At 39.7% G+C, this 61,983-nt stretch overlaps 1 protein-coding gene and 1 long non-coding RNA gene across 4 annotated transcripts; one reads left to right on the plus strand and one right to left on the minus strand.

Moving 5' to 3' along the window:
* Nucleotides 1–36,436: 36,436 nt before the first annotated feature.
* Nucleotides 36,437–38,767, minus strand: LOC127374839 (uncharacterized). Its single transcript, XR_007887278.1, has 2 exons — nt 38,577–38,767; nt 36,437–37,633 (listed from the first exon to the last, which is right to left on the minus strand). It is a non-coding gene; the product is annotated as an uncharacterized LOC127374839 (long non-coding RNA).
* A 7,875-nt stretch (nt 38,768–46,642) lies between these two features.
* On the plus strand, nt 46,643–59,261 carry tlx2 (T cell leukemia homeobox 2). Of its 3 annotated transcripts, XM_051420458.1 has the most exons (5): nt 46,643–47,868; nt 54,496–54,708; nt 55,398–55,635; nt 58,411–58,591; nt 59,123–59,261. In XM_051420458.1, the coding sequence occupies exons 1-5, from the start codon at nt 47,361–47,363 to the stop codon at nt 59,132–59,134; spliced, it is 1,152 nt and encodes a 383-aa protein (XP_051276418.1). In that variant the 5' UTR covers nt 46,643–47,360; the 3' UTR covers nt 59,135–59,261. The 3 variants fall into 3 exon arrangements, with proteins under 3 accessions (XP_051276418.1, XP_051276417.1, XP_051276419.1); XM_051420457.1 differs by having other exon boundaries at nt 58,411–59,261; XM_051420459.1 differs by lacking the exon at nt 54,496–54,708 and having other exon boundaries at nt 58,411–59,261.
* Nucleotides 59,262–61,983: the final 2,722 nt, after the last annotated feature.

The raw sequence follows: 61,983 nt of genomic DNA on the forward strand, positions 1-61,983 counted from the left end.
CAACCCCATGACAGCAAAGACACATTATCGGTGGGAAAACACATCCGACCATCAATTACTGAAGCCCGTCCAACTCCAGCAACACTTTGGGTATTAGCTATTGTCACTGCCGTCTGGCTCGATGATCCGGCATCACAGGAGAGGTGTTAAATCAATCCACTGAGTTAATTCTCTATTAGTCAACACTGTGGGGTTGATACGGTTTGATATGAAAAGGGCAGGTCGTAAATGGTTTGTAATTTCACATTTTTGATGAGAATTTTAAGTCTGTGGCTTCTTTGGTGCTTCTCAAAATCGAATTTGCACTTTTGTTTTGATGAATACTCTCGTTGGGGATCTTTTATCTGCCTGTTCAACCTCCAAAGCTATTGTTGCTAATGCTAACTAACCTGTTTTCCTTCTATTTACTCCAAATAAATTGACGTTTCGGCCACTGGGAATGTAAAATAAACCATTTCCTGTGTGGCCGAAGATTATATTCATAATGTTAAAACAAATAGAAAAGCAGAGTTTGTATCACTGCTCTGTTATGTCTGTCAAAATTTGAGATGAAAATCATCATTTATCCTTTTGAAAATGTGAATTATTACTTCACCGTCTGACCATTCATCATGTTAACGTCTTTCTACAAAATGACAGTTTGATTGATAAGGGACAATCAATCTGATGTGGGAGACATCAGCGATGTAACTGATGTGGAGCTGGATTGGTTTGTAATTGCTGTCAGAGGTGATCTTAGTCAGTGTCCTGCCATTTGGAACGGTATTACTTTGACCTAAAGATGACAGTTCAATTAAATACAGTGTCTTCAGGCTGAGAGGATGTGACAGGCACGTCCATGACAGTTGCCATAAGGGCATTAATGACATCGCTGCCAGTCAAACTGTCACTGGTCTGTCCACTGTTGCTTTTTGTTGTCACTGACTTAAACAAACCTTTGAAGGAAACACCTGAATTCACTATTCAGATTTTTGGAAACAAAAGAAATGGCGGCCAAGTTGCACTTCATAATTTAGACTCACATTGCATTTGATATGAAACAATGGCTATGGGGACCTTCCTAAAGGATTACACCAATGGATTTGCATGTTTATGGCCATTTCCAACCAAACCTGTATATTTTACACCACAGCTCACCATTGTGCCATCCATGCTGCTGTGTTGCATGTATTTCTGCTACTGTTCCAAGCATCCATTGATTTCCATTCATTTCTTTGGTATGAACATCTTTTAATAGACTATTAAAGCTCGCTTGAGTTGTGTAATCCATCACAGTGAGCATCCATTTTTGATCAAAGTTACATTATCAGCATGAGGTAATGCAGTGCAGATGTTTCAAATCAAATCATCCCACTCTTAAACTGCATTACCACACAATGATAATGCAACATTGACAAGATTAATGCAAACTTGATGTTCACTGTGATGGATTATACAATTTATACAACACAGGGCAAGTTTGAAAAGTCAACTGATAGAGTTATGATATACCTCAAACAACCTTAACGTACCATAACAATTTGTTTTGCTCCTTAATCCCATATTATACAGAGTTTTTAACTGGTTATGAAACTGTCTCAATTCAATACTGATGCCTTTATATGACCTACATAAATAAAAATGAGGAAGATTGGCTATTTAGTTATCTTAATACCTGCCACCAGGTCGGATTCAGTCGGATTCCCCTTGAAATCAATCAAATGAGGCGGTGGAAACACTACTGCTTTTGTCCACAGGGGCCGCAAGAATCAACACAAAATGGAAGTTCCTTGTTGCGGTTTTTACTACAAATCAAATGAACCCTACATGCTATCCTTTGTAAATGCACGTTGTGCAGTTTTTCAAATTTAGAGCAGCCTACCTAACCTATCCATTTCAATGTTGCTGTTGGCTTCCATTCATTTCTATTCTTCAGTCTTGTGGAGGAATCAGGGTTTTGTTTTTTTCATATGTAATTCCCTGAATTTTTAGACAGTGTAGCAGGAAAATAAATATGTTTTGAACGACTTGGTCTTCATAGGCATTTCAATTTGTGCAAGAAAACTATTTAATTTAGTTTTAATTAAACACAGGTGACATCTTAGGTGGAAAGCAGTGATGAAATGCCATGATGTTTCAGAGCAACTCCACTAATTATGCAATGTTATCACGTTTCCTTGAATATAACATTTATGAAAAAAAAGAGGAGAGGAAAAACACATTGATGGCCCTTTTATCTAAAAAAAGTGCAACATTTAAATGGAGTGTAACTCATGACAAAATTCACCCAATGTAACATTTATGACTGCACTATATATACAGTATGTATATAACAAGTGGGATGTTACATTATTATTATTACAATATGTTATTGACATATTAAATTATCAGTTGCAAGAAATTAGAAATAAAAGCTTCACATGAAGGTCTCCAACCTCTTCACTCGGCATTTTCACTGGTATCAGGTTGTAAATGCTGATGCTCTTAGGTGTTCTGATGATGAATGAATCTACTCGATCTTCATCTCCATGTAGCCTTACACCATTACGTGTTTCACAAAATGCTTCCTCGCCATTTTGACATCATGTGGATCACAGTAATAAGTCTGTGATTTACTACCAAAATGATCCTCTGTGATTTTATTTGTGCCTAATGTTTTTAAAGTTGTCACATAAATCAAGTTGAATCAAAAGGAGGAAGAGGTGATTCTCTCCTTCCTCCCCTGTGCATTAGCTCATCCTCCTCACACAGACTCTCCCCGCCCTGGCGCTCACTTCCCGTCTGTAGGCGCTCATACCGGGACGGCGCTCGCTCAGCGCTTCCTCTTGACGACCCCCTGAGGTACATTTGATGTCAGCGTGAACAGCTTGTTTTCCTTTTCTCCCTCTGATTCCCTCTCATGCTCCTTCTCCCGCTCATGCTTCTTATTTCTTCTTTAGTCTGAAGTGCCTTCGCATTATTGCATGCAGTTTGGAGAGGCCCCGGTATCAGATTGATGGCCGCACGGGAGCCTGTCCCTGACATAGAGGCCTGAGAAGAGCCATAGAAAGAGCTCCTTTCTGCCCACATCCATCATCCCTGAGCCCTAATCACCCAGTGATGGAGAACGTACAGGATGGAAGAGGAGAGAGTTCTTGATGACAGACGTGTTGCACAACAAAACCAATTCCATTGTCCGCTGTGAGCCACTTTCTTCTCAAGCCTTATTTATCCAAGGGAGGTTTTGGGGAGCAGAGATGATGTGTCGCTGCATCAGCATTCATACAGTTAAGCCCTCATCTCGCAGGACTAATATCTCAAGATGTGAAGTGATTTGTAGTAATTGCAGATATCATCAGTGAGTTTCTCTTGTCTCTCTCTTGTCTTATCTCTCTTCAGGTACGGCCAAATGAGTCTTATGTTGAATGAAATTGCTGCACAATCAGCCCCAAAACAGGATGTGACGATATGATTCCAATGTGGGTAAGAAATAGTGCAACAACCACAAACTGTAAATGGTGTATAAGAGCAACACTGCAGTTTGTAACCCATTAAGGTGATGACTTTGTGCTAAAACAAAGAATTTTCCATTTAAAAGCATGTTGCCAAAAATACGAATTTGCTGGGCAAAGTAAACCTGACCTGAGTCAAGCTGATAGCCCCAAAACAGGTGACACATTCTTGTATTTGTCCGTCAAACTGGCTTCAGTTTAAGTGAATTCAAGACAATAGTGAATAAGGGCAGGGCAGTAATTAAATTATCTTGACAATTTAACAGATTACTCATAACTATTACTCATAAACAAAAAAAAAAACATAATCAAATTACTCAAGAAGACCAGAAGATCTGTCCACTCCCTAAATCCAGACAAAACCCACCCAATTCCCAGATGTAGGCATCCAGTGTCTGATAAGACACCAAACAAGCGTTGAAGAAATGGAGAATGTCTGAAATTAGTAGCTGCTTGTTACTGAAAAAAGAAAGAATCACTTTTTTGTAATGTACTACCCAACACGGATCCACAGTGTAGAAAATCATTTTGATGGAATACTGCAAACGTCCAATTTCCCTTTGCTGCATAAATCAGAAAGTAACTTATTGTCAGAATTGGATGTTTGGGTACCTTACTTATAGGTTAACAAGAGAAATGCTTTGGTGTCACATTTTATAATAAATGCCACTGATTGTATGTACTAAAGGAATCTTGCAAGTAGTTATGCTACTGATAAAATACAGATCACACTGTTTCCGCTTTCCAAGTAACTGTAACTGTGCAAGGAAATGTGCTTGCTTGACCGCATCCCTTTGGCTGAAATATCGCTAGTGATGGGAATTATACAGATAAATGAACACAGGAAGAAAGTCACCACAACTCTCCAAAGTAGGGTTAGTGCCATGGTGTTTTTCCACATCTGTTCAAGATGAATGATGGAAGGTACAATAAGCTAGGATCTATATACATATACATATACATATGTAAGCAAACTTAGCCGGTACTCCAACAAATTATGACAATCAGTGTTAGTGTTTATTCATTAAATAAAAGAAGCTTTTGAGTCACATTTAAATTAAGCTTTTGAGTCACATTCACACCTTGAGCAACCACCCTCTCTTTCAGTTCCACTGATGCATTCGTTTATATTGAGCAAGGGCACTTCAGCAGTAGGCGTGGTAGATGAAGCATGTCTCCAGACTTGCGGTCTTAAAAATCTAACTAGCAAATGTGCAGTGACACCCTTCTCTATTCTTTATGCTGTAATTTGTTGAAATGACATGGAGGTATCCATATACACAAACTTCACTGTCATCATGTGACCCACTTTATCATCACTCAGTATGTGAGTCATCTGTCAAGCAGGATCACCAGGATTATCTTCCTTGTAGTTGAAATCATTTTGATGAAATTGTCACACATAAAGCTCTGACAATCTCACCTGCTTATGAGTGGATAAAATAGAAATGATTGAGCATTTCATTGGAAACACGGAGAATCAGCTGAGCTTTTGTAAACCACTCAGCAACGCATCGCTGTCAAAATAGGCGTTTAACATGTCAGGGAAGACAGTTTCCCAAGAGATATACAGAACCACATGTTCCACACAAAAGAGCGAGGCTTTAATTGCTTCTTCAAATTTCAATAATGGGTCTTAATTTCATAAAAGCAATTATATTGTCAAAGCTGGTGTCACATTTTTTAAATAGTGGATCTGTAAAGAGGATCAAAAACAACACGCTCTTCAAGAAAGAAAAATGCCTCATCAGCAATTAGACGACAGATAACTTTTTCTGCAGAACATCAATCAAACCCAAGTCTCTTCCCACGTCTCGCCTTTATTTTGTTATTTGTCACCAAAATGATTAATAGTCACTTAGTGTATTATTGCACGGCATGCTGCCGCGGCTCCTGCAATTACACAATACTTAGCTTCTCAGCTGTCAGCGATCCATGCAGGGAAGAGGATACTGCAGGTTCACATGGCAGAGGAGCAGAAGCAGAGGTTAATACACTCGCAGAGAGGATGTGTCACTTTCAACACATCTGTTCTTATGACACAGTGTCCATTTGAGTTACTTTACCTCGCAGCTTAGAGTGTGTCATAGAGAGCAAACATTACCCCAAAAATGCACACTCATAGAAATGCAGATTACTGGCAATGATAAACGACATATAATAACAGCAAAATGTAATTGTTATTGATGAATTTTCTGTTGAAAATGTCAGCTGTCAGATGAAAAATGGCAGACCCTCTGGAGCATCCATCAAAACTACTGACTTGCTTTCCTCTTTGTTTTGAATATTTATATATATTGACTACAGTTGCAGATTTATGATGTACAATCTATTGATCTATATTGATTTTGATTGAATTTGAAGACTATGGTTTCAGATTTATACAAATTGAAACACAAGTACAAGTATTTGCAGCTGCCTCTATGAAAAAAAAAAAAACATGGCTTTGGAGTATAGTAAGAGTGCTGCAATGTGAATAAGGAAAAAAGAAAAAAAATGACCTCATTCAGTCCAGCCATTATCATTGAAGTAATGCATAAGCTGTTATTCCAGGTAGGACTGTGCCTCGTTTGTCAGTGTCAGATGAAAGGTTTTGCAAGACAAAGACCCATTAAGAGCTCAGACTAAGTGTTTCTTCTTTCGGAAAATTATATGATAGCCATTTGTTTTCACTGCCTCACGTAGTAAAGATGTGATTGACTCTCATCTCAGGAGGCAAAAGGTTTATTTCCGAGGCCGGACTGATCTGCCAGCATCGGTTATTAAGGTAATGACCCATAAAGGCATGCCAATCTCATCATCAAGACCCCAAACATATTGGTATTATTAAAAGGGCTTTCATTCTGCAAAAGTACACAAATCTTAAAAGTTTCCCAAGACATTTCATTCTTTACAGCAAAGTTTAGGATTAGTATGATAACTTTTAGATCATCTCAGGCATCACAAATTGAAGACATTTCTTTACAGTTAAGCAGGCATACGTATATATTTATATTGAAAATCATTTCAAAATTTCAAAAGAATACTGTTATCAGCGCAGCCAAACAAACAATTGCATTTCCTGCTGCACATTGCACGCACACAACAGCAGGACACAGTAAAAACTGCTTGTGGAGAACTTGAGATGTGTTGCCTGTTCATCTTGCTCCATTATACTATGTAACATGTATAACTGCTGTTAAAAACTTTTTGAAAATAACCATTGTCTTGTTTTGTAGACACATCTTTGATGAAAGATTGCACTGTCTAACTTGCAATAACACATCCATTTGCTGAAGGTCTAGCACTGAAAGATTACAAATAAATATATTATCGCAGGTTAGACCGAGTGGAGGAATTTATTTTGCGTGCACCTGTCTCATAAAATAGATGTATAAATAAATGTGAACTTTAAATAATGTGATTTACCAAATTTTGAGTTGTAATGTAATTGTAACATCTGCTTTCAAATGAATAACACACTGCGGTTTGTAGTAGTGTTTAAATGACATTAAATTTGCAGCAAATTAAACTTTTTAAATATTATCTCTTCATCTAAATGTATATGTGTCTTCAAAGTGTATGGTTTCACAGATGTTACAGTGTTTGTTTTATCTAATCTAAGAAAGATGCCTCCTGCCATTCTTTGTAGTAACTTGTTTTTTTTTTAACCTGTCAGAAGCTCTTCAACAGAGGCAAAAAATAACAATGTCAACTTAGGTCAACACAATAGTACGTGTCCTAACTGAGCAAACTGATTGAGATGCATAAGTATTTGTATTGGCCTACAGAACACAGAGAGAACAACATGGAAATCCCCTCTTCAAGATTTCATGTTCCTCCTTCTTTCCGCCCTCTCTGCTGGCGTCGCCCATTAAAGTGCTCATGCTGTTCACTTTATCATTCTTATGACCCCCATCTTCGGCATCGGTACAGGCTTTCCTTCCCCTCTGTCTCTAATTCATCATCCTTTATAGAGACTAATAGGGTAGAGGTGACACCAGGGAGAGCCAACGATGACTCCTGGCTGCTCAGATCCACTCAGAGTGAAGGGTTTTCATTTGCCTCCAAGACACCGTGGTATTCATTTGTTGCAATGGCACCCAATTTTCTCCTGGCTTAGAGCACAAAACACGGCAAACCTTTACAAGGCCTCTTAAACTGAGATGTACAGCCGGAATTTAGGAGTGCTGTATGATGCTGTTTCCCTCCTGGTTGCCTGTTACTGATAATATTACTTCTTTTATATTAAATGGCATGTATTTTATTTTGTGACTGCAGGATGGGTAGGATATGTGCAAAGATGAATTTGTAGCTGACCTTAATGCAAACTTTAAGAGGCAGATTGGCTTTGAGGCAACGAGTGTGATTGGCCACTTGAGGAGAGTGGACAATATTGGTTTGTTTAACACCTTAAAATGACTTATGTTCAGCAGCACAGTTGGAAATTGCGTTACGTTCTAAATGTACCTTCATTGTAAACATGACATTTAAGTCTGAAGAAACCTTTTAGAGGAGATGTGATTTCCAACAAAGTCGATGGAAACGCATGGAGACATGAGCGGAAGCTAACAGTTTTGAATATGCTCAAGGTGTTGTGAACCAAGGTGAAAATATGTCCATTAGAGTTGAGTATGTTTGTTTAAAGTGAAGACTTCACACAGATCCCCAACCTCCCCTGCAATTCACGAATGTGCAAAGAAACTGGAGGCAATGAACAGAAATAACTAGTTCTTGGTATGTTTATCAGTCACAGCCTGATTTGTCAAACAAACACACACACTGTCGGTGCCCTCTATACAGTCAGTAGCCTGAACTGGCTGTAGTGCAAAAACACAGCTGCCAAATACATGCAAATATGCAACATGTTTTCATCCCAGGTCATCACATTCTGACACTGATTTGATCATGATTTATCACTCTCCTCTACAAGGTACCCTTGAGCGTCTGCATGGCTTTAAACACACCCGCACTGCAATAAATACACAAACGTATGATAGTATCCAAGGTAGTGATGTGTTTGTATGTGGACAGATGCTGGCTGTAACCAGAAGTTTACAGACATGGATCTTTGATAGATTTTATAGTTTTTATATGTTATGATACGATTTAATATGATATGATGTACAGGTCTGTATACATTTCCATAAACTTGGATATCATTGGATCTTTCCAGATACAGGTCTTTTTTGTTCAGTGACAGTCCGTCTGATACCAACACCAAAGGGTGCTTTGTGCTTTTGTAGATGACGCCAAGGAGCAAGATGCAAAAGGGCTGTGACAAAATGTTGGTATTTAAAATGCTGGGAATGAGAAAGGGCTGAAATATGCTTGCTTTGTGTTACATCTTCATACCAGGTAAAATGAAGATGTTGGGGTGGGCGGATGGATTTAACCCAATATGGGAGACTGGGTTTTGTCTCCCATCACCTCCCAACAGTTATCAGTTCACTTTTAATTTTGGTTGAACTCAACAATAATGACGCTGTGCTTTGCTAACAACTGCAAGTGTTTTTGAAATCGATACTGCTCTGACTGATTCTTCTCCATGCCAATGGCGGCAGAGGCTCATGGATATTGTAGCGTTCAGATCATTTGTAATGATGGTTACATTATCCAGGAGAGTTCTGAGTTTCTGTATTGAACAGCATTGAGGATATTGTTGAAAGAAAATAGGAATACAAGGGAAAACCCTTTCCACTTCACTATTCAGTCAATACCAACTGTTATGCAACCGTCCTCTTTGTGGATGATTTTGAGTCATAAAATGCCAGTTTGACAGGTTTGTCATTCGTGTTCTGCAGTTGTATTCAAATGTAACTGCAAACAGACTGAGACAGAGAGGAGTCGATGTAAGGTGGATGCAGCTGGGGGAGGACTGAGTCAGATCCTTTTGTACATGCAAAGCACTTAGTTTGGTAAGGCTGAATACACATAAATCTTTAGCAGCACAGTGTGGGGGTTCACTGAAAAACAGCTACAAGGACAAAGCATATAATTAATATTTAAATTGTTATATATGAATTCGTTTATCATCTTGGAGTTGCTGAGGAGACATAAAATATTGCCAGCTACTTAACAAAACTAAAAAAAGGCTTCTGGAGTATTGTATTTCCATAACTGCCATTTGTTTAATCCACAGGTAGACTATTAGCTGGGCGAGCTGAGTTATAGATCTCATCATCTAAATAAATGAGAAATTATTAGGTGAATTAACAAGGCAATGATAACATCATTTAGCCGTCCCAATTTTAGACAACGTGGGAAGAAGATGCTAAATTACTCCACTCAGAAACCGCTCCGCCGTTAATAGTATTTCCAATAAAGGGTAATAAGGTTTGATTAACCAGGACGCGCTTCCTTTGGGGAGAAAAATATTAGGTTGAGAAATGTGTTTATTTTTAAACTGAATAACGAGGGATATTTATCCAAGCTGGAAAGGCTGAGAAAAAAATAAACCAGCTTTCTTCCACATGAATACTGAGTCACTGCTTATGAAGACAAGCATTAATACAGTGAAAATATATACCGAGGAACTATGATATAATGCTTTTAAATGCCAGCCATTTGAATTATAACTGTGCCATAAGGCAGAGATTAAAATAACCTATGTAACTATATCTACTGTGTTTCAAATGATGTGGAACATTCAACTGCAGTCTTTGGAGAGTGGCTGTATGCACTGCTGGTTGTGTATTTATATACATTCTATACCACTTTCTTTAAAACAGGCATGTATTTCGAATAAATTAACATTTTGACAGCAGAAATTCAGAAATGCATTTGTTCTATACGTCTTATTAACATAACAGAATGTGACTTAAAAATTAAAAATCAAACAACTTTCTGTTCAGGAATTGAGTTCCCCATGCAAGAAAGTCAGATAATCCAACAATTAGCTTTAAACTGCTGCTGGTTTTTTCATCACTCCCACTCCTGGTCACTAAGTGGAGCAAATACAGATTTAACGACATATTACAATGTATTATTAACTAATGCCACATTGCAGATTTCACTGTAATGAACCACTTAATCAGAGTTACCTCCTGATTCCTCTTAGGGCTGCCACACTGTGCAACCTTATTGCCAGACAGATGATTCAGCAACACAGTGGCAATGTTTTAATTTTTATTTTAATGATTTATTTCTATATTATCTACGCATGGGAACTGCTGCATGGTTGAGGTTAGGAAAAGACTGTGGTAATGGCAAATGGAGGAATGGGCAAGCAACCAAAATTCTTGTCTAAGGTTAGATAGAAATTGTGGGAATCAGTAGCTGATCTGTAGAGGGACACAAACAAAAGATATCTGCAGAAAGATGAGATCCCTAAGTAAAGGGCCCACTACTCTGCAATGGCACTGAACACTAACACTGGTTATAAATTGTGTGTTGCAGATCATCCATTATGAACCTAAACCCTCGGATACTGGGCTGAGCTGTGAAGTTTCCAGGAACAAAATCACAATTGCAATTACTTGAACCAATTTCATCCAATTCATTTCTTGTTAAGAGCAGGCTTTGTTGCAGGTTATAACAAATATCTTCAACTGAGGCCCTTTTCACAACGGGCCCATCTCAGTTTTAGTGAAGCCTCAGAGCTCACACAGACCAACTTGGTAGCTCAGACATGAAAACATGTAGACAAACTGTGGCCCCTGTGAAAGGGGTCAGATCTCAAATCTCATGCAGATGATCTCTAAGCAAAACGTCCCATCTGCTCTGCCATGCTGCCCTGCAGTCCCAAGAGAGTGCTTAAACAGACTGTCCAGAAATTAGGAGTGCAACCAAAACTCTCCTGATGGAAAGGAGAAAGTTGTCAGATTGTTGGAAAGCAGCTTCTGAACTGATGCCATGACAAGAAAGTAAATGACAGATGTAAAAAGGCTTTTTGCATAATTGTCCATGCTTTTAGAGAGTGAACTGTCTCTACTGGGTACTCAAGGAAAATGGGAACTAAAAGTAAATAATAACTAATGGAAGTGTCTGTCTGCACTTTATTTAGCCCTTTAAATAGACCTTGATGAAGACCCTATACTGAGAGTTTGTTGAGGTGTAACCTCTACTGTGAGTCATTTAGTGTTGCAGAGGTATTTTTCTTATGTGGTACAAGTCTACAGATGATAGCCACTGATTTTTACCACTGCACAGTGTACCTGAAGTAATGAACAGCTCAGTTAGCATCCCTAGAATTACATCGATTCTGCACCTCACGATTTACACCCAGTGCCGATGCTAGAACAGGGAGTAGTGTGCCCTTGGTGTAGCAAGGTGTAAGTGTGTGTAGGTTGAGGTGGTGGATGCAGACCTTTTTTATCAACTATTACTGTGATCTTTCCCAAATCTTCTAGTTGACAAACCTCAACCAGTTAACTTGCCCTAACTATGATTGTTGCCTAGGAAGGACAGGAAGGCTGCATGCTCATTACTCAAATACATTGTACAATACAATACAAATAAATCATTTATTTCAATGCATTACCTTCTTCCACTACTACATTTTAAACCATACCACAGCTGCCATGCCCAGGCATGGTGGAAAACAGTAAAAACAGTTTTTCATTGACCGTAATTTGAGGTTTTGCAAAATTGTCCTTTATTGACATTCTTGTCTGGCAGTCAGGCTGAGAAATTCCATACAGACATTTGAACTGATTTCACCTGCAAAACAAAATGGTAAGTTTGAGTGCAATTGATGACCCAGACAATGAAAACGTATCCTGTTACCAATGATATTTTCCATGAATGTCTAGCATAGTTTGAAAGGATAACCCTTTGCATGTTGGACTCAGTCATGTCCCAGTTTAAGCTGAACGAGTTGTAATTAAATCCACGAACTTCATTCCTTGAAGTGTCCCATGTGCTCTTTCCATCTGGTTCAGGAGCTGGTGTTGAGTACAATCTGATGTTTTATTAGAAGGAAAACAGAAAAACATGTACTAGATCTACAAGTTGAGACTTAGATGATTCCCGTTCTTAACAATATCAATGTGACTAATATGCCAGTCATCCATATTACTACCTTATATGTCCCCTCCTACCCAGCTCCCTATGACACCATATTTCCTGTAATCTACACCTATTCCTAAACTCTGTCGCCCCCATTTCCAAAGTTCGGCTCATTGATTGGTAACTTTGACGCCCGGACTCTGGCCCCCAGCCAGAAATGATAACTGTTCATATGGGACGATGGAGCTAAGTGCTAAATCAATGGGGCCAGTCTCTCTGATGTGGATATAGCGTTACCGAGAAGGCCAGTGGCACGAGGTGGGGAAGATGTTTCCCTGGGGAAGACTTTTGGAGACACACCACCACTGCCAGCTGAAACTGGGGTTCATCATTCACACGATCAATTACAGCACCTTTGCAAAGTGCCCGTTTTGGAGGAGTTTGTCTATCAATATCCTCTCTTGTGGTTTAATTGATGTGACAAGGATTATACTCACCAACAGCACTGATTGTCTTTGTTTTTGTCGTGTCTGTCATCTCTGTGGGACAGATTCAGGGTTTTAAGAAGTTCTAGTCCGAGTAAGGTCACCAGTGTGTGTATGTTCATGTAGATGTGTCAGACTGAGGGATTGAGAGAGAAAGAAAATAAATGAAGGCAAATAAGGCAGTACTGTGAGTTTGATTCACAGCTGCAAGGTGGCGCATTAATATCAGGACACTTCACTGTCCACATATTTACTGTCAGGTTGCCATGTTATAACAGGAAAAGGTCATTTCTCTCAGCTTCAGTTTCAAATAAATTCCCAGCTCCGCAGCCATGCCTGCGCTATGACTGGACCGCAGTATGATTGTGGTAGGGGGCGAATTTGGCGGGTTGGTGATCATTAGGGCCGCACGGTGTTGTTCTTGGGCGCGCTAAATTAGCTCGCCCGTCCCAAATGGACATTACCCATGCACACAATGCCAAACTGCGCTGTCAGGGAGGAGTCTGGGCAATGTTGCCGCCACATTAAGTTGTTTCCATCATTAGGCTCACTGTTGCTTATTTCCCTTGTGAGTCGTGTGTTTTTGTTTTGAGGGATGAGTTTATCGAGGTCGGATGTGAGGCTCAAATGTACTGTTGAACAGTTATGTGTCAATGATTATGTGTCCCACTATATGTCTTTTTTTTGGTTGGTTTTCTTTTGTCTCTTTAAATTAAAAAACAAATCCCATGAAACGCATTGACGAAAATGAGCGTTTAGGTATCAGACAACATAAGCATTTGCCAAATGAGCAATTTCTCAAATAACACCACAGTATCTGTAATCAGCCCCGCTGCCAGGGTCTCTGTCTCTTACTGTGATAATGGTGACAGATATGATGGGTTCAAATTAGCCTTCGCATTTATTCTTCCCATTGTCTTCAATGTGATTGTGTCTGAATCTGGATTTCAGGGAAGGACACAATGAAGGGGTTGGTTCAAAGGATTCAGTTTAGCATTCTTAACATAGAAGCCTATTTTAAATGAGAAAGTTCTAATTATTTGTCAGAAAATCTCTGTTGTTTATAGGAGACAAAGGGTATAGGGATAAGAGGTAATGGGTTTAAAAGATCTTGATATGCAGATCCAATATATGGACAATCAACAAAGGCAAACAAGTTCATTCAATGCTTCCAGACTGTTCAGAGCGTGGCTATTCCTGATTAAGCTTTGAGATCTGTCCTCACTCTTAAGAATTAGAGTAAACCCCGGGAGCCCCCTCCGCTGACCAGCTCTGGGAACATAAGGGGGCTCTAGTAGGCAGACTGAGCAGTTGTGCCTGGAAACTTGATAGAGCTCCCCTCACCCAAAACTTAAAATACCAGCAGAGATCAATAGCTGCAGCATGTTATCTATTGTCCAGCACAGAGCATCGCAGGTCCCGACAATTCAGCCGTGCAAGATAGATACCTCACTCATCTGCAACAAATCTGCAGTAGATCTCCTGCTGCACTCAAATGTACCCACATGTAGGCATGGCTTTGGAGATTTTTAGGCAAAACACGTCTGGGAAAGGGCTGAATTTGAATAAAAAGCATAAAACAACAATTACCTCAATCAAATTCAACCAGAGCCCATTAATCTAGATATCTTTTGGAGGCTGGTCTGGCTTTGGAAATCACCAGTACGGCCCTTCCCGTCATTCATCCTCATGTCTGTACCCGTAGTTAAAGTTCAATTAAAGTTGTTTCAATGTGTGAAGATACTTTTAAAATTAATAATAGTAAATAATGGCCCACAAATATCCAACACTTATTATTTTTGAGAAGACATTTCCTTTTATAGAACTGTTATGGAAATTCAAACTTTATTCAGACTTCATGAGGGCAAACTCAGGGAACAAAGACTTTGTGTGAAATGCATCTTAACCCCTCATTTTTCATCAACAGAAGTAATAAAAAGAATTGTATATTAATGTTTACATACAAAACCGCTGCCCCCAGGTCCCCCAGAGGAGACAAAAATGCAAATATTTGTACATTTAATGAGTATCCTGTCATCTTCGCCTATTCTAAAACAATATGGAAGACGCAATGAATTATTTTCCTGTTTTAAATAAAGAAAAATAAAACATTTCCCTGTATAATTAAAAGCTGGTCTGCAGCCTCCGGGCGTCTCAGACATTGTCTCAAACTGCGAGAAAAGATGAAAAACAGATCCTGCATAATCAACAACGCCCTCTACGAGTCAGTGCAAGTGCACCTCACTCAGACGCCTGTGTGGAATGCATTCTGGGTAACGTGCTGTCTAGCCCTCATGTCCGTCATCTTAAATAGCAGCAAAGACAGAACACTTGTGGACCTCTCTGGCAGATTTATGGGCTGTTAATGTCTTTTCCCCCTCACCCGCTGTATTTCTGCTGCTTTTGTTTTGACGGTGCTGAATGCAGGTTATGATTCTGCAGGCTGAGACGTGATAAATCATCAACTCCTCGCGCCATGTCAAGTTGACTCACTTCCAGAGTTTCTGGACGGTCCAGAGGTCAGCCAACCCCCCGGGCAGGCGGGGTCAAGTTTAGGGAGAGACTTTTTAGCAGATGGTGTTTAGAATTCAGTCTGTCACTCAGGAAGAACAGAGAAAAAGGAGAAAAGACACTTTACGGCAATAATTGACTTGTGTGTGTCTCAATATTGACCTGGCTTCCCCCAAAAAACGCTCCCCTCCTTGTCTCAAAAATGAGACACTTAAGGTCAAAACGTCAGCAAAACACTCCTTAAATACCACTTATTCACCGCTCACTTAAATATTGATGATAATCTGAGTGGCTCTGCCCAGTTCTCAAGCGATTGCAAATCAATTCTTTTAGCTTCTTTTGCAAACAACAGAAAATAGGCTACTCATTAATTTTGTAGATTGGTGGTCATTTTGTACTTCTTGATGAACTGACAAGCATTATCTGTTGAAACACTGATCTCAGAGGGTAAAGAGAAAAAAAGTTACTTAAGTGAAACTGTATTTTGACAAGATACTAACATTAGTTCATGTTAGTTTTACTTTTATCTGTTAATGGCTGTGGAATTGGAAAATAATTTAAGTTCCATCGCCAAAGTCATAGAGGGAGGAGCTATTTCAGGCACCGCAAGCCCAATTCATTTTTCCCATAGACAATTTTAAGTCATGATTTGAGCACTTTTATAGCTTAATTTGGCATGGAGCTCTCTCCTGGCTGAATCATCAATCCAAAATATACCAACTGTATTGGAAAATATCTGGTTGTTTGCTACACATACAATCTTACTGGGTGAAGTTAACTATGACTCCCAAAATGCATTTTCGCAAGGAATATCCACAGAGCTTAAAATTGTCACGCAAACCGCTAATGGCAGGCAAGAGCCCAAGATAATGCTTATTTTACATTTCTACAGTTTAAATCAGTTCTGCATAAATTTGGAATGAATTCAGCAACTACGGTGTTTCGTTTACAACTGCAACAATAAGGTTGCTCTGATTAGCACATCTGACTGGCTTCTTCTCCAAAGCTTTAGTGGCCGAGGCTCATGGGTGTTGTATTATTAAGAGCCGTCAGTCATGCCAAAATGACGGACAGAACATGATTCCTCAGAAACAAAGGTGAAATAATTGAAATCGGTGACCAAAATAAACCCTTTGGATTTCTATGTTACCTGTGTTTCTTTGTTACGCAACACTAAAATGTCACTTCCATACTTCTAGCAGCAGCGACTCCCATTTGGCAACTCTCTGACTTGGTCCTATAAGGTTGTACTTGCAAAGCACCAATGAAGGCTCAGAATAAACTTAAAAAAACAATCAAGTCACCTCTTTACCGTAATTTAGTAATTTGACTTTACATTATAGAGTACTTTTTATTAACCATCATCTGTATTTTCTGTACACTTTGATGCATACCATATTGTACAATCCTCTGTAAAATGGATAAAGTTGAATATTTCCGAGTGACAGTAATGGCTAGGGGATGTTTGCTGTGGGGTGGAAATTATGTTTGCAATTGTAATTTCTAAAATTGTGAAATTCAATAAAAATAACTCTCAAAGAAAGCTCAAAATTCATGATTTTACTAGAGACTTTGTTAATCACACTGTTACACATAGTAACTAAGTTGAGAGTAATTTTTTTCCTTTTTTTAACTGATTTATACCATTAGCTACCATTCTAACTAATGTTGATTACACACCTCCTGCTAACATTTTTTGCAAGAATGAATTACTTATTAGTTACTGTGACTACTATAAAGGTGTTCAGTTTAGAATGAAAAATATGGATCTAAGATAAGATCATGTTTTTTCCTGCCAGTTGCTATTTAGATGATCTGATACTGTAGCAGTTCCTAATGAATTTGTGTCTGTCTGTGTCAGCAACAGACACACAGTTAATATCCAGGTGAAAAACAGACATGAATGTGGCAGCAGAAAAGAGACATGGGGAGCACATAAAAGAACGATACCAGATGGGGGGAATATAGCAAACTTATAAAGTATGTTCTTTGTTTCTTCAGACCAAAGGAATCCAGCCTCTGCTTTGCTTCCTCGGTATGGTTTTAAGTCTCAACCAATCACCTGTTTTGTTGGTTGGGGAGCCATCTTTGCATCCTGATGTTAATCAAATAAACGGCACATGTTTTACACGGGGTTACCATCCCATATTCATCACAGCTTGCTTGTATTCTAATGGCATAATTATTCTAATGTTGATTAAGCCACTTGGGTAATTAGCATTTTTGATTGCGACTGCATCCGCAGGTGAATTGAAGGGAGGGAAAAACAAAAGAACAGAGACAGCCCAAACTACATTTAGACATGTTATAAGAGGTTGTAGTATACTTTTTATAAAGAGGGGAATTTAACTTAACTTATTTTCCACTTTAAACACAATTTCATGATTTAACTTTAAATGTTACAGTTCAAATCCAGGAGAGCAGGTTTAAGCAGTGCAGCTGAGGGAAGCCGCAGGCTTTAAGTATGCGAGATCAGGTTCCAAGAGCGAGATGACTCAATGAACTGAGCCGTGACTTAAGGCACCCCTCTTAGTGTACTTTTTTCTTGCTTTGGGAAAACATGTCTGTTGAAACAGTCAACAGAGTGCACCGACGCACGGTGGCCTTACCCTGCGTTTACTCAGGTTACCCCATATGGACGCCTCGCCACATGGTCCCCTCGGCCCTGCAGCAGCAACCACAGCTCCCTGCCCTTGAGAGGGACAGAGGATATGTTGAGAAGACGTTGTGTGTGCGTGTGTGTGTTTGGGTTTGTGTGTGTGTGCTGTGTGCATGTATGTGGGTTTGGATTTGAGTGTGGGTTTGTGTGTTTACTCTACAGCCTCTCAGGCTGCATTCACACTGCAGGCCATCAGGCTAAATTATACATTTAATTGACTTTTTGATCTGTTTAACCTTGTCAAATATCAATGGGACTGAAGGCATCAAAACACATTAAATGATCTAATGGAATGAAAAGTTTCTGGAAAACAATTTCACAATTAGGTCAATATAAATGTTTAAGAAAATGCACCGCCCCTCTGAACTTCTTGCCAAATCCATCACTCTCTACTTATGCCTCACCCCAACATCTTATTTCATCATATTAATGCTGTTTATGTTGGAAACTAGCAAGAGACAGCTAGATTTTGAAAGTATTGAACGGAAAAACCACTCCCTCCAGGCATCCCCATGGCCGAAATACAGACATGCCTTTCTGTGATGACGATGTCTCTTCTACCTGCATCTGACAAGCAGCAAGAATGACAAATGCTTGGGACTGATGTCCGATCAGATATGGGTTTGATGATTCACCAAAAAAGAGGAACAGTCACATTTCAGTTTAACTGTTGTGCAAACCTTTCCAAAAAGCCCACATTTCTGCTGCAGTGCTCCAACCAGTTAAAACATTTGAGCAGCTATAAGTTTGACCCTTGTAGGCCATGTTTTTAGATCAAAAAGAGTCATAATTTACCCACGATTGAAATAGTCCTGCTAAATGACCAGTACTAGACATATTTGTTATAGAAATTGTACCTTGGATTATTGCATTATTCTGACAATATCCAGTGAATGATTTTGGTGTCTTCTCACCATGTAATAGGTAAATTGACCAATAGACCTTTTTCACATCAGCCATTTTAACATGAAATAGTAGGGTAAACACAGGTGTTACCAATTATATTAATTAAGGTTCTGTCCCATTCAGGTCAAACGAAGTCAGGGTGGAACAGAACCTTAATTAATGCCATTGGTAACACCTATGTTTACCTTACTATTTCATGTCAAAATAGCTGCTGTGAAAAAGGTATATTAGCCAATCTTTCTAAATAAATGTCTAAATAAAGTCTGCCAGTGTTTTTTAGCCCGCTCTCACCAGTATAGTGCCTATGTGAATGAGTGCCTATGGGACCTGGCTGCCATATGAGCCGCTTTTTTTCAACCGTATCGCACAGACTGGATCTGCTGACATGTAACCTCACTAGTTATAACTTTATCCATCTAGTCCAAGTTAAGCATGAAAGTTCATTATCGGCCTCAGAAGAGTACCTTGACAAAAAAAATCCCTACTCCCTTGCTGACACCTTACTTTCTGGAGCTTTCAACTATCTCTGTCAACAGATGTTGTTACCTGTCATGGATCAGTTTACAGTGGTGACGCTCTAGTGTTTTAAGCTAGTTAATTTAGTGTTAATTTAAGGCCACACTTTTTAAAATGTGGGCTTCTGAACGTTGTGGTTAATACTATTTTGTCCTCTCTTTTACAAGTGTGCTGAAGAATGCAAATAAACAATGTTGGACCTTGAATCAAGTACCTGCAGGTAATGCAGTTTATACCCAGTGTTTTGACATCAGGCACACTGAGGTTTTTACATTTCAAGGCCTGGCAGAGATCATGAATGGTGCACTTTAAAAATGAGTAAGAAGAGATTTAAGATTTGCAGTTATGTGGTTATTCCGGGACAGTAAAGACAGTGCTGAAGGGTACTGGATGCTGGGGGTTGGTGCTGATGGTGGGGGTATGATGAGCTGCAGTGCTCATCCATCAAGACCACTTACACGCCATAGGATCTGCTCTATAGCTGAGGGGGGAAATTAAGTTATAGACCCACATCTGCTGATACCCGCTGGTTCATTAGAGGATCCGCCTGCTTAGGCAGCAACTGTGCGGCATCGAACACACTGCAAAAAATTAGGAGCTTGTTTCGAATATGCAACCTATCGTTAGGGGAAAAAAAGATGAACCAGTCCAAAAAGATGTTTCTGTCCTTGAACACATTTTTTGTTGCTGATTCAAATCCAGCATGGACCACAGTATGGAGTGTGAGCTTGTGGCTAGATAGCAGCTACTTCCACCTCCTGGGCACTACCGAGTTGCCGTTGAGAAAGGCTTCTGGGAAGCCTTTTGAGGAAGGCTGTTGGGTGACATTGTATTTTGGGCCTGTGGGTGTGTGTGTGTGTGTAAAAATTGAGAGAAAAAGTCATTTCTAAACCATTCAAACAAAAATATTCTTGTAAGAAGGAAGTCAGGGCGCCCGGTTAGCTCAGTGGATAGAGCTGGCGACCCATGTACCGAGGCTGAGTCCTTGCTGCGGCCCAGGGTTCAAGTCCAACCTGCGGCCCTTTGCTGCGTGTCATCCCCTCTCTCTGCCTCCCTTTCCTGTCTATCTTCAGCTGTCCCTATCATAAAGGCAATAAAAGCCCCCCCAAAAAAGAAAGAAGTGAAGGTTGTCATGAATTGTTGAGACACACATTTCTTGCAGCGCATCTCTGCAGTAGCAGAGCTCTTTAGTTTAGGAAGGAGGAGGGTGGAGTAGGAAAGGAGGACGGACAGAGATTGAGAGTTCATTTTAAACCAGAGGCCACTATCAGCATGAGTCCGCCACCACAGCCCAATGCGAATTAAACTGATTGGATGCAATTGGTTTGGCACTCGTGTTGCTGACGCTGACAAGAAAGTTAGTTGGTTGTTGTTTCAATTAGTGGGGGTGGGGCGCTGAGCGATGAGAGCACTGAGGGAGGACATGGCTGCTTTTACTTATCTTGTTATGAGAATTTGGTTGTATTGAAGATCATCATGTATCATACAGGTTTGAATAAGCCTTACTGTTGCCGCCGGGAAAACAAATGTTAAATGTGTTTCCTTGTGACATAGATTTTTTTAATTCATACCGACTGAGCTAACCGGGCGCCCAATATGTTGTGTTTTTTATGTTTTTGAGTATTTTGAGGGCATGGCAGTTGTGAATTGCATTTTCCATGTGTACTTGTATGCCAAGCCATCTTTGTACTCTATTTAGTGTAATCATAAGATTTTGAATTCCCTTATGTTAACCATAAGTCTAGTGATGGAAAGCTTTATCATTTTTCTCCATATTTTGTTATAGTAATAATATATAATAATATAGTCTTTTGTAATGAGTTCTTTATATGATTGTCATTGTTGATAGTGACAGAGTCTGCCATTCCTGGGACAGGATTCAAATAGCCTTCACATGGACAAAGGATTCACATAAACGGATGCATACATCCAACATAACTGTTTTCAGTGTGACTGATATCAGCCTCACTGTTTACTGTTCACTCTCACACAGCAGTATGAGATTAAGTTGCCACTAATGTAAACTGAAATTTTCCTTGAGCAACTGTAAGGACCAAATTTCTCCCCGGGGATAAATAAAGTATTTTGGATTCTGATTCTAATCAAAAGCATTCAACTGGTGAAACACGGGGTGGCTTTTATTGTGAAGTCAAGACAAAAATACATCCACAAAAAACAGCAGTTTAAAGGCCCAGTTTGTAACATTCAGGAGGATCTATTGGCAGAAATGGAATATAATATTCATAGGTATATTTTCATTAGTGTATAATCACCTAGGTCCTCTTTTTACGCAGTCCAAAGTATGAGAAGGAGCAGTCGGCGAGCTGTCAGATGCAGTGCTGCAGTCAACAGGCTGACACACCTCCATCTTCTTTGCAAGGTAACCAACTCTACTGTGTACTGCTGTTTGTGTGGAAGACCACCTCTGCTGCATTCATCATGAAATCAGATTGCGGTTGCCCATGGCATGATGGGAAAAAGCCAATTATTGACTGACCTCTTCATTGAGACAGCATTTTGTTTGGCTGCACTGCAAACAAACACACCACTTGTTATTGTTGTTATTTTTCTGACAAAGTATTTGCTGTTGTAAAATAATGCACTATTGCTTTTACCATCAAATCAACTGACAATCTTTAACATTACAATTTTAAGTATTGTTTTGTGAAGCTACAGCCCTTTGCTAGGGTTGAGCGAAAACACTTTTATCTGTATCTGGACCGGGAATGGGCGGAGACATTGGTGGTTCTTAGACCATAAATTGGCAGGACTAACAGGAAGTTGTTCATTTAAGCCTGACATTGATATGGGTTGACCAGAAGTTGCTATATCTATTGGAAAACTATTCAGTGAACAGCCTGAGAAATGAGCTTCAGACCAACGGGGTCACAAGAGTAAAAGAAAGTGTCTTTAATAAAAGTTGATATATTTACAAATATGGATATTGACACAATGACACTCATTTGAAATTTACATTATGTGTACCGGATACTCATTTCAGCTGACAACTCGCTCAACTCTATCATTTGCATATTCAAATGATTTAACAGATAAAAAAAGTGCACTGTATATTGAGGAGTGTTTATTATTGTGTCCCTTCTCCCAACTGCTTTGAATTGGTTTCAGCACTTTTATTTCTTAGATGACTGCGACAGTGTGCAGTTCTATATGGATTTAGGCACTTGAAATACTGTATTGTTGTTTGTCACTTTAATGCATTTTGTGCTGCCCTCTGTGCTGAGGAATGACAAAATCATTCATTCATTCATTCAACTAAAAACAAATGACAAACTTTGTAATTGAAGCTACATGTTTTTACAGTAACAACTAAGATATATAAAATACAATATGAAGAATATGGATGAACAAAATCCTGTTTGCTTTCTTATATTTAGCCTTTATTTATTCAGGGATGCTTTGCTGACTATGCATTCTTACTTTGAGCAACACTCTGCTTCACATCCATACCATCAGGGAGATGCCATTTTTACTGTCGACCATTCAGCCGCCCAATTTATTCACATTTTACAGTTGAGGCTCTTGGCTGACAGCTTTATCCTGAGTATTTTAAAATGATTGTAAATGGTAGGATGAATTTCACTTCCAGTGTACATCTCTTATATTAGGAATAGCCGATTTTTAGGTGTCATTGCCATAGATTTCTGGGTTCTGGGAGGGGTTTTGAGGGAATGAAGTATGTATCTGTTTTACCATCGCCTGCAAGAATTCAAACCAGCAACCTTTCCTCTACTGCCTCGTGGACCTTCTCGAACAAGACTGAAAATACTTGAAGCACCTTGTGGCATCGTCATGTTGCTCCAGACTGTGGAGCATTTTTCAATTAAGCATTTCATTTCTGACTGTTGAGGCGAAGCTACTGAGGCTTGAAATCTATGAATGATGGCACTTAGTGAGAAACTACCATCCACACCCCATTAACCGCCATCATTCACAAAGCAGATTGCACGATTAGGGCCATGAGTCAAATGTGCAATTCAACATGCCTTCCTCTGGCCCCTATCCCCTCTCGGTCCTTAGATGTGCAGCAGTTGGAGATGTGAGAGCGGGACGATGCTGGCTGCTTGGCTCACTCGCCCCATAAGGGTACTTCCTCCCTAAGTATTGCTTTTCCCCTTATCTAGATTTTTCAGATAAGCCAATCTGAACTATAAACAAGCATTAAGAAGGGAGAGGGTCAGGAAAACCAATCATAGAAGACTAAACTGACTTGTGTGAATTTATTCTACCAGATAGGTTAAAGTTCAATACTATTTGGCAAACACATCCAAAATTATGTATCGACTCTTAAACTTAACAGACTCTCAAAACAATATAACCATTCTGACACAAACTATATCCATATGACAATAGAAGGCCAAAATAATTTGGAAATTATTTATTTTTACTGTGTATATTATGCATGTTAGTGAAAACACATAAATAACACAACATATCAATAACCACCACACCATACATGCATTTCAATACAGCAGTCCTGCAATAAATAATACCTTTGTGAAGTTTAGACATCACATTTTTGTTAAAACTGTGTCATGAGGGCGCCCGGTTAGCTCAGTTTGAATCTGACCTGCGGCCCTTTGCTGCGTGTCATCCCCTCTCTCTCCCCCCTTTCCTGTCTATCTTTGGCTGTCACTATCGAATAAAGGCAATAAAAGGCCAAAAAAATAACTTAAAATACTTTTTTTTTTAAATGTGTCATGAGGTGTTTATCATCAGTAGGTTTTTGTCATGTGTTGCAGATTGCAACTCCATCGTTTTACTTTCCCGTTCCAAGCGCAAATGCTAAAGGCCCTATTCACAGCTAGTGTTAGGTTTGTCCGTTTCGGCCTACTGTAGAAACACAGTGGTTCGACCTGGCAGACTCCATGAAAGGTGAACCTTTCTGTAGATATGAAAGGCACATTCTAAGGTAACAAAAACATCCTTGTATTCAGGTGATTACACACTAATGAAAACATTATACATATTATATTCCATTTTTGCCATTTGATATTCCTAAATGTTACACACTGGACCTTTAAAGTGAGACTATGTCATTTTTAAACTTTTAAAACTTAATTCAGGAATTTAGCTAGCAGAATGAAAATGTCCTGGTAACATCCTTGATAAGTAATTGGCTTAAGTGACGAAATGATATGCTAAAGTAACATTAGATGTAATATATTTTGCATCATAGAAATTTAACACCGACTCATGTTTATGTCACTTTGTGTGTGACAGCTCCGGTCTTACCTAATCTTTATTGGCATTGTTAGGTGGAGCAAGCTGCAACCGAGGGCATCTGAATACTGACCATAGTGAGTGACTTTGTCTTAATGACACTTAACACTTAAAAAATAACAAAAAATTACAGACTTGATAGCCTTAACCTTTTGCAACCATTAGCTAAACTTTCCACTCAGTGAACATGTTAAAAAGACATTTCATTGTTAGTGTTTCATAATTGTTAATAATTTTCTGAAGCTGTAAAAATCTAAATGCATGATTTCCACCATCTAAAACACAGCTGTTACACTGTCATTTACATGAAAAGCTGGAGCAACAGTTCTCCGCCTTATCACAAAAGATGAAAGGTTTCATCATTACCGTCTTTACTGTTAACGGCCATTAACCTGATCTCCCCTCAGCATCCGTCAAGGTAAGGGTAACGCAGCTCAAGCAGAAGATCAAAGATAGGCTCATGAATGAATGAATCTGGGCCGGCTTTATTGAAAGTAAAGCCATGGTGGTAGTATTTGTTTCTCCAAACACTCTGAGCTTTGTCCCAGGATTATTACGGGCCGACATCAATGGTTTGAACCCCATATATCATCTCTTCAGCGATGGTGGCTGAGGGCGTTCTCACACGCTGTGAAGGAGACATCCTGTGAAAAACCAAGAGATCTGTATCATGGCTCTATAAAAGTAACAAAACTGCAACGGGTCAAACTGATTTCCCTGTTGATCAAGGCAAATGTTAATGTCTGTAAATCTGGTCCTGTTCATGATGTGTCAAATATACTCTTATGAGATTCTGGAATTTATGTTTGACCCCTGTAGGTTTACATGCTGTATGATGATCTTGAGAGAGCTGAAACAGATGTTTTATGTAGTTGTTTTGTATCTAATTGTTCTTCTTTTATATGTTGCGTTTTCACCGAGGAACCATGGCAAAGACAATTTACTGTCACCTGCAGAGAGACAGACATTAATTTTTTGCTTATTCTATTTCTAATTATTCCTGCAAGGAACATTTGGAATAAGACTGCCATGTAATGCAGTTTCTTCATTACTAAAGTTTTGCACCAAGGTAGATTTCGCTGCTGTAGTACTTTAACTAGGCAATATTTTTCTGTAAAATTACACCCATGGTGGGTGTCCTGCTTGGTTGGCCTTATCATGTGATCACATGACATAGCTGCATTTATGTCAGCCTGTACCACAAAGTGGGGCTGCAACAGTGAAACGTGCCCCGTTCTTACTAATTGAAATACTGTAGACCCCATTGCCCAAATGTAATTATAGCATCAAGTATGGGCACTTGAGGAAACAGCAAGAAACAAATTGAAATTTAAGAGTGAAATACAAACTGTCTCCAGCAGTGCACGAGAGCTCATAGTGCCCACAAGACCTGGCCTGGAAAATCTGGTGTATAAAAAAAAAAAAAAAAACATCCTAGGATGAATTTTATAAAGCAACAATTGAAAAATAATGTTTATAATAAATTACTTTGGGCACCTCTATCCAAGGCAATTTACAGTTTTCCCTTACATACTATACTCACATTGGGAGTAATTTTAAACTCCATGACATGATGCCATAATGTGTCATAAAACTTTAATTTCAGACGTTGAACCAACCAGGCCTGTCTGAGTTTTGTCAATTTTCCATCATTTGCATGAGGCTTGTTTGCTTGAACGCATGTCTTTGTTGTGTCTCATAGATTGAAATCATTCTACTGTTTCCTCATTCACTACTTTCCATATGATAAATGCTCAATGGGTTACTCCATCATTTGAGAATTTAAACCAGTTTCACCACATTGCATACCCACATGCCAAGCACACTGCTCTTTCAGGGACAGGGTGCAGCAACACATAATGTAATAACACTGTATTATGTTATAACTCGGCAATCTGTAAAACATTTTCACTTCATTTTATTGAAATATTATAAGATATACATAAGACTGCTGTGGCCTGTGGTGCCCCCCTGGCCATTATAGTTGACTCTGATCTGAGTCCAAATAGCCAAAACAAAATCTGCTTGTTATCATCTTACAAATACAGCCAAACTCAAGGACTTCATGTCAGGCACCGACCTGGAAAAAATCATTCACGCTTTTTATTTCTAGCTGGGTTGACTGGTGCAGTGGTCTTTTGACAGGGCCCCCCAAAACAACCATCAAACAGCTTCAGCTTACTCAAAATGCAGTTCCTACAAAAGTGCAACTATCACATTTTGCATTAGCCATCACGATATGTAATGATTTATTACAGAAAGTTCAGTGCTGTAAGTAAAACCACAATGTAAAAATATAGCATTATAACTACCTGTACTATAACTATAACTAAAGTAAAGAACTATTATCATTGAAATGAGCTAATGTAGAAGTTATGCAGAAAAACTGGCCTAAGAATAAGCCTCTAATTGTATCTATCTATCTAGCTGTAAAAACATGGATATTTTACATGATAACATTTTCCCCCCACTGTTTTAATTGTACTAGAATAATGAGCTTTCCATCAGCAGATGAATGTAATGACAGCTAAATACAGTATGTAGGCTACATCAATACACTTCTCCCCCGGCGCTGCTGTTGTGACTCCCCTCACGTTCAGAGGCTGTCAGCAGGTCGACCGCAGGGAGCTCAGAGTGCAGATGACAGGTGGAAGAGCAGAGCGGCTGCGCTGGAATGAAAATGGCACAGCCTGGACAACATGGCGACAAAACGTTTCAAGAGCCTCTATAGTTCAGAGGATCCAGGCAAGAGATGCTGTCCAGATGCCTCTTTTCAGCCTCGGTTGAAGTGTTCATTCCATGAGTCAGTGTGTCGATCAGTGCTGGTGAGTGAGGGGGAGGGAGGGAGGGAGGGAGGGAGGGAGATGTTAGGCTGCTGTTTTTTTCAAGCTGTGATCTTTAGGTTTCTGCTTTGGCAAGACAATGGCAGATGGGAATGCATCGATATTAGCAGCAGAGGCCCTCTGCGTGCACGGACACGCCATGCAAAGTTCAACAGTGTCACGCTCCTTCTCTGACTATGTTGCTGTGTAACCTTTGTATACGGTTTCATTCTCCGAACCTCTTAAGTAACCCTTCTAAGAGGTGAAAACGTGTGCCTGCATGTCTTGCATTTGTTTTCCCTCAGAACCTCTGGGTTTGTTCCAATAAAACATCATTACTTTGACTGATATTAACTTTACAAACCACTAGTAATCTTTGTAAATGAAAACGTTTGAGACAGAGCCAGTTGTTGTTCTGAGGTTAAACCCCACAACACCTGCTTCATCATCAACACAACAGCAACAGGCTCATTTTAAAGCTCTGACATAAATTAACTTGTGTCCTTAACCATATCTGGTTTCCAGGGGGACTAGGATCCGTTGGGACTAATGCCTTTTCCTCCTGTTGGAAGGCTGTGTTGCCGACAACGGAGACGTCTCACACAAGCTGTTGAAAATGGCAGCCACTTCACTTGTTCTTAATCCAGATATTTCAATCTTGACACTTTTATGGGTGGACAGTCAAGGGAGGGTACGAGTTGCGCTGCCGTGGAACAAAACAATCCCCTTAGTTACAGTAGCCAGGAATTTGGCCACGCTGGAAAGACGCAGATGTGGAAGATCACATTTCAGATGAGCGCTGATACACCAAAAAAGCCCCAACAAGCCTCTGCAGCAGCTCTGTGTAAAGGTATGTGGAACACTTTCCACAGGTGATCAGGTTTTTGATGACACATTAACAAATTTCATCTTCTTCTCAGGGCTTCCCGAAAAAAAATTGATCTTTAAATGGCGAGACATGGTCAGACAGCTGAAATCTTGAAATAGCTGCTGTGTCTGTTGTGGCTGTGTGTTTTCATCCACCTATGGCGCCCTTACCCTTAAAATCTAGTCACCGCAAGTGGATTGACCTCGCTTTGTAACCGGAGACATAGTTGTACTTTGGAATTCACAAACTTTCATCTCGGCAGTCAAAACCTTTCATCGCAAATGGCTCGCCGTCTTGATCTGCAGTCAGTTATCTGCCAAGAAAAGTAAACACTGGCCACACTTAAAGAAATATAGGGTAACAGAGACACTGAGAAGCATTTTAATTATGTGAAGCTCGTGGATGTTTAAGGTGTTCAAGTGATTCACAGCTCCAGCCCACGAGTATACACAGTGGTGGAAAAGGATTCTTTAAAAACGATCAAAAATCAAAAGCCAAGGTTGTAGGTTTATTATTTTTCAAATCAGAATAATTCGTCATTATGGCAAAATCACATGAATAAAATAAATTAACAATGAATGTTCAGTGCCTTGTTCTCTGTTGTTATGCATTACATCAGACAAATCATGCATAAACCAAAAGATGTTTTAAAATATATACATATATTATTTCTGTTGCATTTTATGTGTAAATTGAGTTTATTTACTATTTTAGCTGGATGACAAGGGGTTAATTCAACTAATATATTCTTGGGTAGTTAAAGGTCCACTGTGTCGGATAGAGTGGCATCCAGTGGTGAAGTTTCGTATTGCAGCTAACTGAATGCCCCTCACGTCTGGATTTTATGACCTGGGAGTGAGAAAGGGCTAAAACAACTTGCGTTTAGCCAAAAAAGTTCATGTTTGACCTTCGGAAACAGAATGCTTAAAGGTCTAGGTTTTTGGAGCCGTCCACAGCATCTCACCATCTACGAGAAGTAATATAACATTGTTATAACTGCCTAACACACAATAGGAGGAGACCCAACAACAATGTCAACTTCAACATTGAGTATCACAGTTGTATCCTGTCTACTTCCAATCATCAATGTTGGTTTCTTTTACCCTAAAGACTATCTTTCCCTAATCAAGCAACTTCAGTTCCATGACGTCAAGGTTCTCCAGACGTTCAGTGTTGTGTTTCCATAAAGTTGGGGGAATTGAGAGAGACTGGTTGAAATCAATGTAGCAGAGGCTGAGATATCCTGTCGATTGATATTATGGCCCTAGTATGGGTGAAGCACCAGAAACACTGTATGCTACACTTTCCACAGTTCAGTTAGACAGACTGTCTGACCCTATCTGCTTGGAAAATCACCATGTCCACACTCCCACTTTGTAAGGCAGGATTTTTGTTAAAAGTATCCAATATGAAGTCGAGATAACCCGAATGACATGACCACTGTTATTTTTATGACTTGTCAAAACTCCTCCAGAGGCACAGAAACCTAACTTTTTTTAACAGGATACTTGATATGTAAAATCAGAGGAATCCTACGGTCAATATAGGAGGTACTGACTAATCTATCTACTTTTTCCATTTCCACAGACACATTTCAGCTCAATAGGCTCTTAAATGAGGCACAATCACATGCACATACACACAGTCATCCTTATTTGCTTTCAACTGATTTCAACCATGAGCAGAGCCAGTTTGCAGCTCACTACCTTAAGATTCCTTCTCGTCCCTCTTCCTGTAAAAGAGCAATCATTTCTTCATTAGCCTTTTATTTGTTTCTAACTGTTCCACTTCAGGGGTAACACACACAGTTTATTTGGGTACTCTTAATTACAAAAGGGAGATTGTGTGCCCTCCTCGCCAAAATGAATGTCTCTCTCAGCCTCCCAGAGGGCAACGGCAGCTTAGAGTTGGACTGTATCTGATTGCATTTTCCAGGATTGATGAAGTTATCGAAATACTGACCAGACTGACTTGGACCTTATCTCGCTTGTATACGGCTGTGAAGTCTTTAACCTGTGTCTTTCACCCTTAAGGTGAGGAGGATTAAGAGGAGAACTGCCTTTATTTCCTATTTGTTAGTTTTTGAGATTTTTTTCTTTCCAAGGAGAGGCCCGGGGGCTGTGAGCTCAGTCCCGATAAATTACATTGCAGTGCTGTTTCTCTCTCCAGATAACCGTTCAGGAGGTATAGCTACCTTCAGGATCTTTTCATTTTTCGTGCCGTTATTAAACACAGTGATAGAATCGGCTTCCCCTAGTTGATTCAGAAATGTCAGGGCTGACAACAGAAGAAGAAATATGGCTTACTGTTTGCAGTTCACTGTCGCCTTCAACACCAGATCTGAGACAAAAAACACAAGTTAACACCCCCACATGCATGCACACATAAATATAAATGTTCATATGAAACTAATCTGCAAAAGTAACATATGCTCACTGACAGCATGAGAAAGTGTGTGTGGAGATTAAAGAAGTGCATACCATATGACTTCACTTCTGCACATCTTTCCCTTGCATACATGGTTTAGTTGTCTATTCTAGTCTATATCATCATCCACCATCTTTCTTAAAGCTCCTGAAATCTTGGTTTCAAATCTTTAGTATTTATCTTTAACTTAAGTATGCATGTATAAATTAATAATTCAACAATTTGGGAAATACTCTTATTTGGACAGAGAGTTTGAATTTATTTGGACAGAGCCTGGCTAGCTGTTTCCAGTCTTAATGCTAAGCCAAGCTAACCAGATGCTAGCTCCATATTTACCATATGCAGTTTTCTTTCCTAGGATGGTGAAGAAACTACCTGCCCTACTCTGCCTCGGATTGGCTAATACTTGTTGCCTTTGTTGGTTGGGTTGGTTAGATTTAGACATGAGGAGGGAGATTGGTCAGGGTTAGAGGAGGAATATCAGGGTAAGGCAATCAGAGGCAGAGCGAATCATGCCTTCTTCATCCTAGGAAAAGAAATATGACACAGACATTAGAGTGGTTTCAGTGTTGTCATCTAACTGTTGGCAAGAATATTAATGAATGTCTTTCTCAAAACATTACAGCTTTAAACAGGGTAAATGAGAGCTTTGAGACTGGACCATACAATAAATGTGCTGTAAAACCAAAACATGAGCTAAAAGAGACAAAAAAGCTTTGAGCTGTAGATTTGGGTGTGGGTATTTCACTGAAAGCAATCCCTTACACATTATTATTAGATTCAGTATAAAAAATACCATTTATACGTTTTTTAACTATGCTTTAGTTGCTATGACCGAACATTGCTGGAAAATTTAAAACATTGTGAGTGAGATTGAGCAAAAACCATACATGTTTTCCATATGCTAAATATCTGGCCATTTAATTTCTTACGAGAAACTATTTGACTTACACACTCTGATGTATGCACAACATATGAACACCTATAGTGATTTCCTGGACAGTAATATTCTTAATACACATCCAAAATCATGGAGGGTGAGGCTAAAAGGCCTTAAATCTCATCCACAATTGATTATGGGCATCGAACTCAGTGTACATTAATTCAGTTTACTGCCATTAAAAGAAGAAGAATGCTTGGGCTTGCAAATGGCAAACTACGACTGTCAACGGCATGATGTATGGTAGCTTATTATATTCCCCTCATTATGATTAATAACATAGGAAGGAATCCTCCATTCTTGTCGAGATGGAAAATGTAATTAGCCGCCTTGGCTGGCGTTGCAGCCAGGCCTCCCCTTGGCTGCTCCCTTCCTCAACATAAAACACCCAGTTTACAGTGGGAGACGCAGCATCTAGTGAATGAAAACCTGCAGCCGATTACACATCATATGCACCCCTTTTTTTCTATTTTCCCCAAGTCCTTTTCTCTGATCAAGATGCTGTAAATCTCTTTATTTCTGGTCCTGTGTAATTGTTTGGGCTGGAGCATTTGCCAAATGGGATGTACTCATGATTCTAAGCTGACATGAACACACATTTGTTCCATTCATCTTCATAAGAGGTAGCAAGAAATATAAAACTGCCAATTTATTTAAGAAAAGTGTCTGTTGAGTGAGTAAAAAACACCTTTTTGTTGATTTTTTTTTCATATTTGTGATTGCGCACCTAATGATGATCACACACCGGAGGTCACAGTTTACCCATATTTGTATTTACCTCTGGGCAGAGGTGTGCAAGGGGTGAGCGGAGGAGGGTTGGAGGGGGGTGACGGTGGTGGTGGAAGTGAGTAATGGCGAAGAGCAATGGGAGGGCATTCTCATCATTTCTTGCCGCTGCACCTGCAATCAGCACCTATGAGACTGATCGTGCTAAACATCAATTAATGCAGTGATATCCTCACGGAGACCTCGCCTTGCTCTCACCTGGACTCACAGCAGCAGCTTTCTGAATACAGTAATGACTGTGATCAACCAAGAGACACTGATGGAAGATGGTGTTTTAGTGCTGTGCTCTGCTCTCATTTAGCCTGTTCTCTTATCCAGGGTGTAGTACAAAAGATGTGATAACACATTTCATTGACTTCATAGCTTGATGGAAATCTTCAAGTATATGAGGGTGGAAACCAAGAAAAATGGGCAGTAGGCAAGACATTTTTATGAATCTCTTTTTTTTATTTTCAACATAAATAAAAGAGGTCAAACACATGTTAAAGGCCACTAAACAATGACAGATCTGATGTCAATTCAAAAACAAACATCTGTTGCAATGTTATAAAATAAAGATATCTAACATAATCTCATTAGAAAAAATAACTACTTTGGAGAAAAAAGCTGACCTTGTCATTGCCAATTGAAAGGAAGACAGAGAAATCTCTCAGTTTGAAATCATTGCTGTGGTTGATAACAATAACAATGGTCAAATTACTTAATGTACTTACTAAATTATCTTCAAACTAGTTTAAAGACAGTGCAGTCCAATGGAAAATGAGCATAATCAGATTACATGTTGGAGCTGGTGAATCCAAATGGTTTAAGTGGATGATTACAGTTTCAAGAAGGTATTCATTACTCGATCACAGATTGAAAGAAACAACACTGGTCCCTCCCATGATCTCGGCTCATGAGACCAGAGACTGTCCTGTCATCAAAATGTCACAGGTTTGATCCAACCTAAAGTTTTGTGAGATTGTCTTCCCCAGAAAAAGCAGCAGAATTTCTCGATTTTGAAATGCTTGAAACTTGAAAATGTATTTGTTATGCCGACTATTGCATTCATGCAAATATTCGCTGTTGTCTCTGAGAAGCAAAGACCTGCTGTTGTTCTAGAACAGTAAAACCTCTTAAGGAGGGGATCTTAGAAATTCTAACCCTAACTTTGACACCAAAGATGGCTGCTTGCATCCCATCTCTTACCAACAGTCAACATTGGTTCCTCACCACCGTGAGCACAATCTTTTCCAAACCTTGACCAAGTACTTTTACTTGCCTTAATTGAACCAACCATTTCATGTCGTATCATCTACATATATTGGAACTGATGTGCTCCCAATAGGGGCGTCCAATCATCTTGGTTGAACATCGATTATGTTCAATGTCAATTCCAACAACTCCATGATGTCTTTAAAAAAATTGTACTTTCTACAGTATTAATGGCGAGTGCAGTGTGGTTAAAGTCAGGGGAAAATTGTGGTTAGGGTTTGGCAACTGAAACACTTGGTTAAGGTTAGAGATACTGGACTGTTTGGAGGGTCATCTTAATATTTTGTCACGTAGCTATGAACCTCTTGTCATTTGGCCAGTAAGAGTGACACTGAACCCCTGTTTGAATTCTGTCTTGTTTTGGATGAAATGAAATAAGCCCTTGCTTGTGGGAAATGCAGCTTTCTTCAAATGAGAAACAAACAGCTAACGGTTTGAGTTAAGCTTTGTAGAATCACTCCAATATGTGGCCAGTACATCGTAAGATAAGTTCCTGTGGTTTCACTGCCAGTGTTAGCATGCTCAACAATGAGACACAACAATGCAAAGTAAGCCAAATAGCTTTATTCAGAATAGTTAGAACAGTTCATTTTCAGGGAGACTCAGACATAAGACAATTTATTTGTCATTGTAGCCATACAACGAAATTTAGCTGGGTCACTGTCAGTCACCAGAAGCATCAATAATTTAGTCACACTGGCTCATACTCTAAGTGCAACTGAAATGTGTTTGATACAACAACACCTTATGTTGTTGCTCTGCTCCTGGGTGACATTGACAGCTTGTACTGGAGTCAGAAACAGATCACATCCAAAAATAGATACGAACAAACAACCAAATACGAATAAAATCTGACACAAGCAGCAATTAGAAACTGAGCACCAAGTCCTGCGGTGTGAACATTACTGCACTTAACACCTTGCTGCCTCTGCAATCACATCTGCCCTTATTGGCCTGGATTCAACCCCCATCAGCCCCCACTGCACCGTCTCTCCCTCTCAGCCTTCCTACAGCCTCAATAAAGAAAATATAAAGTGTGTGTGCGTGGACTGACCAGCTCTCCTATTAGAGGAAGGGAAGAAAAACACCAACAGCAATCGACTAACAGCAACTGGAGATGGCGGGCTCTCATCCATCACTCTGCATGTTCGTGGACGCCATATGAAAACACAAACAAGCAATCAATTGTTTTGCGCACAGCTTGGGGCCTCCTAATAGAGCACATTTATCTGACGCCGCGGTGGTAGCCCCAGCAATACTTTAATTTGTGAGACATTATGTTGAGTTAATGCCTACCAGGTTGCCGTTCAACCAGGGGGACTTGGCACATTTGGCGGCGCTGTAAACGCCGGCATCTTGCTGTATTGTACTGGGACATGGTGATGTAAATGATCTCACCCGCTGTATCTTTAATGGGTTGTGAAATGAATTTATGTGGGAATATTTGCAGAGGAATATTGCATTGTATCATGGCGTAATTAGAGAGCAGGAACTGCACTGCCCCGTACAGAAGCTGCTGTACGACGGTCGGTTTTCTGTTTGTCCTTCGACCGCCCCTGTGATTGGATGAGAGAGAGCCTGGTGGAGAGAGAGGGAGAGAGAGAGAGAGAGGGCTGGAAATGGAGAGAAAGGGAGGGAAGCCAGGCTCTCCAATAATGATGCGCCCTCAGGCTTAATGTGCCATCTCTCTCTCTCTCTCTCTCTCTCTCTCTCTCTCTCTCTCTCCTTGGTCTGGTCTAGTAAAACACACACACACACACACACACACACACACACACACACACACACACACACACACACACACACAGTACATCCCTCAGATGTGTACGATGCCAATAAAGAGTTCATTTACAAAAGCCTGTTTTTCCTTCATGTTAAAAATAAATTCAAACTCATTATTTGATTTCTGGAACATGAACGAGGATCCAGTCTATAAAGGGGTTTTTCATTTTTTCAATCAAGGAATTAAATGACCTAAAAACAAGCAGAATTTGTGATGTTGAATTTTGAGCCATAGCCGGGTTGTAGCTTTAGTGAAGGATGAATACCCCCCAAAAAAGGGGTATAGTTTCTGAAAATATAATTATTGCCCCTTTGTCTTATCATGATCAACAACTTCAGGTCACACCACTACAGTCCTGCTGCCCATGTTCACGTTTTCCATGTTATCCATTGCATCAAATGACAAGCTATGAAGCCTGGTGTCTGAATCTAGTAGGTTCTGTTTCCTGAAGCATAAACGACCTGCTGCTACATACGGTCAGCACTGCTTTCATTTAGAAAGGGCTTAAAAAGGCTGCTCCCTTCTTGTCTTTAACTCTCCTCCAGTCTCTCTCTTTATTCAATCTTTTTTAAATAAAAGAAGATGGTGGTGGTAATGAAAAGGGAGACAGACTTGGTGATCATCATTAAAAACATAACTCTATAATCATAAATGCCTGTGTTTTAGAAAATCACCCAGTTTGTGATGGTTTGATGCTTCTTCGTATAATCTGGCTGCATGATTATGATCTATGAATTTGGCTCTGCAAGTCTCTTGGCCCTTAAAGGAGATTAAAATGTATGACCTGCAGCCGCTCATCATCACAACCTAAATAATAACCCATACAAAAATCACCCAAGCTATTTTCAGAAAATTATTTATTTGTATTTTTTTCCACCGCCAATAGGATAAAATGAAACATAATTGATCCCCATGGAGAATAGAGGTTGTTGCTGCAACAAATTAAAACAGAACACATAAGAACAATACAAAAAAGTAACTGTAAAAGTAGGCAGAAAAAGAAAGAAGAAATAAAAGTGGTGCAAATAAATATATGTAAATAAATACAGAGGTAAGGTCAGATACAATTGAACACAACAATGACGTATAATATGAATCAATGGAAGTATCAAGAAAATGAACAGAACATGATGCTGCTGAGGGATAAAATTTGCCTCTTCATTAATGAACATATTAATAAATACTAAACGATAGATTTATGTCAGCTAACCCATAGAGACAGGAGTGGGTTTAGCCTCCATAACATCCCAGGATATCATATCATTCATGTGCACTTTTATTTGGAGGCAGATGTCACCCTTCTCCCTCCTCCTCCAGATACGCCCCGGGGCCAGTCTCCTGCCCGCTGCCCGGGGCTGGGGAGGCTGAGCTCGGCCTGACAGGCGGCTGGTGGCTCTTCAATGCGGCGGAGGAAATTAAATTACCGCTCCTGTTGCTTGCTTTGTAAACAAGACAAAAGCCAATGATACGGCCAATTACACTTAAATCCGACGCATGTGTACAACAGGCTCTCAGAGAGGGTCGGTGGAATCAGGGATGGAGAGGAGGACGAACAGACTATACAGCCAGTTTTAATTTTTATTTGTCCTGTAGAGATTTGACACAGTTTTATGTCCATGTGATTTATTTTTAATTTTATTTAAGAATATTTTTAAATTTATAAAAGCAGTTTGCACAAACCTGGTGCGGCCTGAGAGCAAATAAGATGTTTATAAATGTAAAATTGTATAAAAACATAAATATAAATACTTTATGATCACCAAATATTTTGCCTTGAGTGGCACATCAAATGTTTAAATTGACTATACAAAAATATACATTATCCCATGAAATATTATTTTTGAATTATTAAAGGAGAGAAATTATCTATTACAAGAGGCTGTGTAACACCACCATGGGTTGTTAAAAAGACCTACAGTGTATTTACATTTAGTAACAAAGCAGGAAGTTCTCCTAAATAACTGAACATCTCCTTTGCAGTGGTGCATCTCGCAGCACTTGTGCAGCCCTGGACGAAACGGATGGTTTTTGAGACTCCTGCAGACAAAAGAGAAATGCATATTAAAATCTATGAAGGCTAGTTTGTAGCTTGTATTGATTGGTTAAAGAGTATTGATTGAGAAAATATGAATGGCTTTATTACTGACATAATTGATTTAGTTCAATTGATCTGTTGCAAAAATTACAGTTAGAATTTATATCTTGTAATTTTAGAGATAATAACAACAACTATAATAATAATAATAATAATAATAGTAGTAATAGTAGTAGTAGTAGTAGTAGTAGTAATAATAATAATAATAATAATAATAATAATAATAATAATAATGAATATATTTTCAGTGCCAAAACTGACAGATTACATTGACAGTCGCCAGTTTGAATCCACAGAATAATCTGAATCCGTTACCCCAGTCCTTTTTTTTCTCCCAAAATCCTCCACAAACTCTGCCCTCACAGTCTCACAATAAAGCCCCGATGAAAATGGCGATCAGAGTAAATAAAATAGATGGTCTTTATCAAAGTAAATTAGATTCAACTAAATAGTTCACCGGAGGGGCAGAGCAGTTCCTGTAATTCACTTTAAGGTTCACCAACTTACTCAATAAAGCCCTGGCTAGGAATCTGACGGATGTCTAATCGATAGGTTTATCTGAGGCAAACAGCTGGGAAGAGCAAAATGAATCGGTTTGCATTAAAAGGGAAAAGAGGAAAAGGTAAAGTCGAGAAATCTGACGTCGAGTAATGAAATGACGGGTTTTATTTTACCTTTTTGTGTCGATTTTCCTCCCAAATGGACTGAACTCACAGGGAGGAAAAGTTAGCGATGAAATAATATTTGTCTTTTTTTCTTTTTAATTATTATTATTTATTTATTTATTTACCAATATAGATTAAGTTTGAACAACAAAAACAACAACAATAATTATAATATAAAGAGAAAAAAGAAGAATCAGATCAATACCTGATTAAACAGTACCTGTTCGTCCTGCAGCCTCTGAGGCCTCAGTAACGTTCAGTGCAGCAACATGACATCCCTCCATCCTCCCAGTCCCAAGCCTGCATTTCAGCGATTTCTCCTCTCTTTTTTCACTGTTTTTACTCCCCTCCTCCCCCTCCTCCTCCACTCCACCCCTCTCCTCCTTTCCACTCCGTCCAGTTTCGAGTCGTCTGATCCGGGCAGGAGGCGCCAGGTTTTCCCCTGAGGGGAGGCGAAGAGTCAAGGACTGAACCCTCCAAATGCAGAATAATGTAATTCTACACTCTCAATAAAAAGGGTTCCACAACGCAGAGTGCTTCCTTAGGGGTTTGTAGAACCGTACTCTATGAGCAGAAAGGATCCTGGAGGCTACAGAAAGGGGGTTCTTCTTCCACCACAGAACCCTGATTGTTGTGCACTCTCAAGAAAAGAGGTTCCACAGCGTAAATAATAGTTCTTTATAGGTTTGCAGCATGCAGGGAGTCGCTGGTGATTATGTGTAAGGTGTTTTTTATGGCAGGAAAGACACGTTTTCTACTTTTTATACAAGGTTGGTCATCACAGCAAGTGGTTATGATTTATAATATTGCATTCAGACACTCAACACTCAGTTTATTCAGTATTGGGGACATGATGATATCACAGTTCATCAGGACAAGCAACAGAAATGTGCAGATGATCAGAGGTTTGAATAAAAGGTTGCAAATAAACTGCTGAAGTTACAACACAGTCTAAATGATTTTTTTGGAAGTGAAAATGAAAATGAATACATGAACACACCTTTAAAAACCTGTGTTGCAACAACAGTAAGTAGGTGAAGGTTTATAAAAGAGCTCTGCAAAATCAATCAGATGTTTAATGAGCAGTTTAAGTAATATCTTTTAGGTTGAATTTTAATTTTAAATGGTTTTCACTCCAAAATAAGTTACTAAACTCAATAATGACACACAGGTTTTTCCTGAACAAAATTTGATACCATCCACTACATTCTGAATGTATTTTTGTCTAAAAACGACACCACACGTCTTTATTTGATTGTCTCTGTTTTTCGCCATTAATATCAAGTTTAATCATTTTGATTATGGTTGGTAAAGTTTTAATCGCAGCTGTGGTTAACTTCAGAAAGCCCAGACTGCAGAGTCCATGCTCCTTTTCATAAATTTCACCTAGCACCAAATGGTTAAAAGGACCTCATTCAGATTCTGACTGGTACAGTTAATGTCCAGTTCAGTGAGTGCAAACTTGTTGAGGTAGAAGACGTTTTCAAGAAATACACAAATGTTTTAGGCCGCTCTGCCCTCATCAGTGTTGTGAAAGTGTTTGGGAATAAACATATGGGCATAAGGGAAAACTGTTGTGCAAGGAGAGAGATTTACTTATGTCTGTTTACAAGGATGTTTAGGCAACCATGGAGTCCACACTCTCAGTAAAAAGGTGTGCAGAACCACAAAATGGTTCTTGCATCATAAGAAGCAGAGTGTTGGCACTGAAGAACTACTTGGTTCTGTAGAATTCTACTGTACTGGTACCGTGGAGAACCTCAGTGATTGTACATTTAATGAAAATACTTTAACTTTAACACTTTTTAAACACTTTTAGTGCCTAAACAACCACAACGTGACTCGTCAGAATTTTTCTTTATTTGAGGCTGTTATGATGTGGTGGTGATTTTATACTGCCATGGTTGTACATAATAGCAAAGCTCTGTAATAGACGTAAGGATGTAACGATCACTGAAGACACTGAGGTTATATCCTTGCTATTTTCGCTGGGAATTCTGGGTATTTGATCATCCTGGGGCCAATATTTCGAACAATTAACATATGTAGTTTGTCTATTTTTGGACTTAATAATAGGTCAAAAATAATAAATAATAAAGTATTTCCCCACCAGAATCTTTAATAAATAAGAAATAACTGAACCACAAATTCAACAGTTAAGTTTATGAACAAAAACATGAAAAATCTAAACCTGGAATACACGTGAGTGTTTGAAGGGTGGGGGGCAGTGTGGGTACTTGGCCTCAGTATGATGTTCAATGCTACAGCAGAATGCTGGAGAACAAATACATAAGTGATGATGAAGACTAAAAATTGAGAACCACATTTGTTGTCACAAAGACAAGAGTTCAGCTACTGGAGTTTACAGGTTGAACAAGCCCCCATCCCTGATCACTGAACCCTGTTTTTTCTGGGTGTATCCTCTGAAATTCAACCTAATAGCAGCAGAGAGCCAAACAGGGCCTGGGAGGGAGGAGGATGACAGGCTTCGTCAAACTAATATCCGACATCCTTGATTGCAGAGGCAGCTTTTTCCCCCCTCCCCAGGTCTGGGATCATTTCAGCTGTCAATTTAAATGCGTCCGTTATCGGACAACTTAGCGGCTAGACATCCATTATCGGACCCCCCTACTGTCTGGTGTGTTTTTTGGTGCCCTTTTTTCTGTGAAAAATTTAGCCAAGACTACACAAACAACCAGTTGACAGCATGTAAAGGAGTTTAACCATGCCTGTCAGTTTTGTGGATACTAACGTTCATATTTTTGATTAAATGTCAGTTCTTTCTCCTTTTCAGGCCAACTCTTTTGTCATCAAGTAGCATTTTCAAAAATAGTATAATTCATTAAACATTGTCCGTTGATGGAACTAGGTTGATTTTTGCATCATTGTACACAGCTGTACACATGTTACACAGATAGGAAACACATCATCATCTCTTTTTACAGAAACAATTAGTGAACACCAAGTCCAAGGAAGCATTTTCTATGATGAACTGTGGAAAAAACCCCAATGACCAATAACAAAGAAGCTTTACACAAACTAATGACACAAAACAACGTCTAACAATATTAACAACATTAACAGCAACAGCAGTAACAGGCTTAATCATCTTCATAATGATAATATACTGTAAGGAACCCAGTGGTGGAGAGTATATTTACTCATGCATTAAGTACAATTTTGAGGTAGGCCTGCTTGTACTTTGCTTTGGTCTTTCCTTAAGATGCCAATTATGCCATTTTTACTATTCTGGAAAATATTGTACTTTTTGTCCCGTTCATATGACAGCTGTAGTTACTCATTACTTTGCAGAATAAGAGCATGATCATCTTATATGGTATTATAACTACCCAAATACCCAACAGTATAGTTAGAAATTGGCCCATCCCAATTAGTAAGAACACTGAAATACTGCTCACACATCAATGCTAACAACAACAACAACAACAACAACAACAACAATAATAATAATAGTAATAATAATAATAATAATAATAACATAATATAATAATAATAATAATAATAATAATACAATAATAATATAATCATAATCGTAATCATAATAATTGTAATAATACAATTATATAAATAGTAATAATACAATATTTAGAGAGGGAGTATTTTGCATGAGTATGCTTCTTTTACTTCTGATACTGGAGTATTTTACTCTGGAGTATTTGTACTAGTAAACAATTGAAGAGCTCTTCCTACAGGCTACCTGTAAAAGCTATAGTACGACATTCAGTTCAATGGATAAACTGCCTCTGTTGTATCTGTGTGTCTCTAATGTATATTATTTTAATTACTTAAAACATCTTTAGGATAAACATAAATATTCTGTCAGCCTATGCCTTCATAATTAAATATCTAAATGTTGGTATCTTTTCAAGCTACTTTTATATAGTCAGGGATTCCTCTGATTGGTTGAGGGCGTTCGCGTTGCGCACCTGCGAGTCTGCGTAAAAGCTGATTCAGGCGCACTGCAGCCCTGCGCGTTCAAACTAGAAATAGCATTAAGTGATAGGTCCACTCCAATGAAACAAGAACTAATACTGCGCTATTTGTAGTCCTCTTTGTTTTTAAGTGGTCTCTTTCAGCGTCTAAACCGGCCTCTGCTGGCTCATTATTTAACTTTACATGCCCAACTTTCTCTTATTTTTTCTGCTCATTTTAATTTGGTTTGCAGGCCCCTGGACCCCCAGATGAAAGCTAAACCGACCGGTAGGTCGCTAATATATCGGGGAGGCAACTGTGACAAATTCCTTTTGTCTCCGCTTTGCTGGTACTTTATTACCCAGACGAGCAGCATGGCCTGGAGATAACGATTCATCACGCACAGCCGGCAACCATAGACAACGCCTTTGGGCAAAGTCAGCGAGGGGCTTTCATATTGAGAGAGAGGGAGAGGGTGTGTGTGTGCGTGTGTGTGTGAGTGAGAGAGAGAGAGAGGGAGGGAAGAGGGGGGTATACCTTAATTGGCAATGGGGTTTTATTGCATTAGTAAAATTGCTGATTACAATCCTGCACAGCATCATGTCACGTTTGCATTTAAACATATAGGCAGACCTCCTATTGGCCAATTTTATAACTGGTTTTATAGTGGCAGCCCATAATAAGTCAGGGATCTTTATTTAGATAATAATAATAATTTCAATTCCCTCATGTTTTTGCAGCTATAGCTTATTAGATAAAATTTTAATGATCCTCGTGGGAAAAGTGGGTCATTGCTGCAGCAGATAGAGAGATGTCTAAGAATAGAGCAAAAGTAGCCTAATGAAGATACTTCAACAAGCATTTAGAGCAGAACACAGGGAGCATTAGCAGTTCATACATCATAATAATAATATATCCAGAAACAGTGTTTGCCTTCTCAGACCAATATCAGATGTGCATGGGCATCAATGGGGAAAGATGTGGAGGGTTTTGTTATTAAAGGTGTTTAAATAATATTTTGGCTGAATATTATGCACTGAATTCACCTGTTGGGCTCTCTCTGGTGGTTATAACAAGATATTTACCAAAAAATGTGGGAAAAATGCAAAGGACTTTAATAAAATAAAAAATGAATATGAATGTTTCCTTTGTAGCTTCAATAAAAACACACACAATCATTTGGTCTCAGAAAACAGATCATATGATGAGAAATTTCATTAGGTATTGAAGGAGTTAAAGGTGACATATCAGTCTGAAGAGTCCCAAACTGCACATTAGAACTCAGACAACCTTTTATAATCATTTTAATTTCTTTATGCTGCATTATAACAGCAGCTCGTGGGAGCTAATTACAGTGAAGGGCCTAAATTGTTGAGAATAATGAAACAGAACACTTGGCGTCTTGTTGAGTAAGCTCTGGTTGTCAGGCTCAATAAAGAGAACCCTGATGTCGCTCCTGATGATTAGAGGTTTACAGTTTTACCATTGTGTTCAACATGTTGGCAAAGAGCCTCACACAGGCAGGGCTGAACTGAAGGTTTTAGCTGTAGCATAGGAATTTCCTGCTTGTGACATATGAGTTATAGTCAGTCATATGTCATCCAATAAAGCTGGGACATACACTTAGTGGAATATTTTGGAATTTCAGAATAAAATTGGCGAAAATGTAAACACATTAAATAATTTAATAAGTGTCTTAGTTTGGTCACATATGACCCACAACACATGATAGATAGATAGATAGCTAGATAGATAGATAGATAGATAGATAGATAGATAGATAGATAGATAGATAGATAGATAGATAGATTATTTTTTTGCTCATCAAAAATCACCACAATACATCTTCAAGTGGTTAGAGTTAATTTCTCTGTTCTCCCTGACTTAAGGTTGGCACAGTTAAAGAATAAAGGTGTAGGGAAGAAGTCATGAGTGTTGCTTAACCTGACCCAACTAACAATAATAGAGAATCACGCAACCCCAAACTAAAACTGATAAGAAACATCTCAAAAGGATGTTTTTGAGTCAGTCACAGTCTAACATGTGAACACTTTTGGGTCTTTGATATGGAAACGTTTTGGGAATCTCCTACATTCAAAAATAATAACAAGACAAGCCAGAACAACCTTGCAAAGTGTTCAAATCAACAGAATGTGTTTTCCAATCAGCTTAAAGTATTGTATTTATTCAGAATATATAGATATAAATATAAAAAGGTCATATTCTAATATTGTGACGCACAACCTGCACAGTCAAACAAGAGGAAAACGTAGAATTCCGACAATAAACACATTAAGAAAAAGGTCATATTAATTCAAATATACAGTGATACTGTGTAATAGGTCAAATGTTTGTTGTGCCAAAGCAGCCCTCAGCTCTCCATTAAACAGTGTGAACCAACCTTCTGACTGATCACTGAACATTCCCAGAGAAAGTATTGATATGACATCACTATGTTTAGTAACATCTCAAATGCTGGAGCTGACATGATAAAGTTTGGGAACCCCTGCGCTGGTGTGAATAAACATCCTGGTTGCACCTCATCGCATCCCTGCTGCTGACATCACCAACAACAGGGAGAGATGTGTTAACCCCAACAAGGCTCCCAAACACTATTTTCCGCCTTCCGGCCAATAGATCTTCCTGGTTTTGCATAAACGGCCAATTACCTTGTCAGTGAGCTGATCTGAGGCGCAGTGCATCCTCTCGTCCCTATTCATTTTATTGTAACGCGCAAATATAAACAGGCCTAATAGCAGCTACACTCGCACTGCTCTCGTCCCCGCGCCGTTATTGATATGGCCTCGAATTCACACAATTGATTTTTATGCTTCCCTCTAGCCACCTTGTGCAGTTGAGAGATATCTTTATTCGCACGGAAAGTGAAATAAGTGCGTAATAAAACGGTGATATATTAAATTCGTTTTTCCCCGTGTCGCGGTTTTATTATGAGCCATTTCTCATTTTTATTGAATTGAGACCCCGGCGATCCGCGCCGTCGCTTCGGGCGGAGAAAGGTTAAATAATTTGTGCAAATCAGCAAAGCTTCATGATGTGACTCCAGCTGCTATTTATTGCTTTTTATTTTGTTTAATTATCTATCTATCTATCTATCTATCTATCTATCTATCTATCTATCTATCTATCTATCTATCTGCCTGCCTGCCTGCCTGCCTGCCTGTCTGTCTATCTATCTATCTATCTATCTATCTATCTATCTATCTATCTATCTATCTATCTATCTATCTATCTGTCTGTCTGTCTGTTATTTGACTCCTGGGTCTGTATGCTGTTTCCCCATACAGGCTAAATATCGCTTACGGTCGGTTTACATTTCATTACTTTGTGATAATGCACGTTGGAGTGGGCCTATCAGTGGCTTTAAATCAGGCCTATACTAGTCTGCACGCTTCCCGTCAATATCAGAGGATTTATGGCTTCATTGTGTGTAACAGTGCAACAGATTATTGCCTCAGCACACACATATATCGCACATATATCTGGTCCAGTATTTGTTGCCTCTCGGATAGGACATAGTGTGCTGATGTAACCTGCCTTTAGAAATAAGGGTCAGTGCTCATAAGGCATATCGATCCGAATACTGGTGGTGCCTCAACTGGGGTACTCCAGCGGTCAATTGGATAAGTTCTGCGGGTCCTTCGTGGGTAAATGTGTGGCTGGTTTAATTGCACAGAAAAAAAAAAGACATGGTGATTGTTAACAGCCATGTTTGATTGCTGCCTCGAAAAACGAAGTGCTGCAGACCAGGGGCCTTCTCATGTAGTTCCCAAAGAAACTCCTATCATAGGGGATTCTCCAGGGGCCCCAATGTAAAGGCTATTGCATCACTTAGGGCTTTACATTTAAACATGTTTAATCAAATCTCCACAAAAGAGCCCACATAATATGAAAAATATCTAAATGAACTGAATATTTACAGTGACACACTTATAGTAAAAACCCAACAACAATTAGCCTAATTAATAAAAGTGGGGAAAAAACTAAAATGTCCTCTTATTCTCGTTAAAATCCATCTTTCTGACACCAGGAGGAACATCTTTCTTTTTCTGACTGCATTCTCTCAATGATTGATCTCGAATGAATGAATGCAATGATTTACTTTAGTATTTTCTAACGTGTAGACGCGAAACTGGTTTGGACACCGCTTGACCCGAGCCTTCAGCGCCACTAAAAGGCACAAACCCCCCCGTTTAATAGCAGAGAAAATACAGAAAGCTGCGGCTTCTTTAAGACATCCGAGCAAAACAACTGCCCTACCGAGGAGGAGGGAGAGCAGGGGAGGGAGGGAAGGAGGGAGGGAAAGAGAGATGGAGGGAGGGAGGTTCGGCTGGATGACCGAATGGCAGCTTTTACGCAGAGGGTTGTCTCACCTGCTGAAACGCACTTCACCATTCAGCACAACAGAGCCGTCTTTCGCGCTCACCTCCAATTAATATCCACGCCTGCGAGGTCGGCGCCTCGTTTTCGCCTCTTTTGGCTTTGTTTTGTTTTGTCTGTTGCTTTATTTTGACGCGACGGGCTTGGGTACACTACCGTGCCCTCTGCGTATGGATCGCCTCTGCCAGAGCAGGCGAACAAAGCGCATCGAGCCTCTCCAGAGAACTGCCTCCTCCAAAAAAAAAAAGAGCAAGGATTTTTGTCTGTAAGTACTCAGGATAACCATTTGGCATCTTCGATTGTTTTTTTCCCCCCTTGATGTTAGGCTGCCTTAATGTGTAGTTCGCTGGGAAAAGAACACACTGTTAAAGATGGATACGTTTCTTCTTATTAGCCCGATGGATAGGCATTTAATTTAGGGAACACCCGACCCCACTGCTGGACAAAAATGATGGCAAGATTTTGGATAGCGCTGGACACGTTGTTGGTTTCCTGGGAGTAGAACAGGCCCGTGTCGATGCTTGAAAACAGAAAACAGCCCAATAGTGCAGCACACATTCAAACATTTCATTCCCCAAGGCGTCACTTACTATATGACAAAAATATATCCGCGCGCTGAGAGAGCAAAAACACATCACCGATAAAAAAAAACAAAAACAACAAAACAACAATTATGGAGCACACCGGCATCGAGGAGGTGAACCAAACGCACCAGCAGCAGCATGAGCCCATCAGCTTCGGCATCGACCAGATCCTCAACAGCTCGGACCAGTCCAGCGGCTGCATGCTGCCCAACCGGACCGGCGACCCGGATTACGCGCTGGCCTCCAACGTCTACAGCAACGGGTACAACAGCGTCTACAACCCGGCCTGCTCCATGGCGGCGGCGGCGGGTCTGGCCGGCTCCTACAACGTCAACATGAACATGAACGTCAGCATGAACATGAACGTTAACGTGAACTCGGGCGGCGCCGGCGGGGTGATCCGGGTGCCGGCGCACAGACCCATGCCGCCTCCGCCTGCCGCCGCCGCCGCTGCGCCGCATCCGCCCCCTTCGACGCATCCGCCGGGCATCGGACACGGCATCCCTTCAGTGCCCGGGATGGGGATGGGAAATGCGTCGAACTTCACCTTCCCGTGGATGGAGAGCAGTAGGAGGTTTGCCAAGGACAGATTAACAGGTAAAGAGAGTTTAACACCTGTAGTGTGATTTAACAGATGTAGGCCAGGGGGACTGTATTCTCTACAGAGTGCCTTCATGCACCTTCACCTGCGTTTCAAAGAGCAGTAGCATCACCATATATCTTCCTCATGGCCTTACAGGTGTGAGATGTGATTTCTTTTTTTTCCTCTTTTTTTTATTTTTATTTTTACATTTGTGTTAAAGCTGGCCCTGAACGGTGTGCAGGCGGAAGTGGGCCCTAATAGCTCGACAGAGTGCAGCTGATTTCATCTTTAGGTTGTAATCTTTAAACAATTGTACATATATATATATATATATATAAATACACACACACGCACACACACAGAGTCAGTTTTATTACGCTGGAAGGGCAGTCTGATAAACGAGAGGAGAAATTGACATGGACATGCTGATGAATCAGTATTGGACCATCACTCTCCATTTACAGCGGATGACGGATAACGACGTTCCCCGTCTTTTCATGAGGATGAATGATTTTTTTTTTTTCGTCTCTGAGCCAGTTGAGAAAACAGGAAGATGAGTCATAATAGTAATAACATATGGCAGGTTAAAATCAGTGGATAATAACAGGTTATTATTATTATTATTATTATTATTATTATTATTATTATTATTATTATTTTTTATCATTATCATTATTATTGTGCATTCACCATGTAGTGTGGAATTGTTTTTACATATATATGACACATATTCCCTTAATGCAATGCCTCAATTATGTGTAGCTCTCAACATTTAATCTGCATAGTAACATGTAGTAAACTCTTCATTTGTTTCACTTTCACTGGACTTCAGGAGGTCAGACTGAGGTCTTTGTCAGCCCAGATTCTTTACAAACGTCTCACATGGATTAAACTGCTCCGTTTCTTCCTCTCTAAGATTGGGAATTTGGAGGAAAATAAAAAATCAGCAACTGATATTTGCTTTTCTTTTGCCGTGCTGCAATTAGTAACCATGACGCAGCAGTAATACAATAATAAAAAGCAATAGCAGCCCTGCAGACTCTAGGTAGATTTAGAGTTTATTTTTGGATTTAATAACCTTTAGGCTTTCTTTTTCCGATTCTTTGAAGATAACACACATAAAAACATAACAAGTGACTCATTTCTTTTTAATAATACAAACACATTTAAAAGCTAGAATGCTTTTTCACAAGTAAATCCAGCTCCACTGCTGTCCACAGTGCAAATAATCTGCGTTACATAATCCCAGATGAATTCTTACCTTGCTGCTCACATGATAACGTTTTGTCTTCGCTTCAAACGCCGTCCTGCACAGTTTATATGCACTCTATCATTATATAGTTATATAATCATTCATATGCCTTTGTTTCTCACCTGTAAAAACAAATAATAATTCCGTTTAAATCAAAAGGAGGCCTTTACGGCTTCAGACACAAAAAAGGTTTTTAATTAGTTACTAATTTATTTTTATATACACACACACAAAAAAAACACTGCACCGTTGCACTACTGTGTTAATTTTACCCAGCACCAGTGGGGAGAAAAGCAGCCCACAGAAGGGTTGTTTTGATCCACTAACCCAACAGTAATATAAAAATAACACCGACAATGGGCCAGAACTCCCCTTTGGTACTGGGGGTCAAGTCAACCCAGTATTGCGTCGGTGCTGTATTGCCTCCACACTGGTAGCTTTCAACCCAGTGTGTGTTTCAGTGAGCAGTGATGTCAAATGAAGCATTCCTGTTAAAGGGAGACGGTATTACTATAGCATAAATTAAAATGCAATTAAAACAATTATTCTGGAAGTTCTTGAGTGAAAATATGCTCTGAAATTAGACTTTATAGGACTATTATTCCCTGAATTCATTTAGTTTTAGGAGGTGGTTCCACTGCTTTCTTTTTTCATTTTTCTTTTTTTTTCCTTCTCATGACCTCATCCTTATGAAGATGAAAATGAAGAACATCATGGATTCGCGCAACACCCCCCCCACACACACACACACACACCTCTCCACGCATTAAATATTCACTATTCCGTTCTTTCTACCTGATTAATTATTAAATACTGGGGGACGATATGTCAACTGCAAAAAGATACAGTGTAAATAGGCTTATCAATTCTACTCATAGTCACAGAGGGCCTCTCGTTTAATTTCTCTCAGCTTTGTGTCGCTGTAATTATTTCGCAGCTTATATCTTTCCACTGTATTGATCAGCCAAAGATCGGCAGCAGCAGCAGCACACACACACACACACACACACACACACACACACACACACACACACACACACACACACACACACACAGGCACACGCTGTCCAGATTTAGCCTGCTCTGTTTCCTATAAAAGGCTGTAAATCAGATGGACTATCGTCTATCCTGATGGGCAGAGGAGCATTTTAAATGTTTCTCTCTGTCTCTTGTTTTTCTCTCCACTTTTTCAAGTTGAAACCAGAGGAGAAAAACGGCCTCGTGCAGCTTTAAACAGCCAAACATGTTGCCAAAGGCTTCAGCTCTGGCAGCCGTGGGAGGATTTTCTCTCTTTTTTTTTTTTTTTGCAGGGATGTAAACGAAACCTGTTTAACTGCACAATAGACATCTCTCATTTTTCACCTTGGCGCGCGCCCTCATGGCCCCAAATTCACGTTATAAATCACGAGCAGTTGTATCAGGCTGACGCCGAGGATTAGGCTTTGGGGTGTTGAGGAATCATTCAATCCATCTCTAGAAAATAAGACCCGTTTACTGGCTTTATGTTGATCACCAACTCCTCTCTGCGTTTACTCTGGCTTTATAAACACAGACCTTTTCATTTTTCATTATGCTATCCCAAATTCCACCACAAATCTGACGGCATTATTATTATTATTATTATTTTATTTTTATTATAGTAGTAGTAGTTGTTGTTGTACGAGTGGTGGTGGTGGTGGTGGTGGTATTTTGGCTACAGCAGCGTTTTTTTTGTGTCATTCCGCAAAAAAAAAAAGGTGACTTGATTTAAGATTTATTTTTATTTAAGCCTTTTTTAAATCTGCTCAAAGGTCGCCAACCATTTGGGTGCCATAAAAACACAAAACGAACAAAAACAAAACAAAAACAGAAAACAGTAGTGGCCTAGCTGTTATAATTCAGGAGAATTAATTCATATTTGTAAAAAATTGAAAAAAAAAACAAATGTCCAGAAAGTGTTTGTAAAGTGTAAAACCATAAAGCCATAATGTAGACACTTTAAATTAATAGAAAAATGCGTAAATATACGACGTCCAGACACGAATCCATAATTTAAAAGTTGTTCTTGAACACTAACACTGCTAATATAATAATAATAATATAATAATAATAATAATAATAATAATAATAATAATAATAATAATGTGGATCGTCTGGGCATCCTGACAATAAACAGACACATAATACAGGATGTGTAGCTCTATAAGCCACGCAGCACCAATAAAAAACATAATTAAAGCCTTTTTGGCTGCAGTTAATCTCTGTGTGTGTTAATGGCAGTCAGAGCAGAAAAATAGGGGTTTATTTCCGTGCTGAAGCCGCTGCTGCCTTTCCACGCTGCCCTGATTGTCGGTGTGACAGAAGACTGTGTCCCTGCTTTTTGTCCCTGTATAGTGTAATAAATAGCAATATGTGTTCATGTTATATTTCAATATCCCCGTTAGAATCCTTCACGGATATATTTATTAGATTGCTACAAAGGTAATATCCGCAGTGGGGAAGAGAGGCGCTGTCACGGAGAAGTGTTATTAAGTATAGATGGTTTTATTATGGGAAACATATTCTCCATGGTAGCATTTTATTTTTTGATATGCTTATGCTAAATTGTATTACCCAGGCAGCAGATTTAGTATTCTCGCCCATTTGCTTTTTCATCTGAGGAAGGGGGAGAAAAAGTCAGGTTTTGTTTTTGCAACATTTCTTTTTCTTTCTTTTCTCTTTTTTTATGGGAACAGGATTTTCTCTCTTTTTTAAAAAATATATAAAGTTGAAGTGTTTTCCAGGCAGTCCAGTTTAATGTTATTGGCTAATTATTCTTCACATAGTGGAAATAATTTTGGAGGATACCAAAAACATTGTGAGGGTTCATGTAAGATTATATATTAAATGTTTTGGGGGTTTAGGAAGGGATTTAAAATCTGTACAGAAATATCCACATCTTTACCTTTTAATGTGTTTAATTCTCACATTAGTCTGATAACTGTTAGAATTTTGAGAAATGTATTTTTTAAATAGATTGATACTCTTTATGTAAGTAGACACTTTACCTTTATAATACCGCAGTGAAAGGTCAGTATAAACACACTGTGTAACACTTAAGCCCACACTGGCTTGATATACTTAGACAAGAATACAGGGTTGTTATGGATTATTTTCATTCATGGAATTTAGGACTGATGCAGCTGAGCGGGGACAGTCTTTTAATTTGATGTTAGTTCAAAATCCAGCTGATTTTGTGCTTTAAGGAGCCCACAAGCTTATACTGTATCTTACAGTCCTATTAATAACAGCAATGGATAAATCTGAAGGCATATCTGATCCCTGAACGGTCTTAGCCTTACACCTTCAGTCAAAACATGAAGCATGACTGATGCTTCCACAGTATCGTATCTTTATCGCCGTTCTGAACACTGTAAGGCAAAGCTTTTCTGCAGTTGGCAGGTCCAAAGCCTCCATGCTACATGTTGTGTTCCACTTGGGTTGCCTCTGAACGTGCTTGTATGTGCCTGGTCCATTAGTTAGCCCACAGATGGCCTGAAATAGCCATCTAATGCAGTATTATTTAGCCAGACCTGCCGCTGGGAGCAACAACAGGCCTGCTCGCTCTCAGCATGTGACCCGTAAGGCCACACATAGTTTTGGGCAATGAGACTCCAACCTAAAAGGACCAATTACAAGCTTTAAATTAGAAACATCACAGAAAAGTCACCTTAAGAATAAGACTGGAAATCATGTGAGGTTTAAAGGCATACGATTAACGCAATAATGTCACTATAAACTCACTATTAAGGGCCACAGAGGTGCTACAGTGTACTGTGAGGACCTTATAGAAATATCAGAAACATCATGGGAAATTTGTCACCATAAACTCATGATTAAATACCATAGATGCCTGTCTACGTCCCAGAAGGAATATTAGAGGGATACAATTACCATTTATACTACTATTGAGCATCAGAGCAACACATAATGTGAAACCTGATAATAATATTATAGGAATATTACCATAGGAGATTAAAAATAATAATTAAAGGAAGAAAAAGAAGACATGGTCACTATAAATCCAATACAAAACACAATAAAAAGGCAGTGAGTTTTCATTTCAGGCACTAAATCTGCATTGCTAATTTACACTCAGGTAATGTTAACTTTATGTGACCTACTGTAACAGCACATTGCAGCTATTCATCTTTATTTTACAAATCATTTGCTCGCATACGCCTCAATTTGCCACTCGTGTTCAGCACCATCAGGGGACGTCGGCAGCTCCCTGGAAATGACTGCCGAGCGCGTAATAGCTTCATGTTCCATTTTCCATCCAAATTGTCATCGTCTGTGTGGCAAATGAATTTTTCAGGTCGCTGAAACTCTGCGAGCATTGCAGCAGAAGCACGTGGCCCTCGGGGGGACACCTATGCAGATGTTTTCATATTCATTTTGGCTTCTGGTGAGCTTTCCTGACAAAACAAAAACAAATAAACACCCTGTAAGACAGGAGGCAAAACAGCTTGCTGGGGAGGAATGACACAAAGATACAGGGAGAGGGAGAGAAAGAGACAGAAACTAGTCTTTTTTTTCTACGGTTGATTTCCATTCCGCCTCAAAATGAGAATGTGGCTGGGGAGTGGATCTATGGCCAAAAACGATCTCATTACATTTATCGATCTTCTGTTTACCCATGGCTGACAAAATAGACAGGATTCATAGATATTTTATGATGCAGAAGATAAGTTGTTATTAATACCCAGATACAGTGATATGTGAAAGTGAACCACCAGGCAGTGAGGCACAGATGGAAGAATAATATAAAGTGTGTTCATATTTTTGAATGACATAGCAGTTAAGAAGACTCAAAACAGTCCGGTCAATACATATACATTTGATTTATTTCAAAGAATAAATATATGCCTCAAATTCAACATCTGTAAAATATAGGTGGTCTATAATTCTGCAGAAATGATTGAAAGTTGTGTAATTGTGTATAATCAACCATGTAATGTCACTGTTTGGAGTTTTAATAACAAATGCTGAATGTTTGTATGAAAATTTTTACATTTGATTTTTCTGATGGCAAAAGTTGACCCCAAATTACAAAAAATGTACTGTGCAAGCTAGAAAGTCTGTGAATGGCACTTACTAGTAGGTAAATATTACCAGTATGTGCTCGATTTATCTTTGTAAACCTGCCAGTTGTCACTTATTTTTCTAAATGGCAGATATCTCATTTTGTAGCTAAACCTTTCCAAATGCTAACTTAAGAGACTAGCAGTAAATGATATTAAAGTAGACCCAGCTCATCATTCAGACTTCCTTCATGTGATTAAGCTGCTGTGCGTCGGCGCCTGCACAGCGGCTGCTGCTGCTGCTGTGCTCCAGATGTGGGACCTTACTGTGTCTCCCTTTCCTTTAGGGGAGCAGGGAGAGGAGAGCCGAGTCGGAGAGGCCACAGGGGGGCCGGGGCCTGCCGGGTCCCTCTGTCCTCTCCCCAAGGGTGACATCGGCAGGGTCCCCGTCTGGAGCACTGTGGAGACATTAGCCAAATGCTATTACCCCGAGCTCGCTCACCTGCGAGACGGCAATGGCCTTCTAGCAGACTATCCTTTCTCAAAGGGGGCTTGCCCAGGTGAGTCACCCCCTCCTCCCCCCCTCTTGTGTGCAATGTAGATATGTCTTTGTGTGTAAAAATGTAAAAAAAAAAAAATCTTGATCTTGACTCATTGCCATAGTTTTACAGTAGGAACACAATTTACTGCCAGTTGTTAGCGATATCTTTTCTTGAATAGCTTTTGGAACTGATGCTGCATATCCCGGCTTTCTAAATGACTTTTCCTTGTACTTCCTTTCTGTACAACCCAGTGTGCTGTTTGGTTTTCAGAATCTGGCAGCGGAATATTAGTTGTAATTACATTTATCTTCTTCAATTGGCAGCTTCTGGGCCTTCTCTTAGACTCCCCAAACACACTGGCTTTTCCAGAGTTAAGACAAAATGGACAATCATTTTATCTACTCAAGGACGGGAAAACAAAATTGTGTTGAGCGTATACAAAAAAACCTCAAGGGAAATAAGTTTAAATTTCAGAAGCACAGATCATTCCAGTTTAGAAATGGAAATAACTGCTTACACTAACAGTTATTAATCTTGAACCCTTAAAGTCCAAACACCTCAATTACTTACATCAACCTTACTGCTAACGCTAACATGGATTTCCTTTTTAAAGAATCACTTGCTTGATGTTCAGAGCTCCAGTGAAATGCTTAAGAATCATCAAACAAAATCTCTATAAATCCTCTCTCATTTTTTGCCCTTTTCAGCTGCCCTCTCACCCTTCTCTGTCACCCGTCGTATCGGCCACCCATATCAGAACCGAACGCCGCCCAAGAGGAAAAAGCCTCGCACCTCCTTCAGTCGGGTGCAGATCTGCGAGCTGGAGAAACGCTTCCATCGGCAGAAGTATCTGGCGTCGGCTGAGCGCGCCACCTTGGCCAAGGCCCTGAAGATGACAGATGCACAAGTCAAGACCTGGTTTCAGAACAGACGGACAAAATGGCGGTAAGATTGCAGCAGGGGTGTTCCTTCATGTAGTGTTATCTGATGCAGTTCAGTGTCTTTTACTGGTGTGAAAGTAGACAATAGTAAAGCTGAAGCATCATAATTCTCTCTTCCACGTGCCATGTTTTGCTCATTTCTTCTCCCTCATGATCTATCTGAGCAAAACAAGAGCCTGTGGTGGATTTTCCAGAAGCTGTTTGTCTTTATGAGGGCAGGATGTTCACTCAGAAGAGCCACTCCTTCCAATTTTTCTTATGCCATAAATCAGCAGCGCTGAGTGTGTCTGTGTGTTGCTCTTGGATCCAAAATGCTTACCGGTGTTTTACTTCAAACACGAGTAAAATGGCCCGCCGGCTGAAGCTTTCGAGACGTTGTACAACACAACACCTATTTTGCTTAGCCTAGCTGCCAGTCAAGGCCAGTTCACTTGACCAAGCACAATTACTCCTGAGCCTCCTGAAAGGCCTTTTAGAAACCTGCTGTCCAAAGCAATACTGAAACACTCACAGGAGGAATTGACTGCCAAGTCCATAGACAGAAAAATACACACACACACACACACACACACACACACACACACACACACACACACACACACACACACACACACACACTCCTTCACTTCATTCTAACTGTTGTTTATAGCCATTTGGAGGTAAATGAGTAGGAAATCAAATTATGAAGCCCTGCCCGTAGTTAAAGGGACAGGACACATATTTCAAAAGCACATTACGAACAGCTAATGACCTTTTAGGGTTTTAATGTTTAAATGATCCTAAAGCTTTTTAGAATAGGTTTTGTATTTACTACTCATAGAAAACACTTACAAATGTATTTTTCTTAGGCTGATTAACATTTAATAATTACTTTATCAGCTTGTTTGTCTTCAATAAATGACACTGGTTACATGAGTCCTGATAATACCGTAACAGAGGTGCATTTATTTAAGAAGAAAAAAAAACCATCCAATGGCAGTGAAAAACCAAGACCCATTTTCCATGATAAGATGTAAATTAGCTTAAGATAAACGCCACCAAACTAAATGTAAGACTGAGCAGCATGTCACAAGTAACAAGGGAATTGGCTTAACTGGTTTTTCTGATTTCCTAGTTTTGTTGAGATTTATGTCATTTCCCTGTAGTGTGCACCCGATAGGATGAGCATGAGGGATGTCTTTGCGTGACGACTACGCTAGTAACAAGAGGATGATCAAATCAACAGCCGGGGAATCAGATTATGATAATTCTGTTAACAATAATGTGTGGCTAATGGATGGAGGTTGGTGTGCATGAAAGAGCGTTTCAGAGGTGTGTTTCCGCTCGTGATTTGCATTTCATTGTCGATTTTGACGGCAATTATTTATTTATTATGGTTCGGGTTATTAGTAAGACCATCATGATTTCAAAATAGATAAGAAAATTCTTCATTGTGCATTAATCTGCATTGCTGATGAGGACTGTTCAGATCATTTCTTGGCTAAAGTTAACACATACAGAGGATAGAAGGTCCTCATTACCATGAAAGAATCTGTCAGAAGAATCTGTTTGAATATGAAAGAAACTTCAACTCAAGAGAGGGAAAAAATGATAAACAAAGGCAGTATTTCATCTACTCTGTAGACCACAACGGCAGCACAATTTGTGACTTCCACAAATTCTTAAAACATTTGCATATTTTTCCCTCCTCTCATGTATTTATCTTCTCGGCTCACTTTGCTTTATTTCATCCTGCTAACTCAAAGTATACTGATCACTAAAAAGATACTTTCCAATATGAACACGGCAACTTTTCCATTAAAAGGATGTATCAAAAAATACATTCATCGGTGCTACCCCTCAACACAGCCTCTGACACAATATGTTACTGTTAACATATGCTGTTCTGAACAGAAAAACAAAACAGATGTTAGGTTTCACCTTGAGGCAGGAAGTTTTCTGTACCTCCTCCCCCTCCATTAGTCACGTTCCCACTCTAACACCTGTCACTCATCCTGATCAGCTGTCATCTGGCCTGAAGCTGAAGTTGCTGGCACAGGTGTTCAGTAGACATAGCCCATTTGAAAATGAACAGGTTTCATTTGCAAATTTCCAGACACACCAATAACTGTGTTGCTTTTCTTTTCACCGCTTTGCTTCCTGATTTCTTTAGTCTTTGACTTTCCCTGCCTTTTGACTGCTTACACAACCAGCTGCCAAAGAAAATGTCATGAAAAACAATGGAAATCCAGTTTCCAGCTGGTATTCTTTCTATTTCCAGATACAGGATGCTGCAGCTTGTATTACAGTGTTATTATTTTGCTCGTAATCATTTATTTATTAATGTTTTTTTAAGAGGAGCTACAGTACATCATCAGACTGATATCCTTTCATGCATGGTTTACAACAAAGCTAAGCTAAATCTATTTTATACACTACATTTACTACACTACTTTTTTTTTTTTTTTAGATGTGTGGATCTTAAGTCATCAATCAAGAAAGAAATCTTAAAAATATAACCATAATTTTTGTAGCAGAATGTTTTTCTGCTTTCCTAAAATATATATCTCACACCCCTCAGATCTAACTTAACAACCCCTTGTAGATTCCTGACCTCCAGGTTGGGAACCACTATTCAACAAAGAAATTTATATTGCTTCTTTATGAGAATATGGAACAATTCATTGTGAACACTGCTGTGCTATTAGTCAATCTTGTGTCCCCGTGCCCTATAAGAATGAAACATTATATAGGTCTTATATCTTCCTCTGTTCCCCTTTTGTCTCCACCATCCACCCAGGAGACAGACTGCGGAAGAGAGGGAGGCCGAGAGGCAGCAGGCCAACCGACTGATGCTGCAGCTTCAGCAGGAAGCTTTCCAGAAGACGTTGAGCCAGCCCCTGCAGCCGGACCCGCTCTGCCTGCACAACTCCTCCCTCTACGCCCTGCAGAACCTGCAGCCCTGGGCAGATGACAATAAGGTGACCTCCGTCACCTCTGTGGCATCTGTAGTGTGAGCGTGTGTGTGTGTGTGTGTGTGTGTGTGTGTGTGTGTGCGTAGAAGAGGAGGAGAAGTGAAGGAGGGAGGGAGAGAGAGACAGAGGGAGGGACAAAGCTGGGAATGATGTGTTTATCAAAGTGTCGTCACAGTGGACATAAGGGAGGAATCTCTTCAGTCTATTGCTGACGTGTCTGACGTTCAAAAACGCGGCACCATTATGGGATTGTCATAGATACGGGAGAATAATGCTTGCTTTGGAAAAAATAAAATAACGAATTGAATGGACATTGTGCTTCCTCAAACATTGATATCATTACCAGCAGCGTGTGTAGAGAGTTAGCTCTCTGTTACTGCCAAGACCCGCAAAACACTGTATGCGGATTCACAGCACAGGAGCCGCACTGACATTGCTGTTTGTCACAATTAAGCAAGCCTACAACTGTTATCTTAAATATCTGAAGTATGTTGAGTCATTTTCCTGCCTTACACCAAGTTTCCGCTTTCCCTTCAGCTGACGGTCTAAAAGAGAGAAGAGGGCACTTTATCCTTAAGTGCCGGGAAACAAATGGACACCTCTGTACATGCCCAACTATCAAGACTGTACCCCCCTTTTTGCCTCTGGATCCCCTCACGAGGCAGCAGAGACTCTCTGCCAAAGGTGGCAAAAAAAAGACCTCCTGTTTTTTCGCTTTTGACTTTGTACAATGTAGTAAATGCATGTTTCAACCCTTTTCTGTGTGCACTCGGAAGTACCATTGAAGTCAGCTGCCGTGGAGGTGGACTGCAGTGTTCAAGTGGTAGTGGATTGGTGGAACTCCTGATGACGAATTCCTCATTATGTTCAATTTAAAGGTGTTTTATATTAAATGATATTGTGACTTTTTGAAAAAGATGACAAACCTCTCTGTTTTTCTTCCCTCTCTTTGTCTCGCTGGGTCCTCTTGCTCACGGCCTGTTTGTTGTTTGTCACCATTATGAAAACCATGCAATAATACTTTATGATTTTAGTGAGCTAGTTAGCCTCATGGGAGTCAGCTATGATTACACATTAAAGTTTCAAACCACCCAAAGGTAAGATACCGTCGAACCGTATCAGAAGGACAGCGCAATACCTTTTTTCTCTCCATAAAAACTGATGACTACAGCTCCCAGGTGTGAGTGTGAAGGAGGGCGTTGCCGAAAAACAAGCAAGCGTGCTCAGCAAAACCCTCCCTGGATAAATAAAGGTTTGAAAACTGATGCCAGCTCAAATTAGAATGAGAGAAAGAGAAAGTTGTGCAGCTGCCAAGTGAACATTTGAAATGCAGCCGTCAGGTTTTTGTTTGTGTTTTTGTTACATTCCAGGGATTCTCATGGAGAAGGAAACACAAAAACAAATTAGAATGGATGGTCAAGTAGAGTCAGTTTTATTTATACAGCCCAATTTCACAAATCACAATTTGCCTTAAGGGGCTTTACAATCTGTGCAGCATAGTCTTTCCTTTAACAGGAAAAAACATAGAAGAAACCTCAGGAAGAGCTCTGCACACTTAAACGTGCTGTAAGTAAAATCTGCAGGCAACTTCCTCCCCTACGGCACCACACTGAAAATCTGCCACCTGCCCCCGAGGGTTGCCTCTTTGCAGTGTTCTCTCACCTGATTGGATAAATTGCAAACAGGATACCAGAAAATGCATTCTCTATTTTCTGCACAGAGGAAGGACTGGGAGACACATACTAACTGAACACCCTTATATGAGTGATGGCTGTCGGATTGTATGGCTAATAGTTGTATTTCACACTTATTTTAACAAAACATTATCACTTACAGCCCTCTGACGCCTTCATTCTTGCACAGTGTAAAAAACAAAAAACAAAAGATGTTCAGTCTCAGCTAACTAGAAGCCGTACTTTGATTAGACTTCTCTATTTGCGTTACGCTCTGCTTCCAGTCAATCAGCTGACATCTACAGGAGGAATGGAAATCTCTTCCCTAAAACAATCACCCGATTGTTTGAGGCTGGACGAACTTTATCATCATCGAACTTCACCTGACAAACGTTATCATCACATCCATGTTTCTTTCACTCAGGTGGATGTTGTTTACTTGGGACAGGAGTTTCGTTTGAGCTGGCTAAAGCATGAGGTTTGAAAAAATCTAAAATACGAGTAGATGCCGGGGAAAATGTCAGCTATGTACACATAGGCTACAATCTTAGATGACACCAGTGTGATCTTTTTTGAATGCTAGCTCACAAACCATTTTTGGCACTGGCTTCCATTGTTGTCTTGGTAAACCATGGCCACATAGACAACAGACAGCCATAAACATTTGTTATCGCCACATCCACCGTATCATGCAAATGCTTATCACAAGCAAGTCATAACAAAAACGACCGATCTAGAAGCACGGTAAACACATCACTCAGGTTCCCTGCCCGTAAATGAGCCGCCACCGCCATGAATGTCACAGGAAATGGGCCTTGCTGTGCTCAACTCCTTGACAGCAAGTCACTCCATTTCAGTTTGGACTGTGAGCATATGTCAACCTTGTGTTAATCTTGGCTGTACCTTCTGCTGACAAATACCTATCACAGGCCTTTATGGCAGACATCTTGTACCTTTTGTTGGGATATCAACGCCGTCTGACTGCTTGAGCCTCCGAGCTCTTGCTCAGAGCAGGTTGATGATCTGGTTCGAAACAGCTGTCTGCAACTGCAGCCACCCCCGACAACCCCCTGCTTTTTCTAAAACACAACGCCTACGTTCTGTCAGGTTTTCGGAGCGTCTTGCCTGGTTGGGATCTTGTCAGTAGCAGGCAGTTCTCCAGGTGACGCCTCCTCAACCCCCATTTCCTCCGCTCCCTGGAGCTTTCATCTCTCTGTCTCGGATGCCTTGAAGACGTGACTTGGCCCATTCCAGCAAAATTCCTCTCTTTTACTGTTTTCAAAACCGTGCATTGTGTTTTCCTACAGGTGCTTAAAGATTTTTCTCCTCTCTTGTCATGGCTCTGTGTTTTTCTCCCCCCCCCAACACACTCTAGCCGCCAAGCAGCCCTGTCCTTATCCAATAAAATGTCACCACACAAGATGAACAAGAGCAAGAGGCTCAGAGTATATCAGACTTCCTATCAAGCACTGTGTTTTGAACAGGGACACCAAAAAAACACTATTCACCACACAAGCTGTGTTGTGCTCTGTGTCACGCGCTGTCTGCTCCCATCAGTTATTTCCATCCTTGAGAAACGCAGTAAACATTTAATTCATTTTCAGGCAGCGGTTGTAGCTTCAGTGATCCAGTGAGTTGACTGCTGCTTGATTTTGAAGTTTGATTGCTTAAGAGAAGCTGGTAGACCTCCAGCAGGTGTCTTATTTTATACTGAATGGTCACTTT

Source organism: Dicentrarchus labrax, unplaced genomic scaffold, assembly GCF_905237075.1.
Source record: "Dicentrarchus labrax unplaced genomic scaffold, dlabrax2021, whole genome shotgun sequence".
In the NCBI taxonomy this organism is placed as follows: Eukaryota; Metazoa; Chordata; class Actinopteri; family Moronidae; genus Dicentrarchus; species Dicentrarchus labrax.

What these genes read in the sequence shown, in the direction of transcription:
- tlx2 (XM_051420457.1), top strand. Translation starts at nt 47,361, where the DNA reads ATGGAGCACACCGGCATCGAGGAGGTGAACCAAACGCACCAGCAGCAG. An exon ending in TGCCAAGGACAGATTAACAG is followed by an intron (nt 47,869 to 54,495) that starts GTAAAGAGAGTT and finishes CCTTTCCTTTAG; the next exon opens with GGGAGCAGGGAGAGGAGAGC. An exon ending in AACAGACGGACAAAATGGCG is followed by an intron (nt 55,636 to 58,410) that starts GTAAGATTGCAG and finishes CCATCCACCCAG; the next exon opens with GAGACAGACTGCGGAAGAGA.